Source organism: Lolium perenne, chromosome 4, assembly GCF_019359855.2.
Source record: "Lolium perenne isolate Kyuss_39 chromosome 4, Kyuss_2.0, whole genome shotgun sequence".
Lineage (NCBI taxonomy): Eukaryota > Viridiplantae > Streptophyta > Magnoliopsida > Poales > Poaceae > Lolium > Lolium perenne.
This window is the reverse complement of record NC_067247.2, coordinates 80,459,589-80,531,677: the sequence shown is the minus strand read 5'-3', so window position 1 is coordinate 80,531,677 and position 72,089 is coordinate 80,459,589. Positions and strand designations below refer to the sequence as shown.

Genomic DNA, 72,089 nt, shown 5'->3' with positions numbered 1-72,089 from the left:
GAATGATGAACCAAAATGGACCCAACAATGCACAGAAGTACCACAACAATTCAACTGGAGGATTTGCCCCAAGAAACAACAAGCCACCTGCTCAGACTTACCGTCCAAACTACACCAACAACCATGGAAGCCACCCGAAGCCCGGAGGCCACAACAACAACAACAACAACAACAACAACAACAACAACAACAACAACAACAACAACAACAACAACAACAACAACAACAACAACAACAACAACAACAACAACAACAACAACAACAACAACCACAACAACAACAACAACAACAACAACCACCCCAATGGCAACAACAACCACCCCAATGGCAACAACAACAACCTCAATACTGCCCCACGGACTGGAAGCAATGCTACCCCGATTGCCCCAAAGGACAAGTCAACGGTAACCTGCTATGAATGTGGAAATGTGGGTCACTACTCCAATGAGTGCCCCAAGAAGCTTGCCAAGACTGCCCCCAATACTGCTGCACCTGCCCAGCAACAGCGCCGCTTCGCAGCTAGAAGGAACCCGAACAACCGCAACGGCCGCCTCTACCACATGAATGCAACAGAAGCACAGGAAGCACCTCAGGCCATGCCAAGTATGTTTTCATGTTAATCCAATTGACCAATCTCTCTTAGGAACCTAACTTTTCTTAAAATCTCGGGACGAGATTTGTTTAAGGGGGAAGGGTTTGTAACATCCCAAATTTTAAAACAAAGAGAAAATGAATTTCCCTATTTCCAAAAATGAGAACCAACAAAAACTTTTAGTAAATGAGGTATTATGCATAGTGCTCATGCTTGATCCTTGTGTTATTGCCATGATGATTGCTTGAGTGCTTATCAAATTTGCTAAAACCCTAAACCATGATGGTTGTGATCAAGTAGAACCAAAGAAGAACAAATAAAAAGAAAATAAAATAAAAAGGTGAGGCATATGTGGGCTTATGGCCATTTCACAAATAATGGCCTATGCCCTATCTACTTTACCCAAATGGTGAAACCCTCCATCCAACCAACCATCATCAAATGAACCCAAAACGATGAACTTTTGATCAAAGAGGAATAAAGAAAAAGAAAAGAAAAATGAAATAACACTACATATGGGCCTATGGCCATTTTTGAAAATCTTCAACCTAGGCCATATTAATTTGTGCCAATGGTTTGGAAACTCATCTAAACTAAAAAGAATCCCTATTGCATCAAAGAAACCAAAATCAAATCAAAAGAAAAATCAAAATCAAGTGACATGTGATAATGGTCACATGTGACAATTTTAACATCTTACCCATTTTGAGCCCCTGTATTAAGAAACTTTTAAACCAAAGTCCCCCAATTCTTTGCACCTCATCCAAGACCTCATCAAAGGGAACACTTTTAATGTTGACCACTTTGACTAGTTCCTTTCCTATTGCTTATTATAAGGATGCCAAGTGGCAATGTTGAAACAGATTCTAGATTCCCCCAAATTTTGGAATTTTCACAAAACCTTTCCAAAATTCAAACCAATGCCACCAATAGTTGCTAAACATTATTTAGATCACTCCCATGTAGAATTTTGGCCAATTTCAAACATACATGAGACCTTGGCTTGTGATCAAATTGTTTACATAGAGGTACATCCACTATTCCAACCACTATGTACCACCTCACCCTCTCTCTCTTTGGCTCATCTATAGTGCATTGTACCCCTAACAACTTCCATTGACCTCACCTAGCCTTGCTTACTCACCATGACATAAGACCATGCCAAGGACATGACATATGTCACACACTTTTTGGCTATGATTAAAATGTGCACACTCTACCCCTCCCCAACCCTGCTCACCTTGTCAAACTCACCAGCCTCACCTCACACCAGCATGTCATGCCCTCAGAGACATGGAAAAATGCACAAAAGATCCTAGAACATTCCATGCCGGCCACCATGGTCACCACCATGCCCAAACCTGCTCCTCTCTTCCTCTCCCTCTCTGACCTTGTCAACAAAGTTGACCTCACCCCCTTGACACCACTGGCGCGAGCCCTAGCCAAAGAGAGCACACCAGCACACAGAACGTGACACGCCCAGTGACACCAGAACACGCCAGAGCGCGCACGGCGATGCCACTGGACGCGCCAGTACATGCATGCGCCCCGTCGACCGCGACCACCTCACGCTCTCTCCTCTCACCCACCTGCTCCCCACGACACCAGCAGCCGCCCAGACAACCCCATTGGCTCGCTCGAGCACTGTCGCCGATGCCCTCATCGACGTCCTCCGCCACGGGTACACCAGTACATGACGACCGCCTGCACACCTCCGTCCACCCACGTCCTCGCCATGACGCGCGTTAGCACCGCCTCGACGTCGCCTACAGGACGCAACCACTCCCTTGCCCCTTCGCCTCTCGTAGCGCCATCGCCACCATGACCTGCTCCGCACCTCCACGGCACCCTCGCACCGCTATAAAAGGAGAGCGCCCCGGCCTCCATTCTGCACACTATCTTGCTCCCCTCTCACCTCTAGTCCTCCTCGACCCCTCCCCCTCTTCGATTAACCACCAGCTCACTGGAATTTAGCCGGAGACCGCCGCTCCCGTGGCCAGATCGAGACGGAGATTGCGACCACCTCAGCACCACCTGCGACCACCACCTCCTTCGTCACCCTCGACAATGCCGCCGTGCACCCTCGCCGACGACCGCCGGCCACCGGTGAGCTCGCTGGACCCCAACCCTCGCCGCTGCCAGTAACCCTCTCGCCGGAGATGACGATGGTTGTGAGCCGTCCGATCAATTTCTAATCCAACGCACCGCACGCACGCATACTGCTTCGGGTTTAAAGACCCACTGACAGGTGGGGTCTACTGTCAGTTGGCCTGCGTGCATCGTGGGCGTAGCTGGGCTGGCCCAACTCGTTTTTCCCTCTCCTGGCCCAACTTCGTTTCCCGCGCAGCCCATAAATTCAAACTCAGATTTATAATTCTAAATCAAATTCAATTCTGATACAAACTTCAAAATTAAAAATAGGAAGATCTACTGAGCCAAATTTCATGAACTTTATATCTTTGTAAAGCTTGTGAAAATATCTAACTAACTACACTGGTCTCATACCTAGTTTTGTTATAGAATTAATGTAGCAAAAATAACAAAGCAAAGCCTTTCTCAGATTCAAACATTTATTAAAAATCAACCATAAATGATTTTGAGTTGATTTCAACTCACATAAATCAAATTTCATATTGTCTAATTGATTATGTAAAAATATGACATGGTTGCTTCATATGATCATGAGCTAGATTCAAATAATGGCTATGTAGTCATTTCTAGCTCATTTAAATCATTTCAAATATGGAATTTCAAATCTATGAGATATAGCATCTCATTTAATTCATCTTCCCAAGTAATGTGAAGTAAAGTGATGACCTTAGTTGCATGGTCTCATCATTGCTTACTTGAGGATATTAAATCAAAGTAGGATTTAAATTGCATGAGGTATAGTACCTCATTTAAATCATGTTTCTCAAATGATAAGTGTGAAGTGTTGACCTTGGTCAACATGTGTTCCTAACTTGTTATTTGAGGAGATTAAATATTAACAAGATTCAATGAGAGGAAATTATTTCCCCAAAGAACTAAATAGAAACCCTAATAGAATTTTCAATGAGAGGAAATTATTTTACAAACACTAAAGAAGAAACCCTAGTATGATGTTGAGTGATGTTTGGGATGATGCTAGATCATCTTGTGTGAGCCATTAAGGCTAATTAGTCTACTTAAGTATTGTTTGGTGATTGTACCTTGTATTCGTTTATAGACGCTAGTACCGAGGAGTACCAGGAGGAGGAGGTATTCTACGAGGAAGAAGAAGAACACTTTGACAACTGTACCAATCAAGGCAAGTTAATATTCTTGCAAGTTGCCCTAGTGCAAAACTCTACAAGAGCAAGGCACCATTACCTTCTACTTTATGATTAATGATCCCATCCCAAGTTTTTAACTTACAAGTTTTTGACTTTGGTTTATCCAAGTTTATTTTTGATTCATGATTTACTTGATCTAGATATAGAGTAGTACAAGAGCATCACACTTAGCCTAGAGAGCTACAAGTTAAATAGTACCCCTCATGACTAGTTGCTAGTGCTAGAACTAAAAGTGACTACTCTAGATGGGAACATGTGAAATGAAATGACTTTGAAAAACCTTGGAATGATGAGTCATTCTATTGAAAGATTTTGAAGGTGAATATGACTTGTGAATGACATGGTGAACTTTACCAAAAACTAATGGTTGGGTTCGGATGCGATACCATTCCAATTTTACAAGTACCCCCATAATACCTGATTATGGGTAAGGGCTTAACTGGAAATTTATGTGCTTTAGTATGGGTTCCCTCTAAACAAGCGTCATAGGGGTTATGCCGAGGCTGCCTCCATTGAAATGTGAAATGATGTGAAATGACGTGAAATGAGGTGAATGTTCGGCCCAAGCCCTGTGCAGTTCCCAGGCTGACGGTTTGTCTTCACTGGGAGGCCAAGCTCATGGGGAGAGGTGCCTATACTAGGGTATGTAAGTGAAAGGTTATGGTTGGTAGTCCGCACACGGAGTGTGATAAATCAGGGCCAGTTAACCCTGACGGATTATTGCAAATGTTGTGGCAAAGGTGTGCGACCTCTGCAGAGTGTAAAACTATTCAAATAGTCGTATCCACGGTTATGGACGGTTGGAAAGGCCATACTGTTCCGTCATCAGACCATTTTCAAAGTGTGACATATGACTGGTGACTTGAATTTGAAAGGTGAATTTGACTTGATCGCAACAGAGTTGTGGGAATGACACTAATGTTCCCACTTGAGTAAGTTAGGCAAATAAAGAGTCTTTTATTGCTAAAGTGCTTATGAAATAAAACTGGCTTATGCAAATGAACCTAGAGCTTAGCACCCCCTTACCATAGTTGATAGTACTTACATTAGTATTAGTTTGCGAGTACTTTAAAGTACTCATGGCTTTGTCTCTGGCTATTCAAATGGCCAGACTATGAAGAGGAGAACCAATACCATGAAGATGGACAGCAAGACGTCTACGATAACTAGGACTACTCCTGACGTCAAAAGTTGCCTGTGGAACAGATGGACCGCAACCGCTACTTCGCTTCCGCTATGTGTTTTGTAATTGATCATTAGATCAACTATTGTATTAAGACTGGATCATGTGATCCTTTGTTGTAAGACGATTATGGTATGTAATGAATGGTGTTCTGTGATATCAATCTATTATGTCTCGCAAAAACTATATTTCTGGGATTGCTATGTACAGAATAATAGGCATCTGGACTTAAAAATCCGGGTGTTGACAGTCTGCTCTCTTTCTCTCAGGTTCGGATGCTCTCTCTCCCTCATGTGCAACATATTTTTCTCTGTGCTTGCAGTACTTTTGCACGCGTTCAACTCTGAATTGGTAGAACGGAGTGAGGTGCAACTAATCTGTTGGCTTCTTATTTGTACTGAATGATGCCAACTCTTGGGCTATTTACCGTTGTTGTTCTGCTACGATGATATACGTCATTTTTTTCACTAGAAAGTTGTTGTCTGATTCGTTCTATTTTTTTGCTAGGTTGGAATTTCTTATCACGTTTGCTAGGACTGCTGCTATTTTTGTCTCCATCCAAGGTAGAATCGTGGGGCTGTTGGTGTCTTTAGATTTTATTAGGCCATAGGAGTTTCATCTAACATGTATACACAGATATCGCTGTTGCATTTCTTGTTTCATTAAATTTGTTGGTGTAATTTGATTTTGTAGAAACCCTTCCATTGTTGGTCGGATCTTTGTATATGATATGTGAAATTTGCTAAATCACCCAATTTAGAGAAATATCATGTGTTACTCCAAACATATGAAATATCAAATCCAATCCCATGTCTTCCAATAGTTCCCCTAATAATTGTGGTGGACACCATCTATATCATGAGAGAATATATATGTGTTAAATCTAATACTTCTATGAAATATCAAATCTTCTCCACCATCTTCTAAGAGTTCCCGCAACAACGTGCGGAGCATCATCTAGTATTATAAGCTTGTGGATGCCCATGAAACCCCACTGAACTCATTCAAAAACTCCTGGTTTGAGCACCTCTAAACTCTGTTTTTTAGCAACATAGAATTTTCGCAAAAACTTGAAGCGTTCTTGTTTTATATGAGGTTGTGACTTATCAAATAACTTCTTCATCTTCTCTTTGTACAACTAATGGGAAACAAATAAACTACTCGATTTCAATCTTCACTCCTATGCTCTCCACTTCCTAAATTTCCACGCTCCACCCTCTCGCCCATGGCCTAAGAGGAACATAGTTCAGCGACGGGCAGGTATTGGCATCACACGAACCAATTTAGGGATTACGAAGAAGTGAGCCTAGTTCACTTGGTTAGGGAAGTGGACATACAACCCAACAACCCAGGTTCAAGTTCCCACAGCCTCAGATTTGGGTTCTTATTATTTAAAAAATATCACTGTAAGGGTCTCCCCTACCGTATTCTTTTCAAAAAAAAAATAGGGATTAAGAATTGCCGAATGAGAAGTATATTTAGTGTGCAGATAATAAGAAACAACCATCAGCAACTACATTTTTTTAATAAAGGGAATATATTAATACCAAGAAGATACCTATTACATCTAACTTCTACAATAATAAAATGAGAAGAACAGGGTGAGACATCAAGGATGCATACAATAAAAGTAGAAGAAAAAAGAAAAAGAAAACAATGCACCTATTGAACCGATACATGACTCGCAACATTAGAAACACTGTTGCAAAGCGCTGATTGTCCAGTTCATAGTCGTCAGGCACATAGTTTTGAGATGGACATTGCCACATAAATGGAACTGTATAGGCTCTTCATGCTGCGAAGTATCATCATCTTCTCATCCATTGCTTCACCAAGGGAGTTGCTCACCCACACAATGAACCATGCATAGAAAAAGCGCATTGCCGGGTTGTTGTCAGCGGTCCTCGCTTTCGCCATCACTTAGAAGGATCAAACTCGACATGTACCACTGAAATATTTCTCCGGCTTTCCAAGCGCAACCGCTATAACATACGATACATCTGCTAACACCAAAGTAATCGAGACAATGTTGTCGTATTCGACATGCCGATGGGGCCAAAAAATATTGGGGCTTCGTTTCGCATAGGCCGCAGCCACCAATGGGGAGAGGTGCCACCCATGACCAGTTTACGTCAACCGGGGGCACCGTGGCACTTAGGTAGGCTGGCCCGCTGCTGATCTTGACTGCCTGACTTGTATACATCCAGGGAGCACACACATGTGCATGAGCAGGTGGATGTCGAGCCCCGCATGCCTTGCCAACAACAACTTCCAGCCAATTGCCCTGATGTGTCCGATCCACGGCCATGAGGAGAGGGCTGCTGACTAGAAGCACAACTAGATATGGGGGGGGGGGGGCGACGCAGAATGCTTTCCATGCCAATGACGACTTCAAGGCAGATGCCCTGATGTGGACAATCCAAGGCCATGTCGAGAGGGTTGCTGACTAGAATGTAGAAGCACATCCATATGTAGGGCCGGCGACGCAGGGACATCGGTGGCCAGATTGATACCACTTGAAGCATGGAGGAAGATGACACTGTGCTGAGAAAAAAAAGGAACTAACGGAGGATCCCCGCCGCCGCCATCTGACGATCGGGCGGCCTCCTACAATGGGGCCGGGGTGAATGGGGTGGCACACGAGTGGCTCCTAAGGTGGTGGTGGTGGTGGTGGCGGTGCCTCCGGAGTCGCCTTTGTCAGCCCGGGAGGCTAGGGTTACCGCTTCACCGCCATCATCAACCACATAGACACAACTGAAACCTCTACCCACGTTATCTGTGAGCAATAAGATAGGGAGATCCTTATAGGTAGTGGTTGAGTTAGTTGCCAAACAGATGAGCATAAAAGAACTAGAAATTGAATGGTGAAAATGACCAACACCAACCTCACCATCGAGACTCGCGAACAATCCACACGCCTTCCAAGAAACACACACGAATGATGGTCATAAACGGAAAAAACAGCGTGAGCGAATGTATACTTGAAGTGAGCGAGACATGAAAACGCCGTTATTGGCAACAACACATGTAGAACAGAGAAAGAAAATATCGCATACTATGCAAAGGTAACGAACTAAGAAACACCCACCCACACATGAACCAATTAAAAGATCACAAATTGTCAGGAGAGAAGTATAGCAGCCACACAGACACCCTGAAACCCCAGATCCAGTTCCGATTGGGCAGTGACGGTACTTTGACACCATGCCCTTCCTTAAGACGTCACTTTGGAGACCACATACCTCCTTCTGTTTTGGTGGCGGTGGTGAGATTTTTCCGGGTGTTTTGAGGTGGGATGAGCACCTCAGCTAGGGGGATGCATCGTCGTCCCGGCGGTGCGAGCTCTAGCGTGAACTCCTACCTGCCGAAGATAACCTGCTGAAAAAGGGTTATCTTGTCTTCAAGATAGGGTTAATTCATGTTGAATTTTTAGATGGGGTCATTTTTTGGCGTTTACACCTCGATTTCTCTCGAGGAGCACATCAACCTGTACTCAGTTGTGTTGGGGGATAACACATGCAACCTCCTTACTTTGTAATCTTTTTTTTTTTTGTGAAAGTCCTTACTTTGTAATCATGTTCTTGCAAGACCAGAGAAATGGCTGTAAACGTTGTTGACTGAAATTAGGTGTGTAGCAGACATTTGTCTTCAACACGTTCTTTGTTTTTTCTTCTCAACTTTCGCACGCGGGAATGTGGACACGTAGGCACTGAGAATGCTTGTAGTTAGGAAATTACAGCATGCGTAAGCAAAGCGCGCATACGCAGCTTTCATTCCACAAGCAACCAACTTCGTAAGGCCAACGGAAATCCACGGGAAAACACAAGTGTCAAACTGATGGCCAATTCTCTATCGTTTTTTTTTTTTTTTTTGGAACAAATTCTCTATCGTTTCCCCCCTCATCTTTTTTTGAACCACGATGAAACGAGAAAGAGACGAATCAAGAGCAAAGCCAGCGTTAGATCGTGTCCTGATCCTACGACATGGATATGTCGAGGAGGTGAGACGACGAAAACGAAATCAATATTCGAAACAAAGACGTGAGTCGGGGACACGTCATTAGTTTTACCGCGTAGTCGAATCGAAGAAAAGAAAAGAAAAAAGACGACGAAGACGACAAGTCGCACGACACGCGGACGGAGACCCGGCCACCCTAGCTAGTAGAACCCCTGCACCGGCCACCGGCGCTCGCGGTCCGGCAGCCACGACGACCGCTTCTTAGTCTTCTCCTCCTTCTTGCCCTCCTCGCCGCCGCCCTCCTCCCCCTCCTTCTCGCCGTCGGAGCTCCTGGAGTCGCCGTCCGACGAGCCGCACCCGCCGGGCACGCCGGACTTGTTCCTGGACCGCACGTACTCGATCAGCCTCCACGCCGCCGGCTTCTTCTGCGGCCGCGGCATCGGAGGCGGCGGCGGGGGCGGGGACGCGACCCGGTACTCCGGCAGCAGCGGGTTCTTGGGGTCGGGGTCCTGCGGGAGGCGCGCCGACTGGGACAGCCGCTCGTACTCCGGCAGCGGCACGATCTCCTGCTCCTCCGACGCGGCGTCCCCCTCCACGCCGCCGTTGCCGTTGCCGTTGCCGACGCTGTCCATGAGCAGCAGCTGGTGGTGGCTCTTCGACCTCGGCTTCTGCCACCTGCAGCCGAACCTGCTGCCGCTGCCGTAGTAGCTCCGCTCTTCCTCGTCCTCAGAGTGATCCAGGATGTCCATATTTAACCTCTGCCACACGAGCACGATGCGCTCGTTCTCTCTCTCTCTATCTATCTCGATCTCGCGTCGGGATTATAAACTTTGCGCAGAGCGAGGAGGCCTATGCGCTACGGGAAGCGCGAGTGTCTGCCAACTGCCCGTGGATGAAGGAAGCAGGCAGCAGGTGCCAGGACGATAGGGAATTTTCAATAGGCGGGTAGACAAGTTTGACAAGCGTTGCTCGCTCGAGCCTGGCAATGGCGAATCGGGATGGGAGATGGAATTTTTGTACTAATGGAATTATCGCAATTGACTTCTGGAAGTCGGGTCACGTCGTGGCCTCGTGCTCACCTCGCTCTTGCGCGCCGTGTCGCTCGAGGATGGGGGTCCCCGCCGCAAAGCATGGCCCGTAGACGGATTTTGACGGCTCTCCAAAACCGGATAGACACGGTTGCATTTTCATTCCAACTCGACTGCTACCCAACAGAATCATACAACTATGACTCATTTTTCTCCAATCACACACCAGACCCGAGTCTTGATGTGTCATCTTTTTAAGGTCACTTATTCATGTTCAAACTTGTTTAAGTTTGACAATATTTATAGAAAAATATCAATATCCATATACATAAAAAAAGGTTAGAGATTTTTTTTGTACTTCCTCCATTCGTAAATATATGCCAATTTAGACATGAGCAATATCCCAATCCATAAATATTGACCATAGTTCTCTCCTATTAATATTACAAAAAAAAAAACAATGAAGCAATCGTCTTTCTCCGAGCCGATGTCTTCTAAACCTAGTTCCGCCTCCACCTCATCCTCCTGCATAAGTCAGCTCCCCTCCTTCAGTTGGCCTCGCCGGCATCAGGAAGGGTGGGAACCCTGATATATAAGTTCAGTTTCTAATAAATGTAGTGTTTTTAAGAGATTAAGTTAGGGTTTGGTAGCCATCTTCTTTTTTGTCTCCACGATAATTGAGATGGCATCATCTACAATGAGTAATCTTCAGCCTTTCATTCGACGACAAGATCATCTTCCCAACGATAATGGTGATATTGAGAGATTAAACTTCTATAGTTACGGTCTTTTAGGCCTAGCTTCGCAATATCAGTTTTGGAATTTCTATCAAGGTCATGAAGAGGAGGATGGTCCTCACAATTTTATCCCGGATGATACGTATTTCAGTATTTGACAATGGTGGTTCGTATAATTTTCTTCCAGCAAAGCTAACAAGGCAGTCCGGTTAATGTTGCTTGAAATATTGGTGTTGGTACTCCTCGCGATGTTGCTTGATTACTTCAATGACTGCATGTGTGCATGTAGCCTAAGTATTGCGGCTCAAATTAAATTTTGGGAGAGATTTCATTGATATTTACATGTATTTTGTTTGGTATATGTGGTATGCTGCCCTTACAAAATGCAAGATTATATCATGGAAGAAGAAAGAGTTCGAAGATCTAAAATATTTGCTCGTTTCATTTGGACTCTATTTGTAGTCGCTAGAGATAAATTGTGAGTCTCTACCATGTACTACTCACTGCTATACATGTATCGTGGTATTAATTGTCAAAGAAAACCATGAAAAATCCGATAAAACTATTTTCACGGGACAAATATGACTATGTAATTTTTGCGAAAATGTTCTTGCAGGCAGGATATCTATGTAGTCCCAAAAACCCATTGTCTCTTGATGCCACCTCCGGGAGGACTAATAAGAATATAGTAGTATCGTGATGATACCAATTACACTGAGCCTCTGCACCAAGAAGATGCCTAATTACATCAAGGATGCACACATTCGAAGAAAAAAAAACCATGTCATAGTGATCAAATACATTCAACATCAGAACTCTAACCACCACCAAAGATAACACCAGGGCTGTAGAAAAGATTATCCAAAAGCAATGTCTTCAAGGAGAAAATAACACCTAAGCGTTGTTGTCGCCTGATCAAATATCTTAGATTTTCACCGTGGATAAAGTCTAAATTTTCGAAGCAGCCACTTCACCAAAGTCATTGCCAGATACAACCAATAAAGGTCACACCTTGAGGTTTCGCCAAAAATCTCGACTCGGTACTCAAGTAGCACCAGCAAAAATGCAGTCCTCTTATGCAGCCACCATCTCTTGTAGGCCATTGCTACAACTCTTCAAACACCAGACACACATGAGCATGCATGTCCGGAATGGAGAAGAACATCGCCTCGCTAGCCAACACATGAGCATACATGTCCAAAATGGAGAAGAGCATGGCCTCGCTAGCCATAACCGTATAACTTGTGCAACATAGTTTTCATCCCATCCAATACAACCTGTGAAAGGACATGGATGCCGCCTAGAGGGGGGTGAATAGGCGGTTTAGAACTTTTAATAATATGGCTTAACAAATACGGAATAAAACTAGCGTTTAATTTGTAAGCACAAAATATATATAGCTAGGTTTCACCGATGTGCACCAAAGAATTATGCTAAGCAATTCAAGCTACTATGTGATAGCAAGATATATAACTTCAAGCACGAAGGCTATCACAAAGTAAAGTGCATAAGTAAAGAGATCGGGTATAGGATTAACCGAAGTGACGCGGAGACAACGATGTATCCCAAAGTTCACACTCTTGCGAGTGCTACTCTCCGTTGGAGCGGTGTGGAGGACAAGTCACTCCAAACGCACGAGGGTCACCATATTCTCCTCGAGAATTCCCACCAAAAGGGATGTCCTTGATCCACTATGGAACCTTAGGGTGGTCACCGAACCCGCATAAAGCTTGGGACTATCTCCACAACTTAATTGGAGGCTCTCAATAAATCGCCACAAAGGCCTTGCCCTTGAAGAATCTCCACAACTTAATTGGAGTCCCCAAGAACACCACAAAGACCACTAAGTCGGCTAGGGTCCAAAGACCCAAGAGGAACAAGCTCCGGGAACAAGCTCCCGAAGTGAATTTCTCACGAACTTTCACCTCCACGTATCACCGTGGAGAAGTCAAACCGATGCACCAAATGCAATGGCTAGAACACCACAAAGATATCCAAATCATTCACTCTCAAATTCCAACAAAGCTACTAAAGCTATTGAGGTAATAAGAGAGGAAGAACAAAATAAGAAGAGGAACACAAAATTTCTCTCTAAGATCTAGATCTAGAGATTCCCTCACAAAGAGGGGGATTTGATTGGTGCAAATATAGATCTAGATCCCCTCTCTCTTTTCATCAAATATGAGAAAGAATCATGGAGGGATTGAGGGAGAGGAAGAGCTCTCAATATGCAACAATGGTGGAGAGCAAGAAGTTGAAGAAGAAGCAACCCAAAAAAGAGAGAGAAAATGCTTAAATAGGTGGCCTCAAAAATCTGCCCGTTGGGGGCTTCATGGCCGGTAGTACCACCGGTATGAAGCATGGAGGCGAGCTGTGCGGGCGCGTGAGAGAAAAGCAGCAGCGCGCGGGGGAAATGGGGACCGGTACCTCCGGCCGATCCCGGGCGGTACCTCCAGCCACGGTACTGGTCACGGTACCGGCCGCGCGCCCAACACCCTGGAAATTATACTGTAAGCAAACCAACTTGAGCGGTACCAAGGGTGGTACCTCCAGCCGTGCTCCGGTGGAGGTACCGGCCGTGCCCTTCCTCCTTTTCGTCCTTCTTGTCTATCCAAATGAGACAAACTTAGAACCACAAAATCTAGAGTTTGGAAACTCCGATCGACATGAAACCAATTTTGTTGGAAAGAGGACAACAAGAGCTACCCCACAAAAAGTGAAGATATGAAAACTAGTGGGAGATGATTTTCTATAGTTTTTAGAGTGAACCCTCAAAATCCGGAGAACCGAGAAAAACTCCAAAATCAAAAACGCAACAAATGATATATGCGAAATCCGTTTTCGATGAACTAGAGCTTTCATGAAAATAACCACAAGCTCTAATACACCACATGGATAAGATCCAAATAACAACCAATAGATATGATGCAAGGATGCAAAGGTTTGACCGCACTCCGAACGATACGCTCGAATTACTTACTCGAGAGCCCCTTGATAGTACGGCACTTAGCCTATAAACCGGTCTTCCAAGTAAACCACGCGACCGGTTTTGATAAGCCCTATCAAGAGCAAACCTTAACACTGCACCTTCCACTTTAGCTAGATGATGATGATCTTGACCGCAACAAGATGAAACGCCATTCTTGATAGTGCTTGCTTGATGAAGATGAGGTCTTGCGGATTGCTCCCCCATACTCTACTATGGATGAGCTTCTTCTTCGTTGCAACTTCACATATCCATAGACACATATGAATGGCAAGCTTCAAGCATGTGAGCTCTTCAAGTTGACTCATCTTGAACTTGCACCTCATTTGTTCGTATTGCAACCTTGATGCCAACTTATGGTTCAAGCATTGCCTATGTACAACTCCTACACAAATGACTCAATACAAATATTGGTCCATAGGGATTGTCATTAATTACCAAAACCACACACTACGGGAAAACTGTAGTTGCCGTGCATTGCATCTTTGCCGTGTGTTTCCGCACGGCAAAGAAATATCTTTGCCGTGCGCACGTAGAAAAACGCACGGCAAAGATTTTGGCCACGGCAAACACAAAAACGAGCGCACGGCAAAGATTTGATTCACGGCAACGACGGAAGAGAGCGCACAGCAAAGAAAGTTGCACGGCAAAGGACCAACATAGTGCATGGCAAAGATAGGCTACACGGCAAAGACGCTGGCACACGGCAAAGCACAAAAGGCATCGCCGTGCACGCCTTTGCCTAGTGTTTTTAACAAACGCACGGCAAAGCAAGTCTTTGCCTAGTGTTTTTAACAAACACACGGCAAAGCAAGCCTTTGCCTTGTGTAAGCGCACGGCAAAGATGTAAAAACTGGATTTCTTCCCAGCTCAAAAGGTGTGGCGTGGTATAGTTATCAACAAATGAACGCTTAGCTCAGTGGCAAGGTTGCACGCTTTCTCTACTCTGCGTCCTAGGTTCGAATCCCAGACCGATCAGTTTGGAGCATTTTTTTGGATAAACCATATTTAGCACACCGCAAAGAGGCAACCTTTGTCGTGCGGCGTCGCACGGCAAAGACCTTTGCCGTGCAATATTGGCGAGGCGCACGGCAAAGAAGCCTTTGCCGTCGATTGCTTTACCGTGCGGTCTTTGCCGTGCGCCAACGCACGGCAAAGCCTTTGCCGTGCATATAAGGCCCTTTGCCGTGCAAATAGTTGCACGGCAAAGAAAGTTTTTCCCGTAGTGACACATGGGGGCTCTTATGCACTTTCAACCCGCTGCCATAACTTCGAAACCTCCAATCATAGCCACCATGACTATTTCCAGCTCCGTCAGTACCATGCAAATCTATACTTAGACACTTCCATGATATCGATAAGGAAGCGAAGCTTCGCGCCACGCGTGCATTTGGCCACATTGGCAGAAAATATAGGCTCACACGGCCTAATCATTTCGGATCTACATATTCGGAGGTGCCATGCATCCATTAGTGGAGAGAAAAGACCAAAACTCGCTAGCAGCCAAATCGAGGAGGCTAACATAAAGGAGAGTGACGACTTGGCGCAAGAATAGTAGTGTCAAACCACCATTATTAGGAATTTATGAAGAATGGGAAGAAACTTTTTTCGCACACAACAAATCATCTCTCCATGTATATCTCCATATACAGGCTTTTTCCTACAAGTCATGCCGGTGATGCTTCTTCAATACAAAAAAACAAGAATAGATATATATGACCTGCATTATTGTTGATTAGGTGTACACAAAAGTGGAATACTCCATACATAGCACATTCCAGAGAAGTTCGCATTATATCCCCGCGGTTTCTAAGATGTCATTAAAAAGGTTTAATGGTTATCATTCGCAAAAAAAAAGGTTTAATGGTTATGAAGCTCTAAAATTCTAAAATGTATTAGTAACCAAAAGTTCTAAAATTTTATCTTTACTTATGTCTATATCATATCGAAATCTTTAGTGAAAGAATAACACACTCATGATCTAGTCATTCTAGTTTTAAAGTCACTTCGTTCTGGTGGATCCTATAAGCTGGATATATATACTGTCAATATAACAGACGAGAGACGACTATCCTTGATCCCGAACTGGTTTCACATGGCGGTCACGGTCTCCCGAGACGCCTCGCTTAGCTAAACCTGCTTTTGGACCAGCAGCGCAGTCCTCAATGCTAATTCGTTATTACATTACTGTAGTTAGTACCGTGATTGGGATTTACGCGGCGAGTCGGCGTCGGTACATGGACGGCGTGCGCGCAACAAGTGGGCTCATAGGACTGGCATGTGGGAACATCGATCCACGTTATGGATGTCTCAATTTTTTCTAGATACGGTGTATCTAGAGTGAAATGGTGTTTAGATATATCCGAATCTGGATAAAATTAAGATACTTATTTTTAAACAGAGTATCAACCTCGTTCAAATATAAGATTTTTCAGAAAGCACATATTTTTTTCGATAAAGAGAATATATTAGTATCGAGATATACCAATTACATACAACCTCTGCAACAACCCAATATCCTAATGACAGTACCGATGCACACAATCTAATAAAGAAAAAAAAGAAAAACTAAGAAACTAAATGTCCCGCTACGGTATTCTAGCTCTAGCAGCAACAATATATCCACCACCAAGACAACACCTGAACTCCAAACTCTCCAAAAGCGACGCCTCCAAGAAAAAAACAGTGCATAAGCGTCGTCGTCGTCCGATCAGAAGATCTTAGGTTTTCACCCTAAAGATAGTCTTCACTCTCAAAATAATGCCTTCAACAAGGTCAATGCTAGCAACAACCAATTAAGGGCAGACCTTGAATTTTCACCCTAAAAGGTAAAACTCTGAACTTCACATGTGCTACCGCCCCCACGTGCATATTGTTACTGTAAAACCCAGAACACCAAGCAAGTACCTCAACAACATAAAGACTCGAACCTCCATTGTTAGTCCTCCAATACGGTCTTCATGATATTCTCCGCCTCTGACTTCATCATGGACCATAATGTCATCTGATGGCAACACAGAAAAGAGCTTCGCGCCAAAGCATGGGCGCGCACGACCAAATACCAACGATCCAACAAACACAAGGCATAAGGTGCACTTTTACATTCGCCGGCGGAGCCTTCCGAAACTCAACACTCCGGCCGGATCAAGAAGGACTGGCCTCAGGAAGGTCTCCATCTTCGCACAAGAGGAACCCTAGGACAACCACCTTTATTGAAAACCACACCAGCAGACCCGACGCCACCCATCGGCGGCGGGGGATAGGAACCGACAAAAAGCCGAACAGAGAGCGCCCAGCCGCTAGACACAGAGCAGATCATTAGAAGGCAGAGGCACGACCTGGAGCCTGGGCCCAGCCGCGTCATCGCCATCAGAGCTCCACCTGCAGCTTGAGGAGCCTGAGCGCCACCCTGGGATCCCGATGCCCAGCGCCGCCTTGCCTCGTGGCCAGCCTGAAATAGATCTACATCATCTTGCCCCGCACAGACGTCACCAGCGCCCCTCGTCGCGCCTAGCCACACCACACCACCGCGTTGCCACTGTTGACTCCACCACTTCGCCCCCTCCTCCGCCTCAAGTGCACGCGCAGATGGCGCCGCCCCCTCCCCCCATATATCATTTAATTATCATAATGTACAATTTTCGATACAATTAATATACTCTTTTTACCGGTTTGTAAGCCTATTATATAGGAAAAACTTTAACCCCTTGATCCTTAAAATTGTATGTGAAAGGTAACAATATTTATGGTACAAACTTAGTATCACTAGATCCATCTTGAGATGTAGTTTCATATTATACAGATATTATGTCATATATGTTGCTACTTTTTCAATAAAGTTGGTCAAAGATTACAAAATTTACTTACTATAAAAGCTGAAGCACACTTATCTAAGAACAAATGGGCTAAAGTGAGTATATGCCACAAAAATCATATCATTGGATTTCACTAGTGGAAAATAGGGCTTTCGTGGGAGCCATTTGTCGCGGGCGCGCCTGCACCCGCGACAAATGGGGTGGCCACGTCGCTCCGAAGTCGGCAGAGCCTTTTGTCGCGGGCCGTATTACGACCCGCGACAAAAGGGGTCGACACCCCTTTTGTCGCGGGTCGTAATACGGCCCGCGACAAAAGGGCCATGCCTATATATATAGACACGCAGCCAGCCCCCCCCCCCCACCTCATTTTTTCCTTGGTGGTGAAGGTGGAGGTGTATGCTAGCTCATTTTTTCTACATGTGCACAAGAGGTGTTTGATGGAATGCTTGTGAGAGGGATGCCACTTGATTTTATTTGATAAGATTTCTACTCTTTTTGATCCTAAAAGGTTAGCAACTATTTTCTCGTATATATATGCATAGTACGTACAATACTAATTTTAGCAAGGTGATTACATCTGATACATATATAATTGTACTTATGATGCAGTTGAGTCATCCATGGATGTACGGTAACCGATGTGCTCCCGCTTTCAGAGAGGGCGTGAATTCTTTCCTGCTTGTGGCCGAGGCCAACAAGTCGAAGCAAGGTTTTATGTGCTGTCCATGTCTAAAATGTAAGAACAAGAAGCATTACTCTTGCTCAAGAGACATTAAGAGCCACCTGCTTCGGTTTGGACTCATGTCCAGCTATAATGTTTGGACCAAGCACGGAGAAGAAGGGGTTATGACGAAAGACGGCGATGAAGAAGAAGATAATGATGACCAGTACCGATCTATGTTCTCTGAATGCTTTGATACCGCAATGGACGACAATGAAGAAGAAGGAGGTGAAGAACAGGCATCAGATGATCCTGTTGATGATGATCTTCGTCGGGCCATTTCTGATGCAAGAAGAGACTGTGGCACGGATAAGGAGAGGTTGCAGTTCGACAAGATGTTAGAGGACCACCACAAATTGTTGTACAAAGGTTGTGAAGATGGGCAGAGAAAGCTGGGTAGCATATTGGAATTGCTGAAATGGAAGGCAGAGGCCAGTGTGATTGACTCGGGATTTGAGAAATTGATGATAATATTAAAGAAGCTGTTTCCAAGAAATAATGAATTGCCCTGTCAGTACATATGAAGCAAAGAAGCTTGTCTGCCCTCTAGGATTAGATGTGCAGAAGATACATGCATGCATTAATGACTGTATCCTCTACTGCGGTGAGAAGTACGAGAATTTGAATAAATGTCCGATATGTGGTGCATTGCGGTATAAGATCAGAAAAGATGACCCTGGTGATGTTGAGGGCAAGCCACCCAGGAAGAGGGTTCCTGCGAAGGTGATGTGGTATGCTCCAATAATACCACGGTTGAAACGTTTATTCAGAAACAAAGAGCATGCCAAGTTGTTGCGATGGCACATGGAAGAACGTAAGAAAGACGCGATGTTGAGGCACCCTGCTGATGGTCGGCAGTGGAGGAACATCGGGAGAGAGTTCCCGGATTTTGCAGGTGAGGCAAGGAACTTATACTTTGGTCTAAGTACAGATGGCATGAATCCTTTTGGGGAGCAGAGCTGCGGTCACAGCACCTGGCCCGTGACTTTATGTATCTACAACCTTCCTCCTTGGTTGTGCATGAAGCGGAAGTTCATTATGATGCGAGTGCTTATCCAAGGCCCAAAGCAACCCGGCAACGATATTGATGTGTACCTAAGGCCATTATTTGTTGAACTTTTGGAGTTGTGGGCCAAACCAGGTGTACGTGTGTGGGATGAGCACACCGAGAAAGAATTTGACCTACGAGCGTTGCTATTCATAACCATCAATGATTGGCCTGCTCTTAGTAACATTTCAGGACAGACGAACAAAGGATACAACGCATGCACACACTGTTTAGATGAGACTGAAGGTAAATATTTGGGAAAAAGCAAAAAAGTTGTGTACCCGTACAATCGCCGTTTCCTTCTGCGCAAGCATCCCTTAAGGAAAAAAGGCAAGCATTTCGATGGCGAGGCAGACAACCGTCCGAAGCCTGTCCCCCGTAGTGGTGTTGATATATTTGACATGGTCAAGGATTTAAATGTTATCTTTGGAAAGGGTCCAGGTAGTCGACTTGTTTCGAAAGACGTTGACGGACACGCGCCCATGTGGAAGAAGAAATCTATTTTTTGGGAGCTAGAATATTGGAAAGTCCTGGAAGTTCGCTCTGCAATCGACGTGATGCACCTGACCAAGAATCTTTGTGTGAATATTCCAGGTTTCCTGGGCGTGTATGGGAAGACAAAAGATACACCAGAAGCACGGGAGGACCAGAAACAACATAAAGGACGAAACGGCAATCATCCAGGGAAGTTTGAAGGGCCTGCCAGCTACGCTCTTACCAAACAAGAGAAGGAGATCTTTTTTGAAGCCCTATTCAGTATCAAGGTTCCGTCTGGTTTCTCGTCGAATATAAAGGGAATAGTAAATATGAAGGAGAAAAAAATTCCAGAACCTAAAGTCCCATGACTGCCACGTGCTTATGACACAATTGCTTCCGGTTGCATTGAGGGGACTTCTACCAGAAAATGTTCGACTAGCCATTGTGAAGATATGTGCATTCCTCAACGCAATTTCTCAGAAGGTAATGGATCCAGAAACTTTGTCAGGATTACAGGAAGATGTGGTCGAATGTCTTGTCAGCTTCGAGTTGTTGTTCCCACCATCCTTCTTCAATATTATGACGCACCTCCTCGTTCACCTAGTTGAAGAGATTAGAATTCTCGGTCCTCTATTTCTACACAATATGTTCCCCTTCGAGAGGTTCATGGGAGTTTTAAAGAAATATGTTCATAACCGAGCTAGGCCGGAAGGAAGTATCTCAAAGGGCTACGGAACTGAGGAGGTCATTGAGTTTTGTGTTGACTTTATTCCTGACCTTAAGTCGATTGGTGTTCCTGAATCTCGGTATGAGGGGAGGCTGACTGGACAAGGCACACTAGGAAGGAAAGCAACGGTGTGCAGGGACAAGATTTCTTTCAATCAAGCACACTACACAGTTCTATACAATTCCAGCTTGGTGGCTCCGTACATCGAGAAACATAAGAATGTTTTACGAGAAATAAACCCGGGCAAGCCCCATTCATGGATTACACGTGAACACATGAATACCTTCGGCAGTTGGTTGCAAAGACATCTCATCTTTTCCATCGAAGCGGACACCACTGTTGTAGAGAAGCTGTACTTGTTGGCCAGGTTACCATCTTCAAACATATGTACATTCCAAGGGTACGAGATAAATGGGAATACATTTTACACGATCGACCAAGATAAAAAGAGCACCAACCAAAACAGTGGTGTCCGCTTCGATGCAAAAGACGAGAATGGGCAAACCACCACATATTATGGATACATAGAGGAGATATGGGAACTTGACTATGGACCCACTTTTAAGGTCCCTTTGTTTCGGTGCAAATGGGTGAAGCTCAGCGGTGTACATATAGACGATAAGTACGGTATGACAACAGTGGATCCCAACAATCTTGCGTACCTGGACGAGCCATTTGTCCTAGCCAACGAGGTGGCTCAAGTTTTCTACGTGAAGGACATGTCTATCAAATCGAGAAAAAGAAATCAACAAAAGAATACATCAACGGAGGAGCCAAAGCGCCACATAGTTCTTTCTGGGAAAAGAAACATAGTGGGATCGGATGATAAGACAGACATGTCAGAAGATTATAATAAGTTTAAAGAAATTCCGCCCTTCACAGTGAAAATTGACCCAAGCATCTTGCTAAATGCTGAAGATTCTCCATGGCTACGGCGTAGAAGATCACAAAAGTAGATGGCGATGTAAGAATGTATTCCCAACACTGTTAGAGGAGACGGAGTCTTTCACGGGCTTGCAGGGAAATTTTTCCGCGGAGCAGCTTCCGAAGATGCCGTAGGGCGTGTGCACCAACGACATCTTCGAGAAGCTGCGCCACGGGAGATTTCCCAACCCTTTCCTTCATCCATGTGAATGAAACTGTGCTTGGCTAGTTGATCTGCTTGGCAAGGTGTATTGATGCTCCTTTTATAGGCACGGCACCGCTTCTACTTTTTCTTGTTCCTTCGACAGGGCGTCGTGCGCTACATGCTTTATCTCATCGAGCAGTATGTCCACCCACGCGTCCTTATCCTACCGACAGCTTTAGTCCCGGTTGCAGCCACCAACCGTGACAAAAGATTACGGACACATCTTTATCCTGCCGACAGCTTTAGTTCCGGTTGCACCCACCAGCCGTGACAAAAGGTTACCCGCACATCAGCTCCCCAGATAAGGCCCTTCTAGATAAGTCTCCCCAAGTCTTTTGTCCCGGTTGGAGCCTCTACCCGGGATGAAAGTTTCGCGCGCCACTTCGTTCCCGCCTATTTTCTTCCCGCATTCCCGCCATTTTTCCACTATATATATGTAGGCTTGGACTCATATCTGCAAACCTCATCACTCTCTCACATGGCTTCCATCGTATGTCTAACACCCCGGGAGGCGGAGGCGCTTTGCGCCTCAAACTACCCCTGCCCGCCCGGCTACCGCGTCCCGACCGGCTGGTTGCTGAGCGTCGGAGGCGTACCGGTCCCTCCTATCCCTCTAGGTGTGCCACGCGAGATGGCCATCACGAACCACTACTATTTTGAGCTCACGCCTGAGCAGCGGAGGAATCCCCAGTGGCATCCCGACTACAGCCCGACTTGGGACAGCTTCTTCATCAATCGGCATGAGAGGGCGGTTGACAGGTACGAGGAGGACGGCCCGCCTCCTTCGAACTTCAACGAGGCCGGCCGTCGGATGTGGTGGCGCGGCCGGACTCTCCAGAGCGTCATGGCCTATCGTGGCCCCCGCCTGCGCTACCCTCAATCCCAGCCCACGCGTGCTCACCCGCCGAGGTTCGACAACCGCGACCCCGATGCTAGCGACGATGACGTCGGCGACTATGATGACTACAGTGGCGACTATTATAGGGCTAGGCAGGACTATGATTGAATGGCTCCAACATTCGAATCTGGCCATGTATCTTAATGTTCAGTTGAGCTCTGTACTTTAATTTCAGTTCAATCGTAATAAATTTCGTGTCAACCACTTTATTGAACAAAAACAACCGTCAACGACTTTATAAACTAAATTTAAACTAACAGAACCGACAACGACTTTATTGAAATTACAATAAAATAGATAAATTACTATTCTACTCTCTACTCGTCGTCGGAGGTTGTCTCCGTCCAAATGTCATCCCACCAAGGGTCGTTTTCAGTCCAAGTTGTATTCGGGTTCTCGAGCTCGAAGGTGGCGACGGCCCGACGGTGGCGCCTGTTGGACCTGCGTTGTGCCCTAAGGATAGCGAAGAACGCGTCGATGTTGTCGACGTCGTTGGGGAACTACGCCCTCCACTGGCGCATCAACTGCTCGTCGTGCTCGGCGATGGCGATCATGCGTTGCACCTGGCGGTGCCGGCGACGGTCCTCGTCGTCGACGAGGCACGACGGTGGCGCGAGGAACTCTGCCTCCTCTAGCGATTCAACATCCGGGAAGTTCATGTCGCGCCGTGGCCGCCGAAAACGCCACGCCGCTGCGTCATAAGCGCGCGCCGCCAGCTCCGGCGTGTTGTACGTGCCGAGGGTGAGGCGGAAGCCACCGACGCGTATCTCGGCGTAGAACCTACCGCTCGGACGCACTCGAATGCCACGGAAATCGGACGCCCCTCGATGACGTGGAGGCATCCCGGAGATGAATGAGCGGAGGAGGCGGTGGCGACGTGTGGTTGCGCCCGCACTCGTCGCTATATATAGCGCACGCGGGGCATGGCACGTGTAAGCCACGGCTACACACGTTGCACGTCGGCGTCGGCGGGTGAGGCACGTGGAAGCGGTGGCCACACGTCGCACGACGACGTCGACGGGATGCAACACATGGCATGGGGACGCGACACGTGTGGCACGGCGGCGGTGCACATGGGTGAAACATACCCGACTATCAATGTTTCATATGATGCGAGATGCAAATAGGTATATGGATGTCATATTCATGTTCATTAGCTTTTTCTAATCAATATTCATATATAAAACATTTGTATTTGAGTTACCATTCAAAAATTATTGAAATAATAGTTTTATTAATTTAAAATAGAAAAAAAGAAAAGGTGTGAAGAGGGAGTGATGATCTGATCCGTGGCACAGTCCATCCAACGGCTCTAGGCCGTTGGATTCAAACGGCCAGAGCCGTTGGATGGGCTGTGCCACGGATCAGCCCAAAGCCCTTTTGTCGCGGGTGGTGGCTCGACCCGCGACAAAGACCCCTTTTGTCGCGGGTGGTGGCACGACCCGCGACAAAGGGGTCTTTTGTCGCGGGTCGAGCCACCACCCGCGACAAAAGGGGGGTAGGTATAAATAGTTGGCGTCGCGGGCGGAGCCGCCACCCGCGACGACGAAGGAGGCCAAACCCTAGCTAGACCACGCCGTCGGGCTGCCCAAATTCGCCGCGCCGCCGCCGTTCGCCAGCATTCCCTCGTCCTCCGACGCGTCGCCTCGTCGCCCCCATCCTCCGCCGACGCCCTCTCCTCCTCTGCCGCGCGCCGCCTCGACCTCCTCTGCCGCGCCGCCGCGCTCCTCCTCTGCCGCGCGCCGCCTCGACCTCTGCGGCGCCGCAACGCCGCCTCGACCTCCTCCTTCGCCGCGCCGCCGCGCGCGTCGACCTCCTCTGCTGCGCCGCGTCGCTCCTCGTCGACCTCCTCCTCTGCCGCGCCTCTGCCCCGCGCCGCGTCGACCTCCTCAGGTAACGGCGCCATACACCATGCCGTGCCACGCCGCCGCCGCCGCGCCATTGGCCTGCAGTAACGGCGCCGCCGGCGCGTTTCGGCCATTTTTTTAATTTTTTTAGTTTTTAGTTAATTAGTTTTATGTAATTTTAGTTAATTTTAGTAGTTAATTAGTAGTTAGTTTGTAGTTAGTTAGTTAGTTAGTCTAGTTTTAGTTTTAGGTTTAATTAGTTAGTATAGTTTTAGTTAGTTACTATATATAGTTTTAGTTTTAGATTTAGTTATTATAGTTTTAGGTTTAGTTAGTATAGTTTTAATTAGTTTTAGGTTTAGTTAGTATGTATTAAGTTAATTAGTATATGTATTTAGTTAGTTAGTTTAGTTAATTCGTATATTTATGTATTTTGTTAGTTAGTATATGTATGGATTTAGTTTGTAATTTAGTATATGTATGTACTTAGTTAGTATATGTATTTTGTATACTTAGTTTATAATTAGTATATGGATTTAGTTTGTGCTTTAGTATATGTATTTGGTATATGGACGACTCCTCCACCGACACCCTCTCTCTCGCAAACTAGCGTCGCCGACACCCTCTCTCTCGCAAACACGCGTCCACCGACACCCTCTCTCTCGCAAACACGTGTCGCCGACACCCTCTCTCTCTCTCTCTCTCGCAAACACGCGTCGTCGACACCCTCTCTCTCTCTCTCGCAAACACGTGTCGCAGACACCCTCTCTCTCTCTCGCAAACACGCGCCGCTGACACCCTCTCCCTCTCGCAAACACGCGTCGCCGACACCCTCTCCCTCTCGCAAACACGCGTCGCCGACACCCTCTCCCTCTAGCAAACACGCGTCGCCGACACCCTCTCCCTCTCGCAAACATGCGTCGCCATTAGGGTTAGGGTTTGGTTAGGGTTAGACCATGTACTTATCGATTTAATTTTTTTGCAGAAAAAATGGATCCATTCGAAATCCGTCGAGGCTTGGAACAGGAAGACTTGTTCGAGGACATAATCCGCGAAGGTCCTGAAGCCGACGGCTCCGGAGCTGGAGAAGACCGCGGCTCCGGTGATGGAGAAGACCGCGGCTCCGGTCATGACGAGGTATACGATCAGTTGAGGCATTAATGGAATTCTATATGTACATATGTATATAAATTAACTGATTTTTATTCTCTTAGGCCTCCGAAGATAAGTTGGAGAAACGAGGCCCGTCAAAGAAATTGGGCAAAAAAGACCACTTCAACATTGAAGCTATATCACCGAAAGGCCAACCGGTGGCACCCGTCAGTGTCAGAGTGACATTTAAGAATCAGTGCGGAGTTCTGGTTAGAGATCATCTCCCAATCACTATTAGAGAATGGAACAAGACCAAGAATGTGTCCGAAGATCAGGTTGCCGATAGGTACAAGAACACACTTTTTGATGACCTCATGTCACATTTCAGTTTGCCAAATTTGGGATCGGACTCTGAGAATGCCAAGTAGAGGGCGCTAGTGAAGAAATGGGCTCTTAAGAAGATGGGGGAACTTTTCCGAGCGTATAAGAACCGGTTATGGAAAGATTATAAGGCCTCGAAGAAGCCTCCAGTACTCAAAAACTACCTAGCGAAGCAGGAGCATAACTGGGAAGAATTTGTGAGGTACAAAGAATCAGAGGAGGTTGTGAACCTGTCAACGAAAAACAAGAAGAATGCAAGCGAAAAGAAATATCACCATCATACGGGCCGAGGGGGCTACGAAGTAGCCATGCCTAAGTGGGATGCACAAGAGGCTGAGATGAAGCTGAATGGGATCACTCCAGAACCACAGCGAGAAGGATGGGACACTAGGGCTCGAAATTGATTCCTTGGGCATGGCTGTGAGTATGACATGAAGACAGGGAACCTTGTTGAAAGTGACAGCAAGGTTAGGGTACCCAGGCAAAAATGGATTGAAGTGACGGCTGATATTAAAGCGGGAAAACTGAAGTTTGCTCCCGATAGAGAGAAAGACTTGCTGACGCTTGTCCTCGGTAATCCTGAAAAGGGAGGACGAACAAGAGGCTACGGCCCTAGTGTTCCGTGGGCGCTTGGGTTTCCGAATGACGCGAAGACTTATAGAAGCCGAGCGAGAGCAAAACAACACAAGCTGGAGGTGCAGAATGATCGGATGGCTGAGTTCCAACGGCAACTAGACCAGCAGAAGCGGGAGATTCGGCAGCAGCAGCGGGAGATTAATGAACTTAAAGGACATCGCCAGCCAGATAATACCGCCGGCATATCTCAGCGACGAGACAGCAGCGTGGCCGACTCGGAGGCCCCGCCTACACGGATGATGATAGATGCCGGTCCTGGCGACCCCTTGGATGGAATCAAGGAGCAAACACCTTGTGATCTCCATGAGGTGTTCAGGAAGGTGTCTGTTAAGGTGGCGGTCGGCTATGTCTTACCGGCATTTGGACCTGAAGGTGAGCCGGCAACATGGCATGGCAATCCGATTCCAGCTGGCTATGCTCGTGTCGGGGTGGATTCAGTTGTACCGTCGTGGGAGACATTGGAGCTCGAAATCCCTGGAGGTGATGGGGGCTTACACTCAGAGAGGTGCTGGGAGAAATCATTCTCTGGGAAAAGAAGAACATCAGGCTGCCAGGCTGGGTAGCCCCTAGTACCAGTCGTCCCAGCAGGTCACCATCACCTCCTCCAGGTGATCGCAGGCCACCATCACCTCCTCCTACTGATCACATGTCGCCACCATCACCCCATGGGTACGACGTCGACCACGACATCTGTAGTCCATCTCCATCTCCAGCGCCGCCGCCTCCGCCCACTAAGACTCGGAATGCACCCAGCCGGAAGCGTTTCAAGAGTCCTGTCCGCAAGATGTCGCCCCTCCCAAAAGTACCAAAGGTTCCTCCCCCCGTCCTTACGATCGTACTGAGGAGGAAAATGATGCCATTGTTACGAAATACAATTATGATTTTTTTCATAAGCCAAAACCTCCAGCGCCAGAGCCATACACAGAGAAGCAAAAAGAATATGCTGCTAGTTTTCTGAACACACCATCGCAGTATGACTTACACGAGAAGAAGGATGACTATACACGCACTCTTGCGAAGGTAATTGACAAGAAGAAGGATGAAAAGGCTAAGGAGAAGGATATTGCTGGCACGAGCAAATCATCAACAAGAAGTGCAGCCGAGAAAAAGTCAAGTTCAACAAGTGCACCCCTCAAGGCCAAGCAAATGACAAAAGGCAAAAAGAGAAAGGAAGTTCCCCTCCTCGGAGATCAGCCCAAACAATCGATCCCAACACTCAAAGTGTTTAATGTTCCCAAGGTGTACCAGGAACATGGTGGTTTCGATATGGAAGAAGCTGCAAGCCTAGCGGCTGCCTGTAAAGTTTCCGTGGAGGAATTGCTGCTTGCAGCAGATGCTGCACTACCCATTGCTGATATAGCTCCTAAATTTGTCTACGGGGCCGACTTGGTCAGCAAAGAGCAGCTGCATAAACTGCCAACACATATGCGGAATTTGCATCAGTGGTACGTTGATGCATGCAAGGAGAACATAAGGTACATCGTGGCGAGTATACCATTTGAATATTACTACCGAAAGGAGGAGATCCATATTGAGATGAATGAACTCTGGCAGTTATTCAATTTAGATGCCCTCGACAAATCTCTCATGAGTTGCTATTGCTTGTAAGTTGTTAACTACATATAAGTTCATTTTCATTCAGTTCAAGTTCGTTTTCATTGCATATACTCATTATATCTTATGTGTTCTCTTATGTAGACTGAAGATCAGTGAATGCAAAAGTAATAATATTATCAATGTTGGGTTTATTGACCCAGATAAAATACATGTTGAAACGGTAAAGCATAAACGCCAAGAAACGGGGGGAAACCTACTAAGGTTTTTGGGGGAGAAATATTTCTGTGATTCAATATTGTTTCCTTACAACTACTGTAGGGATTCGTTGCATAGAAAACAAAAATTTTCCTACCACGAGAACGCAATCCAAGCCAAGATGCAATCTAGAAGACGGGAGCAATGTGGGGATGATCAAGACTAACCCTTGAAGATTTCCAAAGCCTATAAGAGTAGGCTCTTATTGCTGCGGTACACGATCACTTGCCGCTTGCAAAAGCGCGTAGAAGATCTTGATCACGGTGCCACGATCGGGCAGCACCTCCGTACTCGGTCACACGTTCGGTGTTGATGATGACGTCCTTCTCCCCGTTCCAGCGGGCAGCGGAAGTAGTAGATCCTCCTCGGAATCCCGACAGCACGACGGCGTGGTGGCGGTGTTGATGGAGATCTCCGGCGGAGCTTCGCTAAGCATATGCGGGAGAGGTGGTGGAGGAGGGGTGCTAGGGTTTGGGAAGAGGGGCGCCGGCTAGGGCACCCTTGAGGGGTGCGGCCATGGTGGTGGCTTGAGTGGCCGGCCAGCCCCTCTCTCCCCCTCTTTATATAGGTGGAAGCCCCAAGGTTTAGGTCAAAGTGTCCGAATAAGACCCCAACAAAAACCTTCCAAGTGTCCAAACCTAGGGGGAGTGGGACTCCCCCCTTTCCTTGGTGGGGTGGCCGGCCACCATGGTGGGGAGTCCACTTGGGACTCCTCCTCCCTTAGGCTGGCCGGCCAAGGTGGGTGGGACTCCACCTTCCATCCTTATTTCTTTCGGACTTTTCTAGAACCTTCTAGAACCTTCCGTAGAACCTTCCGGATCATTTTAAATCTTATAAAATGACTTCCTATATATGAATCTTATTCTCCGGACCATTCCGGAACTCCTCGTGATGTCCTGGATCCCATCCGAGACTCCGAACAAAACTTCGAACTCCATTCCATATTCCATATCTACTTAAACGACATCAAACCTTAAGTGTGTCACCCTACGGTTCGTGAACTATGTAGACATGGTTGAGACTTCTCTCCGACCAATAACCAATAGCGGGATCTGGAGATCCATAATGGCTCCCACATATTCAACGATGACTTAGTGATCGAATGAACCATTCACATACGATACCGATTCCCTTTGTCACGCGATATTTTACTTGTCCGAAGTTTGATCATCAGTATCTCTATACCTCGTTCAACCTCGTCTCATGACAAGTACTCTTTACTCGTACCATGGTATGTGGTCTCTTATGAACCTATTCATATGCTTGCAAGCTATTAGACGACATTCCACCGAGAGGGCCCAGAGTATATCTATCCATCATCGGGATGGACAAATCCCACTGTTGATCCATATGCCTCAACTCATACTTTCCGGATACTTAATCCCACCTTTATAACCACCCATTTACGCAGTGGCGTTTGATGTAATCAAAGTACCTTTCCGGTATAAATGATTTATATGATCTCATGGTCATAAGGACTAGGTAACTATGTATCGAAAGCTTATAGCAAATAACTTAATGACGTGATCTTATGCTATGCTTAATTGGGTGTGTCCATTATATCATTCACATAATGACACAACCTTGTTATTAATAACATCCAATGTTCATGATCATGAAACGATGATCATCTATTAATCAACAAGCTAGTTATACAAGAGGCTTACTAGGGACTCCTTGTTGTTCACATATCACACATGTATCAATGTTTCGGTTAATACAATTATAGCATGGTATGTAAACATTATCATAAACTCAAAGATATTATAATAACCATTTTATTATTGCCTCTTGGGCATATCTCCAACAGTCTCCCACTTGCACTAGAGTCAATAATCTAGTTTACATTTGTAAAGATATAACACCTTGGCCTTCCAGTGCTTTATCATGTTTTGCTCACGGGAGAGGTTTTAGTCAACGGATCTGACATGCTCAGAACCGTATGTATTTTGTAATTCATTTGCGTCTCAACGCATCACTCATTTCCAAATGAGTCGGCATCAAATATGTTTGGTCTTCTGGTGGAACCTTAATTCCGCGGTCTGAAATATGTCACTAATATTGTCACACACAATATAGCTTCAAAGTTCTGACTCTGTCGGAACTACACCAAGCTCTCAAAGAACCTCTTGACTTAACATCCTTTGCCATTGTCAAAACAATGACATACTCTGCCTTCTTTCGTAGAATCCGTCACAATATTTAGAAATCTTCTAAATCTAGCATAGACAACTTCTAGCTCATTGTGCTACCTTTTAAACAACACTTAGTCTAATTTGAGATTTGAAATTTTATTTTCATATGTGACAAAACTAATATCGGTGCAACATCTTACAGCGATTTGTTTTGTCATTTCTCCATACAAAACTATATATATATCCTTGGTTCTTCTCAAGTACTCAAGAATATTCTTACTGTTTTTCAATGATCATCACATGAATCATTCTGGTACATGCTCATAACATTTTTAAGAGCACATGACATCTGATTGTGTACATATTATTTGTGATCTATAATCACTCATGTGTTTTTACTCATTGAGTGTCAGATACACTCAAGTCTTGTTAAAACTTCACATGACAAGAACATTTTCTTAATATTTCTATATTGAACTATTTCAATATCCATTCTATGTACTTTGACTTAAACTTATTTTGTGTTTCAATCTATCTTCATAGATCTTGACACTAGATATGTTTCAGTCCATATCCTTTCATTGAAGTTAATTTCTCAATGAAACCTTTTAATCAAGTATATAATTACATCATTTATAACCAACTATATGTCATCTACATAAAGTATTATAAATATGTCTCAGCGCTCCCACTTAATTTCTTGCAAATGCAAGCCTCTTCATCGTTTCTGATGAAATCAAAAACTCTTTGACTATTTCATCTGGTGAAGATTCCAACTCCGTGATACTCACTTCATCCAATTAAAGTTTGTATACCTATCTAGTATTCCACGGACTAGCAAAACAATTGGTTGTATCTTGTATACACCTTTAATACACACTTCTGTTAAGTAGTGTATTTTGCCATCCTACTAGCATATTTCATAAAAGAAATATATAGTGATTACTAGAATAATCCACATAGACTATAAGCATTGCTACGGAAGATCTAATCTTATCGTAGTCAACTCTTTGAATTTTGTCGTAAACAACTTTTCGACAAGTTGAGCTTTTTCAAGGATATTTCATCCAAGTCCATAGATCCATTTACTTTCAAGAAAGTATTCATCTATCTTGGATTTCATGGCGTACTGCCATTTTAATGGAGTCAGGGCCCATCATAACTTCTTTGTTTGTAGTTGGTTTATCATTGTTCAAAAACAATCTTTTGTCCACAAATCATTTATTTGATCACAAAGTAAACCATACCTACAAGGTTTAATATGTACTTCGATGTCCATGGCTAAAACACTTTGTAGTCATGGGAGCCATGATCGTCGTGGCCGCTTCCGGAACCAATTCCGATGCTGCGCTACTCTGATCATTATGCTCAGGTTCATAAACCTTATCAAGTTCTATTGTCCTCCCACTCAAATACTTCGCTAGAAACAATTTCTTGGAAATAAGAAACATTAACAAACACTTTTGTCTTTGTCTACATAGTGGGAAGAATTCCCAATCAATTCTCTGGAATAACCAACAAAGACATTCATTCGATTTTGGTTGTAAACTTATTTACTTATGCTATGCATACCAAAATTTTAAGAAAAGACATTAGGATTCATATCCATGCCATAACTCGTATGGTGTCATTTCAACGGATCATGATGATGCTCTATTAAGTGTAAAAGCGGTAGTCACTAAAGCATAATCCACAAAAAATATAATGGCATCAATATTTTATCTCATCATTGATCCAACAAGATTTGGATACGTCTTTTGGATACTTCATCATCACTATGATAATCCAAAAAAACGTGAGTTGTAGAACAACTTCATAACTCTCTTAGATGTTCGCTAAAACTCGTAATTCAAATATTTCCACCATGATCCAATCATAGATATTTGACTTTTCTATTACGATGATTTCCACTTCATGCTAAAATTTATTTGAATCTATTCAAATGTTTCAAACTTCTTCCTCATCGAATATATCCATATATATATATTCAATTCATTGTTTGAAGTTTTCATGAAGTAGAAGAATCTCCCGCACACAACTATGTCCAGTGAACCACATACATCATCATGTATGTTTTCACTAAGTTAGTTGCCCGTTCAACTCTTGGCCTATAAACGGTATTTTAGTCATTCTCTTTAGAAAAGATTTGCAAGCGCCAAAATGATTCAAAAATCAAAATGACTCCAAAAATTCATTTGCATGGAGTTCCTTCATGCGTTCCTTTCTAACATGACCTAAATGGCGGTTCCACAAATAAGTGGAATTTAAATCATTTGCCTTATGGCATTTTAGCGTCAGTGTTATGTATGTGTGTTTCACCATTAAGATTTATTTATAACTTATCCATCGTACATGGAGTAATGTCATAATTTGAACAACTCATTGTTTTCATTTGACCAGAGCAAAATAACAATTATTAAGTTCTATAAATTCTAAGGGCTAGATAGAATGCCAACGACGAACATAATAACACTTTATTTTTGTTCCAGACGTGCATTCCTATCATATTCCTTGTCAGTCACTTAGGCCACTGTATTCTTGTATTGCGTTGTTTTGTATGACACTTCATACCAACCAATATAGTACTAATACCCAAGAATTTCATAGTGTGACTTAACTAGGAATACAACCATAACATGTATATCATTTATATACACCTGAGCTAGACCTTCTAGTCTTTTCTTTTTGCCAAGATTTTTTTTGCAGTTTCTCTTTTAGCTTTCCTCATTATTCAGAAAAACACTTTAACATTATTAACTTCTAGGTTTGTTGGTCAAATACCAATAACCTTGAGGTTCTTACTTTAAGTTGATCATCATATGACAAGTGTTTCAGATTTCACTATTAGTAACTTTGTAATATGATGAACAATTTCACTCATAATTTTATCCATCATATCATGACGACTTTCCGAGACCATGTCTGTACATGCTAGGCTCGTAAAGTTTTAACCTTGGTATTCGCATGTGCAAATCTGGCTTGCACCCGTTGTAAGCACACGTAGAATCTATCACACCCGATCATCACGTGATGCTTCGAAACGACGAGTCTTAGCAACGGTGCATACTAAGGATGATAACTTCATGGATATGCGAATATTATTAGTGCCCCAATAGTTGGAGGATTGTGACGCCTGGCGTCTTCAACCTTCATACATTTCTATAAAACTTATGAGTTCATGTAATCTCACCAAATTATATTCTATCATCTTGCAATAAGGTCTAAGATATCACATATATCTCATACCTTGATTATTTCTGAAAACTAAATTTTCAGCTCCTTACTTTTCAAACAGATTTGAACTTCAAGTTTCACGGAGACAAGATAACTTTAGGTACTAATTGAAACCATAGCTATTTGAATCAACAATGTGAGGTTTACTAAAAGTTTGCAATAGGACTTAATCAATTCTTGATTCATTAACAATACGGTACCAATCCGTAAAGTTTCTTGTCAGATTTTAACAGTATTTCTATCTCAATAACAAGACTAGCGCATGGTAGAAAAACGGATGCCAATACTACAAAATTAATTCAAAATACTACTCAGACTATGTTTATGATAATTAGTTCATGTTTTAATCTAATTACTAATGAACTCCCACTTAATACAACATCCCTCATAGTTGTTAAGTGGTACACGATCCACATCCACTACACCAAAAACGATCATCACGTGAGATGATGTAGCTTCAATGGTGAACATCAACATGTTGATCATATCATCCATATGACTCGTGTTCAACCTTTAGGTTTCCGTTGTCCCGAGGCCATGTCTGTACATGCTAGCCTCGTCAAGCAAACCCAAGTATTCCGCGTGTGCAACATGGCTTACACCCGTTGTATGTGAATCGTTGAATCTATCACATCCGATCATCACGAGATGCTTCGAAACGACGAACTGTACAACGGTGCATACGAGGGGAGAACACTTTATTATCTTGATATTAATGTGAGGGATCATCTTATAATGATACCGTCGCGATCTAAGCAAAATAAGATGCATAAAGGATTAACATCACATGCAGTTCATATGTAATATGATATGGCCCTTTTGTCTTTGCGCCTTTGATCTTCATCTCCAAAGCACGGACATGATCTCCATCATCTTCGGGCATGATCTCCATCATCGTCAGCGTAGCGTCAAGGTTCATGGCGCCGTCTTCATGGTTGTTCACCTCATGTAGCAACTATTACAACTACTTTGAAATACTACTCAACATGAAATATAAAGACAACCATAAGGCTCCTGCCGGTTGCCACAATACAATAATGATCATCTCATACATATTCATCATCACATTATGGCCATATCACATCACCAAACCCTGCAAAAACAAGTTAGACATCTCTAATTTGGTTTGCATATTTTACGTGGTTTAGGGTTTTCGAGCGAGATCTAATCTACCTACGAACATTAACCACAACGGTGATACTAATGTTGTCAATAGAAGAGTAGATTGAATCTTCACTATAGTAGGAGAGACAGATACCCGCAAAGCCTCTTATGCAATACAAGTTGCATGTCGAACGAGGAACAAGTCTCATGAACGCGGTCATGTAAAGTTAGTCCGGGCCGCTTCATCCCACTATGCCACAAAGATGCAAAGTACTCAAACTAAAGATAACAAGAGCATCAAAGCCCACAAAACCATTGTGTTCTACTCGTGCAACCATCTATGCATAGACACGGCTCTGATACCACTGTAGGGATTCGTTGCATAGAAAACAAAAAATTTCCTACCGCGAGAACGCAATCCAAGCCAAGATGCAATCTAGAAGACGGGAGCAACGAGGGGATGATCAAGACTAACCCTTGAAGATTTCCAAAGCCTATAAGAGTAGGCTCTTATTGCTGCGGTAGACGATCACTTGCCGCTTGCAAAAGCGCGTAGAAGATCTTGATCACGGTGCCACGATCGGGCAGCGTGACCGTACTCGGTCACACGTTCGGTGTTGATGATGACGTCCTTCTCCCCGTTCCAGCGGGCAGCGGAAGTAGTAGATCCTCCTCGGAATCCCGGCAGCACGACGGCGTGGTGGCGGTGTTGATGGAGATCTCCGGCGGAGCTTCGCTAAGCATATGCGGGAGAGGTGGTGGAGGAGGGGTGCTAGGGTTTGGGAAGAGGGGCGCCGGCTAGGGCACCCTTGAGGGGTGCGGCCATGGTGGTGGCTTGAGTGGCCGGCCAGCCCCTCTCTCCCCCTCTTTATATAGGTGGAAGCCCCAAGGTTTAGGTCGAAGTGTCTGAATAAGACCCCAACAAAAACCTTCCAAGTGTCCAAACCTAGGGGGAGTGGGACTCCCCCCTTTCCTTGGTGGGGTGGCCGGCCACCATGGTGGGGAGTCCACTTGGGACTCCTCCTCCCTTAGGCTGGCCGGCCAAGGTGGGTGGGACTCCACCTTCCATCCTTATTTCTTCCGGACTTTTCTAGAACCTTCTAGAACCTTCCGTAGAACCTTCCGGATCATTTTAAATCTTATAAAATGACTTCCTATATATGAATCTTATTCTCCGGACCATTCCGGAACTCCTCGTGATGTCCTGGATCCCATCCGAGACTCCGAACAAAACTTCGAACTCCATTCCATATTCCATATCTACTTAAACTACATCAAACCTTAAGTGTGTCACCCTACGGTTCGTGAACTATGTAGACATGGTTGAGACTTCTCTCCGACCAATAACCAATAGCGGGATCTGGAGATCCATAATGGCTCCCACATATTCAACGATGACTTAGTGATCGAATGAACCATTCACATACGATACCGATTCTCTTTGTCACGCGATATTTTACTTGTCCGAGGTTTGATCATCAGTATCTCTATACCTCGTTCAACCTCGTCTCATGACAAGTACTCTTTACTCGTACCGTGGTATGTGGTCTCTTATGAACCTATTCATTTGCTTGCAAGCTATTAGACGACATTCCACCGAGAGGGCCCAGAGTATATCTATCCGTCATCGGGATGGACAAATCCCACTGTTGATCCATATGCCTCAACTCATACTTTCCGGATACTTAATCCCACCTTTATAACCACCCATTTACGCAGTGGCGTTTGATGTAATCAAAGTACCTTTCCGGTATAAATGATTTATATGATCTCATGGTCATAAGGACTAGGTAACTATGTATCGAAAGCTTATAGCAAATAACTTAATGACGTGATCTTATGCTATGCTTAATTGGGTGTGTCCATTATATCATTCACATAATGACACAACCTTGTTATTAATAACATCCAATGTTCATGATCATGAAACGATGATCATCTATTAATCAACAAGCTAGTTATACAAGAGGCTTACTAGGGACTCCTTGTTGTTCACATATCACACATGTATCAATGTTTCGGTTAATACAATTATAGCATGGTATGTAAACATTATCATAAACTCAAAAATATTATAATAACCATTTTATTATTGCCTCTTGGGCATATCTCCAACAACTACGAGTGAGAGTCTTAATGATCTTTTGTGCACATTCAATTTTTCTTACTCGATGTTAAGTGTAATTCCTGACGTATATACATAACATGTGCAGCTTCCACTGGATTCTACTAGACATTCAACCTGATAAGGGAATAGTTTAAGTAAGAGATCCACTGAGTAGAGGCGTGGACGGGTTCCACGACTTGCAAAAGTTGCTCCAAGTGTAATTTCCTTCGTCGCCGCGCTTTATCTTTCGTGAGATATCAATTAATTATCCACTCATTCAATCATTCTTTTGCCTGGCAGGGCTTGGAGAGCTTTGAAGACTCATCATAAGGAGATTACCTGGGCAGAGAAGCTAACACTTACTCCTGTACCGTGCCCCCAGCAGCCACAAGGGACGAATCTATGTGTATACTACGTTTGCGAGTCCATTCGCATGTTAACCACTGAGAAGCAGAACAAAAATAAATTTGACGTAAGCAATAACATTCACAACTTCATTTATTATTATCAATATTTCGTTATCAAGATTGATATAGTCATACTCATCTCATTTTCGTATATAGGTCGACTACATGCGGGACATACTCCAACCAAAGGAACACCTACTAGGAATCACCGAGGAACTGGCGGGACTTTTGGTTAGAGAAGTATTAAACAACAAAGGCTTGTTTAGTCCAAGTAGATGCTCTACCTCCAAATAGACGGTCGTTAGTACCGCTTGTCTCCATGTGTGTATATATATATATATATATATATATATATATATATATATATATATATATATATATATATATATATATCGACGCGGATTTTCTACCAAGGGTGGTAGCTGTGCATTGGGTAGCAACCGTTGGATAGCAAGAGTTTTGATTCTGTTGACGTTGTGGTAAAATACCCAGGAGCATTTTCATGTAACGGCCGTTCGTGTCTACCGCACCGTGACTAGTTTGACGTTTTTAACCTCTTTTCACACTTTGTCTCGGTAACGGATAGAGCTGTGTGGTGTTGCTAGGTGTTACTAGTAGCTACCGTAGTCACGTTGTTGTTTTGCTTCTAAAAACACACATTGCAACGGCTACGGTTGTCAGTCATTTCCAGTGAATTGTCATCCGTGTGCGGTTCAAATTGATTCAGGATAGCCGTAGCCTTGGTAAAAACTATTAGATTGGATTGTGGTTCAATGCGCAAGCTATTTAGAGCACGATTGTTATCTTCGTAGAGTAGTACTAAATTCTGAAATCACACTTCTATCCGGGCTCGGTGGTGGTGCCCTTCGTTTGCGAGTTGTATCGAGTTTTAATGCATAAAATCTGGACATGCAGTTTTTTTATTGTCAGCGCGCGGCTCCATGCGGTTGAGAAATTGACAGCTTGTGCTAGTACGCTCCATGTACAATACCAGTCACGTAGCTAAAGCGCACTCATATAAAACACTCATGAGAAAGCCAGGGCCATATACTTTTCAATCGAGAAAAAAGTGTGATTGTATTCGGATCTTAGGCTGGTAAATCAAACTTGTGAGAGGCCATGTCTGTTTGTGTTTTTCAAGAGCTAACACATAAATAATCTTGTGGTCTACGACAAATTGTCGGCAACGTTCTACTGGTCCTTAATTACAACCATAAATTTGTTTATTTCAACAATACACCAGTATACATCAACAAATTGAAACGCATGGAAATCTCTACACAGTGTGTGCCCTTAATCATCTCTACCAACTGCTTCACCTTCTGAATCTGGTGCCTTTCCCCATTACTTCTCGCATGCAACATCATCAGAATGATCTTAGATGATACCTACTGTCCGCTATCTCAGGCTCGTTATTGTCTGAATCTGGATTTGTAGTCACCTGCTCTGGGTGCCATTCTTACACTTGTAGCAGAACCTGTAAAACAAACGGACACAACTGTATGCAACAAATGAACACATAAAACCTGATCTTGGCAAAGTTTTGAGCAAACTAACATTCACTTCTGGTAGTATTTATGCATCTTGCTCAAGTCTTTGTGTTCACGAACATATATGATAAGTAACAGCGCACTCAGCTATTAGACTTAAGGTACAGGGATTAACCATCAATACCAAAGAAAGAATCCTTGTTTTCTATAACAGTGAACATAACTTTATTTTATCTTTACATCAAACAGATTGCCACAAACAAAAAGCAATTATTTTTGGTAAAGGAAGACTGAATCATAAGTACTCTTTAAAGGATTAGCGGTAAAGTAGCCAGGATTGAGATATTAAAAGGCAAAACAAGCTCCACTTTTAATTGCTTCATGCCTTTAGTCAAAGAATGGACAGCATCAAGTATCATGGAGATACACAGAAATATGTGATGGATACCATTTTATATAATTTAGAATAAAGAAGTCCAAAGTACTAGCGGCACTGAAAAATTGTACATAGCCATAATCCCAAATTTCATCGATGAATAACTACAGTCTACAAACACAATTGTAAGTTTTTTGAGTATGACTGTACGAGCAATCAATTACCTGAGGTGAGTGTTGTTCATACTGTTTCCGCCAGAAGGGCATCAAGACCATGAGCAATCAGGGGTTAATTTTGCTTGTCTCTAGCGTCTTCTTCAACCCAAAAAATGAAATCAACTCTAGCAGCCGCATGTGTCTCTCCTGTTATCTGATTCCCAATCCAGCTCCGTCTCTCCGCTCTGTTTTTCTCTCAAACAAAGGAAAGCAACAATTTGACCAGACGACCTGCTCTATATCTCACGAAATTAGTCTTCAATAGCAGCACATACGGGAGGACAATTTGACCAGAACAAATCCACCAAGAACCTAGCTCCTGCAGTGCCGACTGAACATGTGTCCCTTTGAGCACTCTAGAGCATAAAGCGAAACTGGGGAGGGAAAATAGCACTCGCGATCCTCATGGACTCAAGCTGATAAGTTCAATACACTAGAAAATGCACATCTAACTGTAACTCATCACCACTTGCTTTCTATTTTATCAATCTGAAACATCAAATCCATGTAGAGTACACAGCAAATCCCAGAATTTAACAGATTCAGGTCAGAAAGAAAATACAAAGTGCAGATCAGAAAAACAAAGGAAAGGGGATGTATCAGTATCAAGGCAAGGGCAGCAGGAAATAAGCCACAGGAGGACAGGTCCAGAGCAACAAGCCAGGCGCAAGAAAACTTCCACGTCCTAGTACAGAGGCTACACAAATCGAAATCACAAAGCAGAGGTTACCCTGGGCTGACATTGATGGAAAAACAGAGCTCCAACCCCTCCTCCTTACCACAGGAGCGAGGCTCCTCTGCTGGCTGCTTCCGATGCACACATCACGGACGGCGTCTTCACCTTCATCCGACCGCGCCGGTGAGAATGTTTCCAAGATAAACACTAATTTTTTGTAAAAATAGAAAAGGATGAGAAGTTCGTTCACAGTGATCCATGCATCCAGCGCTTCGACTACAAGAATTATCGAGCTAGAGAGAAGAAGTTCCAAGAAAAGGAGAGAGGAATGAAGATCCAGCAAACATGTGGATCCATCACTAAAAAATCAAATCAAGTTTTTTCCAAAAATAATAGCAACATCAAACAAATATGTTGACGCTGAAATTCCAACATCAGACACCAACATCAGTTTTACTGTAGGCAGGGCGACACCCTCCATCTCAGCTCCATCCAACCACCTCCCACCCCAGCTGCTCACCCGCTGGAGCACTCGGCCGCCGCGGTGGGAGGCCCGGGGCGGCGCCGGAATCCATGGTAGCCAGGGGAGCGGGGGAGATGCAACAACAAGAGTTACCAAAATAACGAACATTGGATCCACAACAAGAATAAACGAAAGAGCTAGAGGAATTATCAATTTCAGAGAGAACATGAGCTAGTTTTGGTGAGAAAATGACGCGAAGAGAGATCAAGAAAAAGGTAGTAAGAAACAGCTTGATCTAGAACCTGCACACGACTGATTCCTCTACCGACCTTGTAGAAAAAACAACCGCGTCGGATCCACTAACCAAGCTCCGTCACCGCGTAGATCTGGCAGTGGCCACCACCATGGCCACAGATTAAAAATCGACATGGACCTGATTCCCTCATACCGTGAAGAATCCAGATCAGGAAGGAAAAAAGTGAAACAAAATAGATTAATGAAAAAAATGGCAGGACTGATTCTCTGAAACGTGAACTAATCCAGATCGAAAAGAAGAAAAAAAAAGTAAAGCAAAACTGATTGAAAAAAGAACGACGGGAAGACCTCCACCGGCGTCCCGTATTTCCTGGTTCCGTCCCAGATTCGCCCGACGGAGACAGCGCCTCCCGCCCCAACTGTCTGCTCGCACCGCCAGCTCCCCTGGCTCCTTTCCGACGCCGACTGGGCCGTGAGATGCAGGCCGGTGGCATGGAAAAATGAGGCGCAGCTGCCGGTGATTAAAATGAGGCGCAACCACCGACAGGGCGAACGAGGTGCGGCCATTGACAGGGCAACATACCAGGAAAAAGATCTGAGAAAAAGGGCAAAGTGAAGACCAAGAAAACAAGTACTAGAAAAATAGGACACGGTGGGGGTCGCCGGTGGTGGAATTCGCGATAGAGGCGGCGTGGTGGTTTCCCCGGCAAGGAAGCCGCAAGGAGTCAGGGTGGAGGGAGCTGCTGATCCCGGGAACCCTTCACAAGCATGCGCCCGCCCGTCTCCTCCCATCTCTCCGGTACGCATGCCACCTTGATTTCTCCCCACACGGTGGCCAGCCGTCGGGGGGAAGGATGTGAGCAGAGGTTGGAGAGGGGAAAAGGGGATGGGTGGGGGATGTGGGGTTGGGGAAGCAATGAAGAATGGCTATGGCATGTGGGGAAGGCGAGGTTGTGGACATGCTATTCTCGGTGCGACGACGTTAGCTAGTTCCGTTAATAATTTGTGCTCCCTGGATGCAGTTTCATGCTCTCTACAGAAGATCTAATGGTTGGATGTATACCACCCATTCTGGCGTAATTAATTATTTTCCATATATATATATATATATATATATATATATATATATATATATATATATATATATATATATATATATAAGGGAAGAATATGTAAGGGGAATCGACTTTTGCTTCCAATATTTGTTTGATCGATCTATATATACATATAGTGAATGAACGTGTACAACTTCTAGTAGCGTACAAATATATGCAACTTTTATTTTCGAATGAAAAAATTAAATAAAAGGGGGTCGGTGGCGGGGGGGGAAGTCTTGCACCCTCAAACCCAAAAGACGCAGCGTTGTGCGCGTGCCACGTAGAGGGCCTTTTGTCGCGGGTGGTAATACCGCCCGCGACAAAAGGGTATGTCCCCTGCGCGCCCCGCGCCTGCCACGTGGTGGACTGTATGTCGCGGGTGGTAAGCGACCCGTGACAAAAGGTCGACCTTTTATCGCGCCCCTTTTGTCGCGGATGGCCACCCGCGATAAAAGGCTCTTACAACCCGGAACAAAAGCCCTGTTTTCCACTAGTGTTTCGATGGTATAATTTTTCTAACATATATCTTATATTTTATTTTATAGAGCAAATTAATGGTAACAATTTTTCTCGAAGCACATAGTGGACTTATAAATCGGTATGGATGAAGTACTGCATTTTCAAGTGCATTCCCCGTATAGGACATGGCGTTTTGGCTCCTATATACATATGCTCCCATTATTGAAAAATAAAAATGCATTTTCATCATATTTTAATATGTTAAAAAATCCAAAACAAAATGTTGTGGGCATATCTCCACATTTTATGTTCTCACAAGGTTATTTCAGCAAAAGCTGACTTTTTATGCAACTTGTGTAAAAAGACAAAATTCTTCGCTAAAGTAAATCTTTTTTTGAAACATGTTTTCGTCTTTTTCCACATGGCACATAAAATATCGGTTTTCAACGAAACACGTATAATGTGGAGATATACAAGTACTTATTATTTTTCAGGATTTTCTAACAATAATAAATTTTGATTTTTTTTCAATAAAAGGAGCATATACGCAACCAAGATCAGAAGTGCGCCATTGTCACTCTCCATCCCATTTTGCAGGAACTGGAACTAAAATGTACAGAGAAAATAAGTAATAGGATTAGTGTGGCGTATTTAGCTCTCGCTTATTATCGATCTATAGCTTCCATGTCCAGGCACGTTCTACGCATCATGCTTCGGGCGGCACTAACCGGCCATCACTTGCCAGTCCGTGCAACATTGTCACTCGTGACCGTGTAACGCCCTGAGCTCACCCACGAGCCGTGCCCAGTCACTGCACGACGACCCACCTTCAGCCATGGCAGCACGCGCCGCGACGCCGAGCTCCCGCACCCTCGCCCTCCTAGCCGCCGCCTCATCATCCTCACTGTCACCGACAAGCTTTCCCACGGCGGTCGCCACCGCGTCGGCCGGCACCACTGCCTCCACGTCCTCCTTACTGGCCACCTCCCTTACCCGGACGCCGACGCGGAGCACGTCCACGAGGAACGCCTCGTTGAGGAACTGCTCGGCGCGCAGCGGCCATGTCGCTAGCGGCACGCCGGCGCAGACGGCGTCCAGCACCGAGTTCCAGCCGCAGTGGCTCACGAAGCCGCCCACCGCGCGGTGCGCCAGGATCTCCGCCTGCGGCGCCCACCGCCCGGCCACCACCATGCCATGCCCGGACGCGCGCTCCTCCATGCCGATACCCTCCGTCGGCGTCGGGATCACCCAGAGGAACGGCACGCCGGACGCGCGCAGGCCGGCGCCCAGCTCCTTCAGCTGGTCCGCGCTCAGACCGCACGTGCTGCCGAAGCAAGCATACACTACGGACCCGGCCGCCTGGCCGTCCAGCCACCGCAGGATGGGGTCTCGTTGTGCGCCGCCGGCAGCGGCTTCGCTGCGCGGGGTGCCGGGGCGTCTGGGACCGACGAGGAACACCTTCTTGGAAGAGCCATCGACGGTTCGGTAGTATTCGGCGAAGTCGGCCTCGAGCGCCGCGAAGCTGTTGAAGGCGACGGCGTAGCTCTTGGCCTCGGCCGCGCGGAACAGGGGGAGGTGCGCCAGAGCCTCCTCGTTGACGTGGACCCCGTGGAGCTTCGCGGGGCTAGGGAAGCCGCCGGGGACGACGGCGGGGTCCGACAAGGCCTCGGGGCCGTGGAGGTGTACCGCGATCATGGACGCCGCCGCGAAGGCCCCGATGGTGTGGAACGTCACGTGCGGGACGCCGCACCGGCGGGCGACGCGGGGCGCCCAGTGGAGCACGGAGTCCGAGACGACGGCCACGGGCCTGTATGAGTTGTTGAGGATGGTCTCCGCGAGAGCCGGAGCCAGCGCGTCCTCAGCGGCGGCGAAGAACGCCGCCGCGGATGCTTCGTCCGGGAGGAGGGAGAAGTCCGCGTGTCCGCCCGGGAAGCGGAGCGGCACCATGCGGACCAGAACGGAGGGCGGCGCGAGGGCCGCGAAGTGGGGCGTGGTGATGATGACCGCGCTGGTGGTGCCATTGCCGCCGCATGTGGCCGCGGCGGCGGCGGCGGCCGCCAGCGGGGCGAAGTGGCTGCGCGCGAGGAACGGCACGAAGACGAGGTGCAGGGGCGCCGCCGCGTCTGGGCGCGAGCGAGGCGCGGTAGCGGTTTTGGCCCTCATCGCGTTTGCTTGGTCGCGTCAGCTTTGGGCTGGTTTGGATTTGGGAAACGGCGGCTCTGTTGGGCTTCTTGTTTGGGTGGGCAAGGCCGACGGGAGATGCGTGTAGGATTCGGCCCAGGAACTCGTGCTCACGACATCCGCGTGCATGGGTTTCTTCCAGGAATTCTTGGTCACACGTTTGTGCGTGATTCGCATTCGACTGAACATGTATATGAGATTTACTCTTTTTTTCCCCTACAAATTATGAGATTTAGATCTAATCATCTTGAAGTCGTTTCCTTTTTGTAGATGTAGTGAACATGCGAGATCTTGAGTTCAAATGCCAGCGTCCGTTCTCTTTGTACGCACCTAACGATTCTTCTATTGAACTACTTGGAGGACCGTTTCAACTCAAGCTAATAACAGTGTCAAACCCCGCACCTCATGACATTAGCTTAGTTTATTTAGATGTCTGCTAATATTGTTGATGAGGACATCCCTACCTCACTACTACCTCCGTCATTGCAAGCTGAAGATGAACCTGCTGTGAAGCTCAAGTCCAATGAAGTTCGGATTGGACCAATTACAAGGGCTCGTGCGAAGCTACTTAAACAACATGTGAACTTGTTTCTAAACGGTACTTTGATTGATGAGAGCTTTATACTGCCTAAGTCCTATTACTTATGTATCATCAGGTATCAAGAGGAGACGAGCATCGCACGAGGAGAGGAGCAGCTGGACATGAAGACGGACGTCAAGATGGCCGTGAAGATGGACATGGAGCTGGACATGAAGATATCTCATGAACGCGCGAGGGAGGAGCGGGAGGCATGCACGAGAGGAGAAGACGACGTCCAGGCCGGTCCAGAACCCGGTCAGACCGGCCCCCAGACCGGACCGCCCGGTCCACCTCGTTCGGCCGACGGTCGGCAACCGGCCGCCAACCGGATGAGTTTTCTCGTCTGGGACAAAAACCGGAAAGTTGCGAAGTTTCCGGTTTCCGCCCGCTGACCGGACCACGAGGCCGGCCCGCCCGGTCCACAGCCCGGTCGACCGGATTCCAGACCGGATTCGTCCGAGTCTGTCTCGACCAGATCTATTCTGGGTCGGTTTTCTTTGTATCTTTTCGACCAGAACTTGTCCCGGACGCCTATATAAGTGCCCAGGACGCCCCCCTAGCTGCTTTAGACCACGTTTAAGATAAACCCTAGTTCTTAGTTGTTTGCTCTGCAAAACTATTGAATTCCCTACACCATATTGCTTGATATTGTGTAGATCCCGATAAAGTCTTGTGTGATCTGCTGTTCCATTGGGAATTAGACGATTGCAACTTACCGCTTCGTGGTTGGCGGCTACGTGCGCAAGTGTGTGGAGTTGTGAATATCTTGCAGGGTTGAGAGCTGTTGCATTGGCGACAGGGACCAATCGAGAGATCTCGTTGCGTCATACAAGTTATCATCCACTACATCGTCGTGTACCTCCGCTGCTATCATCCCGTGATCATCATCACCACCGTTGCTTACTGAGAAGATCGGGCCACCCCTTATCATCTTGGTATCAGATTTCCAGTTTTCCTCGGTAAGCCATCCACAATCCACCCCATAGTTGAGTTGTGAGTGTTTTCCTATCCAGAAAAAGCCAAAAAAATAAAATTAGGGTTAGGGTTTGCCATAGCCTTAGATTGCACTAATTTCAAGTTTTAGTTGCTTTTCGTAGTTGTTTTTGCGTATCTTTGTCTATCATCTAGTTGTTAGGGTTTGAGTCTCTACTTTCATCTAGTTTTAGTTTTTGTTACTCCGAGTCCACATAGCGTACAGTGTGCTTTTCCCAACCATAGCCACAGCCTATCGATCTACGTGACTAGGAACTTCCCCATAAGAGACTAGTTTTACCGTTCGTCAGGCTGCTCATTAGGGTTTGGTGCTTTGCATATTCTGTTGGCCGTGTTATCAAGGAGTTGAGTCAAAAAAAAAAGAGAAAATTGAAAAGAAGCAAAAAGAGCTACATAGCTGCATGTGTTACAACAAGAAAAATCCAAAAAGAAGTGAAGTGCTAGTTGAATCAAGTGAAGGCCTAAGTTTACTTTTCTGCACCTGTAGTTGAGCAATCTTGTGCCTGTCTCGTTGAGCTTTGCTAGCGTCTCTCGTGTGCATTGCAACCTTTTCCCACATATAGTTGCATTGCCCCATTATATCGCCTTGTGTGAGTATCATTGGTTATCTACGGTCAGCGCTAGAGCTTGTTATTGGTGCAAATAGGTAGCCTACCTACAGCCCCACATATATCCTGCTTTACCGTGTGATTTGTTCTTATACCCTTGATATTCGCTTCGCTACATCCGTGCACTAGTTGTTACTACAAGTGGTAAGCAACACTAATTTACTTTGGAACGGTAAGATCTCCTTTTCTTATCAGTTTTTGAGTGAGTTGTGAGGGTACTACCATATATTCTTGATTTAAGTGCACTAACCTACTAACCATGTCTGCTAGTGATGAGAAAATTGTTAACCAGGAGAACAAGAACTCCGCGGATTTGATGACATGGAGGGAGTATGAGGCTCTTCGTAATGAGATGCGACGTGAATTCCGCGCTCAGGATGATGAGCTTAAAGGGACGGTCCAAGAGATCTCCCAAAAGCTGGATGCTACTAATGAGACCGTCACGGCAATGCAAGATCAAATGACGGATATTCAACGCACTCTTCGGACTTTGACAATGTCAGTTGAGAATCTTAATCAACATCGACAACAACATGAAGATGCTGATGAAGCCCCTGGTCGTGGCGATCGTGCTCACGGTTGGGCTCCACTTGGCCGCAATGGTCGTGGACAAGATGAGGAAGATGGATTGGGTAAGCCCAAATTTTCTATTCCCAAGTTTGAAGGAGGTGCTGATGTTGAAGAATACCTCACATGGGAGATCAAGATTGAAAAGTTGTGGAATCTACATCCGCACTACACTGAAGATAGAAAGATCAAGCTTGCTTCTTCTGAATTTGATGGCTATGCATTGCGTTGGTGGGATGCTTTTGTTCGTAATCGTGAAGAGGATGGTGAACAACCTATACGCACATGGCTTGCTATGAAGGAGGCGATGACTTCTCGCTTTGTGCCTACAAATTACTTGCGGAATATATATGATAAGCTGACTCTATTGAGACAAGGTGTGAAGACTGTCGATGAATACTACATGGAGATGGAGATGCTAATGCAGCGTGGCCGTGTCCGTGAGTCTCTTGAGATGACAATGCAGCGTTTTCTGAATGGTTTGAAGTATGATATCAAAGGCATTGTTCGTCACTACAGTTACACCAATATGAATCAATTGTTACATCATGCAAGAGAAGCTGAATCACAGTTGGCTGACGAAGCAAAGATCAAAGGAAGAGCTACAGGAGCTGGGTGTTACACACCCCGCGTGGCCCCATCTACGGCGCCGGCGCCTTCGACGCGCTCCGCCCCTTACTCTACTCAGCCTAGTAAGCCGGTCTCCAATGTGTCTAACACAAAGAAGTCCGAATCTGCTGCAAGTACGAGTGGCTCTAATGTGTCTACTGCGCGTAACCATGATATGGTTTGTCACACATGTGGTGGCAAAGGTCACTTCAAGAGAGATTGTCCTAACCGTAAAGTCATGATTATCAATGAGGACAATGAGTATGAGACTGGAGATGATGTTGATCCTAATGCTCCAGAAGATGATGACTATGACACTGATGGTGAAGATGCATATCCGTCTGATGCTCGCACCATTGTTGTGTCGCAGCGTGCTCTTAATGTGTTGCCTAGTGCATCTACTCAGCGCTGCAATTTGTTCCAAACAAAAGCTTTAGTTGGTCCTGACAAGGCTTGCAAGGTCATTGTTGATGGCGGGAGTTGCCGCAATTTAGCAAGCAAGGAGTTGTGTACCAAGCTGAAGTTGAAGTATCTACCGCACCCGCATCCATACTATATTCAGTGGTTGAGCGACAATGGTGAAATGAAGGTAAACCACATGGTGCGTGTTGAATTTGCTATTGGACCGTATAAGGATTGCATTGATTTTGATGTGGTTCCTATGACGGTGTGTCACCTACTATTGGGTCGGCCTTGGCTCTATGACCGTTCTGTGCAACACAATGGTCGTGCCAATACATATCACTTGGAGTTCAAGGGCAAGAAAATCAACTTACAGCCTATGACACCACAGCAAATTGTCAATGAGTCTCGTCAGAAAGTTGAAGTGAACTTGGAAGATGTCCCTTTAGATAGGCGAGAGAATTGTAATGTTGTGAGTGATATAACGAAAAGTGAGAGAGTGAATTCCTTAGTCTCATTAGCCACCAAAGAAGACATGAGAGAATTTAGTGAGGATCCTACAGCCATGCCTCTGGTGCTCTTATACAGGGGTACGGTTTTGGTTGCTAACGACATGACCCCTCTTCCTCTTGGTGTTTCTAATGTTTTGCAGGAATTTGGCGACGTGTTTCCGGATGAGGTACCCGCAGGACTTCCACCATTGCGAGGTATTGAGCATCAAATTGACTTGATTCCCGGAGCTTCGCTACCCAATCGGGCACCATATAGAACGAACCCCGAAGAAACGAAGGAGATACAGAAGCAAGTACAAGCGCTACTCGACAAAGGTTATATCCGCATAAGCCTTAGTCCTTGTGCTGTTCCTGTTATTCTAGTTCCTAAGAAAGATGGTACATGGCGTATGTGCGTAGATTGTAGAGCTATAAACAATATCACTATTCGATATCGTCACCCTATTCCCTGTTTAGAGGATATGTTAGATGAATTGAGTGGTGCTGCTGTGTTCTCTAAAATTGATTTGCGTAGTGGTTATCATCAAATTAGGATGAAAGAAGGGGATGAGTGGAAAACAGCCTTTAAAACAAAATTTGGTTTATATGAGTGGTTAGTAATGCCTTTTGGTCTAACTAATGCACCTAGCACTTTCATGAGACTGATGAACCATGTTTTGCGTGAATTTATTGGCAAGTTTGTGGTTGTGTACTTTGATGACATATTAATCTACAGCCGCAATGAATCTGATCATACTATACATATTCGACATGTTTTGCAAGTGTTGCGTGATAATAAACTCTATGGTAATCTTGAGAAGTGCACGTTTTGCAAAGATAAGGTCATATTTATGGGTTATATTGTCTCTAAACATGGAGTAGAAGTAGATGTGTCTAAAATTGAAGCTATTCAAAATTGGCCTACTCCCATGAATGTGAGTCAAGTAAGAAGTTTTCATGGTCTAGCTGGGTTTTATAGAAGATTTGTGCCCAACTTTAGTACTATTGCTGCAGCTTTGAATGACTTGACTAAAAAGGGTGTTATATTTGAGTGGGGCGTAGCCCAAGATCATGCTTTTGATGAACTTAAGAGATTGTTAACTTCTGCACCGTTGCTTGCACTTCCTGATTTCAATAAGCAATTTGAGATTGAATGTGATGCTAGTGGTATTGGAATTGGTGGTGTGTTGATGCAAGAGGGTCGTCCAATTGCATATTTTTCTGAGAAACTGTCTGGTGCTAAGTTGAACTATCCTATCTATGATAAAGAATTGTATGCTTTAATTAGAGTTCTTGAGGTTTGGCAACATTACTTGTGGCCAAAAGAATTTATCATACATTCTGATCATGAAGCTTTGAAATACCTGAAAGCTCAGTCTACTTTGCATAAGTGTCTTGCTAAGTGGGTTGAGTTCATTGAGTCTTTTCCATACATTATTAAGCATAAGAAGGGAAAAGATAATATTGTTGCTGATGCTCTATCTAGGAAGAATATGCTATTAACTCAACTTGATGTTAAAATTCCTGGATTAGAAGTGCTATGTGATTTATATGCTACTGATCATGATTTTGCTGAACCATATCGCTTATGTGCTCTTGGTAAAGCATGGGACAAATATCACATACACGATGGGTTATTGTTTAGAGCTAACAAACTATGTGTTCCAGAATCGTCTGTGCGTTTGCTCTTATTGCAGGAATCTCATGCTGGAGGTTTGATGGGTCACTTTGGGCGTGAGAAGACGCTACTCATGCTAGCTGACCACTTTTATTGGCCAAAGATGAGGCGGGACGTGGACAGGTATGTGAAGAGGTGCATTACTTGCAACAAGTCCAAGTCCAAGCTGAAGCCTCACGGTTTGTATACTCCTTTACTGGCACCTACTACACCTTGGGAAGATATTAGTATGGATTTTGTGTTGGGTTTGCCGCGTACTAAAAGAGGCCATGATTCTATATTTGTGGTAGTGGACAGATTTTCTAAAATGTCACACTTTATTGCCTGCCACAAAAGCGACGATGCGTCGCATATTGCTAACCTGTTTTTCAGGGAAATTGTTCGACTACATGGAGTCCCGAAGACTATTGTTTCTGATCGTGACGTGAAGTTTATGAGCTACTTCTGGAAGACACTGTGGGGAAAGCTAGGGACAAAGCTACTGTTCAGTACTACTTGTCATCCCCAAACTGATGGTCAAACTGAGGTGGTGAATAGAACATTGTCACAACTATTGAGATCCATGATCAAGAAGAACCTGAAGGAGTGGGAAGATTGTTTGCCGCATGTGGAGTTTGCTTATAACAGGGCGGTACATTCTACCACGGAGCTGTGTCCTTTTGAGGTGGTGTATGGTTTCAAACCCATTACTCCACTTAACTTGTTGCCTTTGCCCATACATGAGAGAGTTAATATGGAGGCAACCAAGAGGGCAGATTTTGTGCGAAAGATCCATGTGAAGACTAAAGAGTTGATAGAGAAGAAAGGCAAGAGCAATGCTGCAAGGATGAACAAGAAGCGTAAGGAGATGTTGTTCAAGCCTGGTGATATGGTCTGGGTACATTTTCGCAAGGATAGGTTCCCGAAGCTACGGAAGTCTAAGTTGAAGCCTCGTGGTGCTGGTCCTTACAAAGTGCTTGCCAAGATCAATGATAATGCATACTCGATAGATCTTCCAGTTGATGAGTTTGGTGTCAGTAATTCTTTCAATGTGGCTGATTTGACACCATATGTGAAAGTGCATGGAGCCCCCATGTGTGGTTTTGGTAATTAATGACAATCCCTATGGACTAATGTTTGCATTGAGTTATATTTGTAGGAGTTGTCCATAGGCAATTCTTGAACCATATGTTGGCTTCAAGGTTGCAATAAGAAGAAATTGATGAAGGATATCAAGTGTCAAGTATGTCTTGAAGATGAAGATGAAGTGAGCCCTCAAGCTACTTCAAGACATCAACATGATGAAGAATGAAGAAATGAAGTGCAAGTTCAAGATGAGCCATCTCGAAGAGATCCTTTGCTTGAGTCTTGCCATCCATATGGTGATCATGGATATGTGAAGATGCGCCGAAGAAGAAGCTCTCCCATGGTGGATTATGGGGGAGCAATCCACAAGACTTCGTCAAGCAAGCACAAGCAAGAAAGGCGTTCCATCTTGTTGAGGTCAAGATCGTCGTCATCGAGCTCAAGTGGAATGCGCAAGTATAAGGTTTGCTCTTGATAGGGTTTGTTTCTCACCGGTCTCATAGTGTAGTTGGAGACCGGTTTATAGTTTAGTTGCCGTACTATCAAGAGGGCTCTCGAGTGAGTAACTCGATCGTATCGTTCGGAGAGAGCTCAAACCTTTGCATCCTTGCATCATCTTTCTTGGTTGTTATTTGGACCTTATCCATGTGATGTTTTAGAGCTTGTGCTTATTCTCATGACAAGCTCTAGTTCATCGAAAACGGATTTCGCATAGATCACTTGTTGCGTTTTCGAGTTTGGTTCATCATCTTTCTTGGTTGTTATTTGGACCTTATCCATGTGATGTTTTAGAGCTTGTGCTTATTCTCATGACAAGCTCTAGTTCATCGAAACGGATTTCACATAGATCACTTGTTGCGTTTTCGAGTTTGGTTCATCATCTTTCTTGGTTTTATTTGGATCTTATCCATGTGATGTTTTAGAGCTTGTGCTTATTCTCATGACAAGCTCTAGTTCATTGAGAATGGTTTTTCCATGGGCAACTTGTTGCATTTTCAAGATTGGAGGTTTTACCGGTATGTCTTTTTGAGATAGGTCAAACCTTTCTTCATTTGTTTCTATCCTCCTTTGCTGGACTATGATGTTTCTATGCATATTGTTGTAGAGCTCGTTGTTGTGATTTCAACGAGCCCAAGATCATCGAAATCGGAGTCCGGATGCAAAAGTTATGCCCGTTTTAGTTTTGGTGTTTCTGCAGTTTTCTTAGGCCGGATATTTTGGAAATATCCGGGCCGGATTATCCGGGCCGGATATTTCGGAAATATCCGGCCCCCCCGAAATCGTCTAAGGACCGGAAGAAAAGCAGCTCTGGATAGGGGCCGGATTTTTGGCCGGATTTTGTCCAGGTTTTGTCCCGGAGGCCGGATTATCCGGCCCCGGATAATCCGGCCCCAACTTGGGCCGGAATATCCGGCCCTGTTTTTGCCCAAACGGCTCGATTTTCTTGGGGGGTATAAATACCCCCCTTCTTCCTCCTTGGGCTTGTGCTTCTCTCACTCTCTCTCTCCTCCATTGTTGAACTAGAGAAGCTTGCTCTATCTCTCAATCCCTCCATGATTCTTGCCCCCATTTGAGGGAAAAGAGAGAGGAGATCTAGATCTACATTTCTACCAATCAAATCCATCTCTTTGTGAGTGGAACTCTCTAGATCTTGATCTTGGTGTTCTTTGTGAATTCCTTTGTTCTTCCTCTCTTATTCCCCCAATAGCTTTTGTAGCTTTGTTGGAATTTGAGAGAGAAGGACTTGAGCATCTTTGTGGTGTTCTTGCCATTGCATTTGGTGCATCGGTTTGAGTTCTCCACGGTGATTCGTGGAGGTGAAAGCAAGGAAGTTGTTACTCTTGGGTTCTTGGAACCCTAGACGGATTCTAGGCCTTTGTGGCGATTTGTTGGGAGCCTCCAATTAAGTTGTGGATGTGTGCCCCAATCTTTGTGTAAGGCCCGGTTTCCGCCTCGAAGGAAATCCCTTAGTGGAACCGTGACCTAGGCCTTTGTGGCGAGGGTCACCGGAGATTTAGGTGAGGCGCCTTCGTGGCGTTCGGTGTGTGGTGTGAGTACCGCATCTTGGGGTGAGGCCTTTGTGGCGTTGGTGTGCATCGAGCAACCACACCTCAAGGTGAGCCTCTTGTGGCGTTCGGGAGCACTAAGCAACCGCACCTCTCCACCGGAGATTAGCACTCGCAAGAGTGTGAACTCCGGGATAAATCATCGTCTCCCGCGTGCCTCGGTTATCTCTATACCCGAGCTCTTTACTTATGCACCTTACCTTGTGATAGCCATCGTGCTTGAAGTTATATATATCTTGCTATCACATACTTGCTTGTATTGCTTAGCATAAGTTGTTGGTGCACATAGGTGAACTCTTGCTTAGAATAAGTTGTTGGTGCACATAGGCGAACCATAGTATATATGCTTTGGGCTTGACAAAGTAAACGCTAGTTTTATTCCGCATTTGTTAAGCCCATCTCGTAAAAGTTTTAAATCGCCTATTCACCCCCTCTAGGCGACATCCGTGTCCTTTCAATTGGTATCGAGCAAGGTCTCTCATTCTTAGGCTTCACCGCCTTGAGAGTAAAGATGTCGGTTAGGGGATTAGATCACAATAACTTGTTTATATTTGATGGCACAAATTATGATCTATGGAAAATTTATGTGCTTAATATTTTGCGGGGTATTTCCCCGAACATGGAGCGATTTCTTGACATGGGTTTTTCTTCTCCTAAGGATCCCCAAAATTTATCTTATGAGGAGAAGAAAAACTCTTGTCTCGATGCTCTTGCTTCTCATGTGTTTTCCATTGTTGTGAGCAATGTAGTTACTTCTTCAATCATGCCTTTTGGGAGCGCTCATGAATTATGGACAAAGCTTCGAGATAAATATGATGTGTCCAATATCATTGAGGATGATTGTATTGCTTCCACTTCCGGCCGTGATGAGTTCTCATCTTCATCCACTTCACCAAAGTGTTTCAAGACACAAGGTAATGATATGGTGAGTGGTGATGGAAATTGCAATGTTGGTATTGAGCTTACTATTGATGATCCTTCATCTATATCTCATTGCAATGGTTCATCTTTGGACTTAAACACATCTAGCACTAGAAATGATTTACATGCTTGTGTTGATAGTCCTTGCATATCATGTGTAAGTTGCTTGAAAAAATCTAATGATGATATGCTTGCATTGTCTTGTGGCCATGATAAAAATGATTCTATTTCCTCTAGTTGTTGTGTGTCTAACAATGTAGAGGAAACCAAAAGATTCTATTGGTCAAGACAAGATCTTGAAAGGAGCCTCAAGTAACTCCTCATCTTTATTTCACGGTCCTCATATATGCCTTATGGCCAAGGGTTCCACGGTACCTCCTACCATGGAACCTAATATGTCTCGTGGTGATAAGAATGAGGATGAATATGAAGAAGAGGATTGGGTTGTCTCTCTACGCGATAAAGGTGAGAGTGTATTCAAGGTTCTTTACAAAGATAAAATTGCTAGCTCTCACTTCTTTGAAATCTTGACTACCGCTATTGAGAGCCAAAAACTTATTTGGATGCATGAGAACACCATTGATAAAAAGGGTGCTCTTGAACGAGAGTATGCCGATGATGTAGCATCTTTAAAGAATGATCTTGAAGAAGAACAAGAGACCGTAGCCTCTCTTGAGGAGCAACTTCAAACCCTTGAGGTGTCTCAAAATGAAATATTTGCTAAACTCACTAAAGAAAGAGACCATGCTAAAGCTAAATTAAAATTGCTTAAAAATGAAAAGTTCAAAGTTGGTGTTGGCCATGATAAACTTGTTAAGGATCTAGATGATCTAGACAAGGCCCACAAGGCCTTGGAGAGCGAACACTCTATCCTCACCAAGTCATATGAGCAACTACAAGCTTCATATTTAAAAGAGCATGCTATGTTACCTTCTCTTCTTAATATGTCTTGTGATGATGCTTGTGCTACTAACTCTACTTCTTGTGAAGCATCTATCTTGAAGGAGAATGTTGAGCTAAGGGCTCAACTTGAATTGCTAACTAGCAATTATGGGAAATTGGAAGAAAATCATGGAAAGCTTGCTAGCTCCCATGAGGATCTTCTAGCCTCTCATGATAGGCTAAAGTTAGCTCATGAGGCTATCATATCTAAGGCAACACCTTGTGAGCCTCATGTGGGTACTAGCACTACTACTCAAAATGTTATATTGCCATGTGCTAGTCCTAGTAATTCATCCACTCATAATATTGCTAAATCTTGTGATGAATTATCTTCCTTGCCTTCTTGCTCTAACAATGAAGGTTCTACTTCCTCTAGTACTTGTGTTGTTACTAACCATGTAGAGGAAATCAAAGAGCTCAAGGCTCAAGTCACTTCTTTGAAGAATGACTTGGTAAAGAGTCATGAAGGGAAATGCAAACTTGACACGATGTTAAGTGTGCAACAATCCCCCAATGACAAGAGTGGACTTGGATTCAAATCCAACAACAAGAACAAGTCCAACAACAACAACAACAACAAGAAGAAGGGCCAAGTACAAGTCAAAGACCCGGCCAAGATTGTTTGCTTCAAGTGCAAAATTGAAGGGCACCATGTTAGATCTTGCCCTTTGAAGAAGAAGCAAAAAGGGAAGCGGCCTCAAGCTCAAACTCATATTCAACCTCAAGTTGAAGAAATGCCACTTCCCAAGAAGAATCAAGCTAATGCTCCCATTGTGGAGAAATCTAGTGAGAAGAAGGAGAAGAAAAGAACTTGCTACATATGCCGTGAGAAGGGTCACATCTCCTCCTTTTGCACTATTGGTACCTCATCCAACTCTATCACCATTGATGATGTTTATTCTCTTCGTAAGGATGAGGGTGGCAATGTGTTTGCCAAATTTGTTGGTGCTCAAAGTGGTGTCAAGAAAAGAACCATTTGGGTTGCCAGGCCTATTGTGACTAACCTCTTAGGACCCAACTTAGTTGGGGACCAACAATCCAAAACTTGATCAATAGGTGCTTGTTGGAGGGCATTGGAGACTTGGCTACATCATGAAGAGTTAAGGGATCTTCATCATTTATACTATCTCAAGCCAAGTCTTTTGGTTATCTTACTTCTATCATACACCCAATGTTCCTCCTTGCGGTAACATGTGCTCAACTCATTTATATTGAAAGTTACTCGCCCCTTTGCATGTGTTAGTTTTGTTCCTAACATGTGTTTGTATATGTTGTGCATCCTACGTGTTTTTCTTGAGAAATCAAGGCTATGTATGTTAGGTTGCACACCATGTATTTGTGCTTGTGTTGGAGCCTCTTTGCATCTTGTTGTATCTTATATGGCTCTTATGAGAGATTATTGGACTATAACATTTTGGGGGAGTGATATGCCTTTAGGAATTTCACAATCCTAACAATGTGTGTACATGAGGAATATCACTTAGAATTGATATTGCAAGATTATCTAGTCTCTATGTGGTATGTCATCTTCATGAGAAATTCAAATTCTAATGTTCATTAATATCTCTAGTTGGATCTTATTTGCCTCTTGTGAAAATAAATTCCTTATCACATTATGGGGGAGTAATAAGCTTTGTGCATATTACAAGCCTAGGAAATGTGAACATTTGAGGTTGTGTCACATAGAATTGATATTGTAGATTATCTCTCCTATGTGGCATGTTTGCTCAAACAAGCTCCAATTTGCTTAAATGGCTTCATTGCTAATATCTTTGTGGATCTTATTTGTGTAAGTTTTTCTTGGCATGGTTTTTCACAACGTGTCCCTCAATACATTTTTGGAAAACCATGTGCTTCAAGTCATACTATTAATTGCTTTGCATGTTGGTATGAATACTATTAATTGCTTTGCATGTTGGTATGAATACTATTAATTGCTTTGCATGTTGGTATGAATACTATTAATTGCCTTGCATGTTGGTATGACTAAATGAAGCTATCAAGAAACTTTCTTTGCATGATGGTTAACTCTTATCTTTTACCATATGCTTTGTTCGTTGTAAATATGATCTTATGTATACTTACAAACTACCACCGGGAAATATTTCCTAATACCTCTTGTCCTAGGACAATTGGTAATCAATTATGAGGTAGATATTTATTGATCATATCTACATTGGCTCTTGTGTTTAAATTGCCTTATTTATTGCCATGAATTTGTTGTGCTTTGACTCCCATGTGTCTTCCTTGCATCTTATGGATCTTGTGTTTAAATTGCCTTATTTATTGCCATGAATTTGTTGTGCTTTGACTCCCATGTGTTCTTTTTTCTATTCAAACTTTCTTAGCTTTTTTTGTAGATATAGGTAGTGTGATGATCCTAGTTGTGTGCATTTTGTATCCATATTCTAAATCCTAGATAATGCACTAATCTTGGGGGAGCTCTCCTATATTTGTTATATAAACTTCTCTTGATCTTTATCAAAAATTTGGTTTTGGGAGTCATAAATTTTCTTTTTGGTACTGTGTGCCATCATAAAAAGTGTCGAGGGTTTGGTTTATTTGTTGGAACCTTGCTCTCTTGGGATTTGGTTATCTCATTCCTTTGTGCTTAGGTTTAATTAGCTTCTTATAATGAGATAAGTCTTTGGAGTCAATCTTGTGTTGATTTGATTCTTTGATATAATTTGGACAACCATTGTCTCTTGGTTTATTTGGTGTTTTGTCCAAATTGTATCTTCCTTTGGTTCTTGAAAGTATTGTGCATGCATATTTAATATATGTATATCTTATGGCATGTGTCACTTTCTTTGATCCAATATATAGGGTAAACTCCATCAAATCCTAATTTGGCTAAGATGTGCATGAAATTCAATTTCATATCTATATGCACATAGAATTGTGGAGTTTGTCCTATATGTTGTAGTGTGTCTAACTACTTCGGACCCAATTAGTTTGGGGACCATTTTGTACTTACCTTTGTGTTAGGTACAATGGATATGCATTGAATGCTTGTCTCACTCTTGGAAAGAAGTGGTGACTCAATGGTAACGTGAGGCAAGCTAGGATGATCAACGAACACATATCTACTACATCCACACCAATGCTATCTTGGTAACAAGTATCTTCTCATGCATACTTTTCTTGTATCCAACCTTATGGTTGCATCTTGGCATGAATCTCTTGATTTGCAAATGTTGTGCTTCTTGCAAAAGTCTTAATGAAACCTCTTTATTGTGAATGTGAGTAATTTGAGATGAGTGCATGTGTTGGGAAGTATTTTAAATCATGCTCATGATTCATCCATCCCAACTATGCCTATCTAGCAATTTTGTTGCATATCAATTCCTCAAGGCTCTCACATGTGCAATATAGATGAAAGTGCAAATTTAGTTACTTCTTTTGGTATCCCCGTTTGTGATACTTGTTGCCTTTCTCAAATGCATCCCAACTATCTTCTATCCCTTGTTGATATTTGTGATGTATTTTAGTTGTTTGTGGTTGAAGTTCATGAATGTACAATAAGATAATATTGAGCCTTTGGCCATGCTATTAAGCAAAAATCTTATTGGTATATTGCATGACTTCGTCTTGGATATCATGCTATTTTTCTTGTGTATCTATTTGGTGTGTGCATGTTTCTTTGTGGATAAATATCTTTGTGATATTGTCCACTTAGAGAAACTTATACACATAAGAGATGATACATCTCCATTTGATATCTTTTTTATTTGTTGCATGTTGATTGGTCATGCTAAGAAATATAATTCATTGAAGACTATGATGATGCTTTTTGCTCATCCATATAATAGTCTTATAATATGCTTTATCATGCCTTTCACATATCTTCTTGGTTGAGCCTTTTATTATGGTGCCTCTTACTTTTTGCTCAACTATTTGTTTGTTGCAAGTGTTAAGCTTATTTCTCTATCTATGATCTATTCCAAATGTTTGTGTTTTAAATGGTAATGAGGGAGTGAGGATTCCATGTTATGCATATTGTATTCAAATACAACATTTTAATTTATGCATGTACCTTGGGGAGCTTCCTCATTTGATTTAGAGCACTATCTTGTGGTGATCATTAGAGTTTGATTCACTTGGTATCTTTTGTTTTTGAATGATATTATGGGAGTGATGATTCCATGTTTGTGCACTTTATACTCCAATGCAAATTGTCTAGTTTTGTGCACAAACCTTGGGGAGCTTCCTCATATTATTTAGAGCAATCTTCTTGATCTTATCATAATATCTATCTTTCTTTTGGTATCCTCTTTGTGACTCATTTGGTTGCTTGCTTCATTTGTTGAAGCTTCTTGACTTTGTTATCTTTTTGCAATCTTTGATCCTATCTATAGTGTGATTCCTTCCGAATATTCGCCATTGGATATGTGCATTTGATTCCACTCAAATTATGAGAAATGCACACGCTATGGAGGAACTCTCACTATATTAGCCTTTTAAATTTTTCACCCATTTCGGCAATTGGTGCCAATGGGGGAGAAGTTTGGAGGGTTTAAGGGAATTTGGTTATGTCTTTGCTTTGTGCTTAAGCATGTGCCTTTATTGCATTGCATCTTGTTGCTTTGCATAGTTGAATATTTAGAGGAAACTCCACTAGGCTTTGAATGCCAATATATGCAATGAAAGTCAAGATCATTCACACATGCATATATTATGGGGGAGTTTGCTCTATATATTCAACTTATTTGTTACTTAAATTCCTTATATAAACCCTCTCAAAGAGATTGTCATCAATTACCAAAATGGGGGAGATTGAAAGTGCATGGAGCCCCCATGTGTGGTTTTGGTAATTAATGACAATCCCTATGGACTAATGTTTGCATTGAGTTATATTTGTAGGAGTTGTCCATAGGCAATTCTTGAACCATATGTTGGCTTCAAGGTTGCAATAAGAAGAAATTGATGAAGGATATCAAGTGTCAAGTATGTCTTGAAGATGAAGATGAAGTGAGCCCTCAAGCTACTTCAAGACATCAACATGATGAAGAATGAAGAAATGAAGTGCAAGTTCAAGATGAGCCATCTCGAAGAGATCCTTTGCTTGAGTCTTGCCATCCATATGGTGATCATGGATATGTGAAGATGCGCCGAAGAAGAAGCTCTCCCATGGTGGATTATGGGGGAGCAATCCACAAGACTTCGTCAAGCAAGCACAAGCAAGAAAGGCGTTCCATCTTGTTGAGGTCAAGATCGTCGTCATCGAGCTCAAGTGGAATGCGCAAGTATAAGGTTTGCTCTTGATAGGGTTTGTTTCTCACCGGTCTCATAGTGTAGTTGGAGACCGGTTTATAGTTTAGTTGCCGTACTATCAAGAGGGCTCTCGAGTGAGTAACTCGATCGTATCGTTCGGAGAGAGCTCAAACCTTTGCATCCTTGCATCATCTTTCTTGGTTGTTATTTGGACCTTATCCATGTGATGTTTTAGAGCTTGTGCTTATTCTCATGACAAGCTCTAGTTCATCGAACACGGATTTCGCATAGATCACTTGTTGCGTTTTCGAGTTTGGTTCATCATCTTTCTTGGTTGTTATTTGGACCTTATCCATGTGATGTTTTAGAGCTTGTGCTTATTCTCATGACAAGCTCTAGTTCATCGAAAACGGATTTCGCATAGATCACTTGTTGCGTTTTCGAGTTTGGTTCATCATCTTTCTTGGTTTTATTTGGATCTTATCCATGTGATGTTTTAGAGCTTGTGCTTATTCTCATGACAAGCTCTAGTTCATTGAGAATGGTTTTTCCATGGGCAACTTGTTGCATTTTCAAGATTGGAGGTTTTACCGGTATGTCTTTTTGAGATAGGTCAAACCTTTCTTCATTTGTTTCTATCCTCCTTTGCTGGACTATGATGTTTCTATGCATATTGTTGTAGAGCTCGTTGTTGTGATTTCAACGAGCCCAAGATCATCGAAATCGGAGTCCGGATGCAAAAGTTATGCCCGTTTTAGTTTTGGTGTTTCTGCAGTTTTCTTAGGCCGGATATTTTGGAAATATCCGGGCCGGATTATCCGGGCCGGATATTTCGGAAATATCCGGCCCCCCCCGAAATCGTCTAAGGACCGGAAGAAAAGCAGCTCTGGATAGGGGCCGGATTTTTGGCCGGATTTTGTCCAGGTTTTGTCCCTGAGGCCGGATTATCCGGCCCCCGGATAATCCGGCCCCAACTTGGGCCGGAATATCCGGCCCTGTTTTTGCCCAAACGGCTCGATTTTCTTGGGGGGTATAAATACCCCCCTTCTTCCTCCTTGGGCTTGTGCTTCTCTCACTCTCTCTCTCCTCCATTGTTGAACTAGAGAAGCTTGCTCTATCTCTCAATCCCTCCATGATTCTTGCCCCCATTTGAGGGAAAAGAGAGAGGAGATCTAGATCTACATTTCTACCAATCAAATCCATCTCTTTGTGAGTGGAACTCTCTAGATCTTGATCTTGGTGTTCTTTGTGAATTCCTTTGTTCTTCCTCTCTTATTCCCCCAATAGCTTTTGTAGCTTTGTTGGAATTTGAGAGAGAAGGACTTGAGCATCTTTGTGGTGTTCTTGCCATTGCATTTGGTGCATCGGTTTGAGTTCTCCACGGTGATTCGTGGAGGTGAAAGCAAGGAAGTTGTTACTCTTGGGTTCTTGGAACCCTAGACGGATTCTAGGCCTTTGTGGCGATTTGTTGGGAGCCTCCAATTAAGTTGTGGATGTGTGCCCCAATCTTTGTGTAAGGCCCGGTTTCCGCCTCGAAGGAAATCCCTTAGTGGAACCGTGACCTAGGCCTTTGTGGCGAGGGTCACCGGAGATTTAGGTGAGGCGCCTTCGTGGCGTTCGGTGTGTGGTGTGAGTACCGCATCTTGGGGTGAGGCCTTTGTGGCGTTGGTGTGCATCGAGCAACCACACCTCAAGGTGAGCCTCTTGTGGCGTTCGGGAGCACTAAGCAACCGCACCTCTCCACCGGAGATTAGCACTCGCAAGAGTGTGAACTCCGGGATAAATCATCGTCTCCCGCGTGCCTCGGTTATCTCTATACCCGAGCTCTTTACTTATGCACCTTACCTTGTGATAGCCATCGTGCTTGAAGTTATATATATCTTGCTATCACATACTTGCTTGTATTGCTTAGCATAAGTTGTTGGTGCACATAGGTGAACTCTTGCTTAGAATAAGTTGTTGGTGCACATAGGCGAACCATAGTATATATGCTTTGGGCTTGACAAAGTAAACGCTAGTTTTATTCCGCATTTGTTAAGCCCATCTCGTAAAAGTTTTAAATCGCCTATTCACCCCCCCCCCTCTAGGCGACATCCGTGTCCTTTCAATATGACAGAGAAGACCTTGGAGCGTCGGGGTCGACGCCTTTTGAAGGGGGGGGGGGAGATGATGAGGACATCCCTACCTCACTACTACCTCCGTCATTGCAAGCTGAAGATGAACCTGCTGTGAAGCTCAAGTCCAATGAAGTTCGGATTGGACCAATTACAAGGGCTCGTGCAAAGCTACTTAAACAACAGGTGAACTTGTTTCTAAACGGTACTTTGATTGATGAGAACTTTATACTGCCTAAGTCCTATTACTTATGTATCATCAGGTATCAAGAGGAGACGAGCATCGCACGAGGAGAGGAGCAGCTGGACATGAAGACGGACGTCAAGATGGCCGTGAAGATGGACATGGAGCTGGACATGAAGATATCTCATGAACGTGCGAGGGAGAAGCGGGAGGCATGCGCGAGAGGAGAAGACGACGTCCAGGCCGGTCCAGAACCCGGTCAGACCGGCCCCCAGACCGGACCGCCCGGTCCCTGGCCCGGTCGACCGGTCGGCAACCGGCCGCCAACCGGATGAGTTTTCTCGTACCGGACAAAAACCGGAAAGTTGCGAAGTTTCCGGTTTCCGCCCGGTTGACCGGACCACAGGCCGGCCCGCCCGGTCCACAGCCCGGTCGACCGGATTCCAGACCGGATTCGTCCGAGTCTGTCTCGACCAGATCTATTCTGGGTCGGTTTTCTTTGTATCTTTTCGACCAGAACTTGTCCCGGACGCCTATATAAGTGCCCAGGACGCCCCCCTAGCTGCTTTAGACCACGTTTAAGATAAACCCTAGTTCTTAGTTGTTTGCTCTGCAAAACTATTGAATTCCCTACACCATATTGCTTGATATTGTGTAGATCCTGATAAAGTCTTGTGTGATCTGCTGTTCCATTGGGAATTATACGATTGCAACTTACCGCTTCGTGGTTGGCGGCTACGTGCGCAAGTGTGTGGAGTTGCGAATATCTTGCAGGGTTGAGAGCTGTTGCATTGGCGACAGGGACCAATCGAGAGATCTCATTGCGTCATACAAGTTATCATCCACTACATCGTCGTGTTCCTCCGCTGCTATCATCCCGTGATCATCATCACCACCGTTGCTTACTGAGAAGATCGGGCCACCCCTTATCAATTGTTGTGCTATTTGTTCAGCGTTCTTTGTATCAATAGATTGATGAAATTTTCGCAAAAAAGGGAAGAAAATGAAGAGCACCATAGTTGTGCACTTGTGCTCCTCAAATAAAGGCAAAATAAAATAACTGAGTATAAGAACGGGCAAACATCATCAGGGAACTCAGTAATTTTTGCTGCATATAATATTCCTCCTTGTGACTTTTGGTTGCATTTTAATGGAACCTGGGGGTTTCACCCCTTTTTATCTAAAAAAATAATATTCCTCCTCCATCTAATATCATAAATTTGTTTGAAAATTGGCTCAGTGGAACAGACAAAACAGATAAAGCTAGGATTCGCATTGGTGTTTCTTTATGTTGGTCGTTATCTAATTGCAGGAATGATATTGTTTTTAACAAAAAAGGACTCTACTAATTTTTTGCAGGTTATTCACACTATGATATGTTGGATCCAGCTTTGGCATTTCTTGCTTCCGGCGGAACAGCGGGAGTGCATGGTTTCTGAATGCAACCGCTTCAAATGGTTGCCAAGGATTTTTTTCAACCAGGCTACTTGGCGGCGTACTAAGAGATTGAAAGATGCTTAGATTGCTTAGCATGTTTTTTATTTTTAGATGGTTGATATTTGTATCGACTTTCGGTGATTCATGAATTGTAACTCTTGCTATTTATTTGTTTAATATAAAAGGTTGTGTGTATCAACTGATGCAGAGACCGGGGCCAACCCCATTTCAAAAAAAAGAACGCAGGCAAACATTTGATGACAAATGTTAACTTTTGTCACTCTTCTATTGGCAATCCGTGTCAGTTTTCTCTACCTAAAAACTTCCAGAGATACCCACAGTTCAACAAACAAGAAAACGAAGCGGGTTTTTCCCCTAGCACGCTAGGGTTTTATCCTCCTGGCGGCGATCCCGCCGGCGAGTTCCAATCCGACTCCGATTGATCGTCTCCGCCTGAATCTGTACCCCTCTCGGACACTCCTACGCTCGGGCTGACTAAGGGGGAGACTCGCTCTCCTACCCGGCCTTGGTGTGGGGGCTCTGGGTTGGGGTTTTAGGGTTCGGACGGATCAGGCGGCTCCTCCGTAGATCGGACGGCTTCAGTGATGGATGCAAGATCGGCGACAAGTGGAGGTAGTTCCAGGATGAAGGGCAAGGATCCGGTGAGTATTGATGTGATGCTGGAACAACTAGACTTGCAAGATGATGAGTTCAACGATTTGATTGTGGACGAAGATGATCAGGAAATCAAGGAGAGTGTTCAATGGATGGCAGTTGAAAAAGTGCAAACTGACAAGTCGTTTAGTCACGCGGCGTTCTTTGGAGAGATGAGAGCAACATGGAATACATCACAACCTCTGAAATTCAGATCGATTGGCGAAAATCTATTTACGATACAGGCCTCGTGTCTGGGAGATTGGGAGCGAATTGTGGAGTATGGTCCTTGGCTATTCCGCAATTGGGCAGTGTTTATTGAACCATATGATGGCTTCTCAAGAGCTGAAGATATAGAGCTAGCTTTCATGGCAATTTGGATTCAAATCCAGGCACTACCAGAGGGGTTCTGCAAGCTGAAAATTATTACCCAATTAGTGGAGCGTGCTGGCCTGAAAGTCATTGCGGTTAAAACTGATGGAATAAGAGGAAATTATGTTAGAGTAAGGGTGAAATATGATGTACGAAACCCCCTAACCCGGGTGGTATCGCTCATTAGAGATAATAAGAGGCAGTTGTTTGTGGTCCGCTATGAAAAACTGGCCTTCTTTTGCCAAGCATGTGGACGTCTTGGACATGGGTATAAGGAGTGTGGTAGGGGAGTATATGAAGAGAAAGATCTGAAGTATAAGGAGTGGTTATATGCTGATAACCTGCCTCGTACCAATAATGGCAGTGCTTTCAATAGGAATCGTGGTGGAGGAAGGATGGGACGTGGTGGCCTCGGCAGGGGTGGAAGGGGAAACCCCCGGGAGGATGAGGAGGAGGATTCTGATGAGCTTAAGGATACTGGTACAAGCCCAATAAAAACTAGAGATATTATTATGAGGGACCAGAGCTTAAACGGTCGGAAGAGACTGAATTTCGACAAAGATAATGAAGCTGCGGTGATTAATGGTCAACTAGTGGTGGCTAACCCAACATATGTTGTCATGCCAGAAGAGACCGATGAGAACAACTCCTCGTCGGTTGACAGTAAAGGCAACAAGAGAGCTAAAAAGGACAGAGCTGAAAACAACAATAAATCGGGAAATTTGGCGGGCTCCCTCGAGGGGTGCCGCCAGTCCCAATGAGAATCCTATCTTTGAACTGTCGAGGTTTGGGGAGTGATGCGGCAGTTCGGGCGCTCCGAGAAATCCAGGAGCGAAATAACCCCCAGGTGATGTTTCTTTCGGAGACTCATCTGAATAAGGAGGGAGCAGAACGTTTACGAGTACAAACTTACATGGGTGAACTCATAGTTGCGGAGAGTGACGGCCGAAGTGGGGGCCTGGTTATGCTTTGGAAGAATGATGTGAAGTTACAGGAAATTAATATCCATACTAATTATATAGATGTCCTAGTAGATGGTGATGACGATGAGGCTAGCTGGAGGCTAACAGGCATTTATGGTGAGCCGTCTTGGGAGAACAAGTACAAAACCTGGGAGCGACTGAGGGAGCTTCCTGGGCTGATAGAGATGAGATGGTTAGTGATTGGAGATTGGAACGAGATCCTATATAGCCATGAGAAGGAGGGCGGCAACCCGAGACCCATGCAATATATGCAAGCCTTTCGGAACGCCCTCTCTGATTGTGGTTTAGAGGATCTTGGGTATATAGGCGATACCTTCACGTGGAGAAGGAAAAGAAGTAGGCGTGCATCTGGTATGAGAGAGAGACTCGATCGCGCATGCAGTAATGAAACATGGGCTCAGCTCTTTCCCTATGCATGTTTGTCCAATCAGGAGGGGTTAAGATCGGATCACCGACCGATTTTGCTAGATACTGAGTATTACAAAGCGACTGTGATGTCTAGGAAAGTGAGAAGGAAAAGATTTGAGGGTAAATGCCTGAAGGAAGAGGGCGTTGGCGAGGTAGTACAGGCAGCGTGGGATGCAAGCTTAAATGAGAATGGTGGTGATGTAGCCAGAGCAGTTGCTTCAGTTCAGAAAGCTTTACACGCCTGGGATGGTGCTGTTTTGAAAAAACCGAGAGCCAGGTTAAGGGTCTTGGCGAGAAAACTTGAAGACGTGATCAAAGGGGATTTGACGGAAGAAAACTCAAAAAGGCAAGAGGAACTTACGGAGGAAATAGAAAGGATCCTTGAGCAAGAGGAGATCTACAAGATGCAACGTAGTAGAGTTAACTGGCTGACTCATGGCGATCGAAATTCGGCCTTTTTTCACAACTATGCAAAAGCTAGAAAGAAAAAGAACCTAATTGTGAAGTTAAAAGACGAGAATGGTGGATGGAGAGAAGGGGATGCAATGATCAAACCGATCATACATGACTATTTCTCACAGTTATTTTCTTCGGAGGTTGGAGCTACTGACCCGAACTTGATTGAAAGGGTAAAGCCTCAAGTAACTACTGAGATGAATGAAAGACTAGTTGCTCCTTTCTCGGAGGAAGAAGTGAAGAAGGCTCTTTTTGCAATAGGCGACTTCAAAGCACCAGGGACGGATGGAATGCATGCAATTTTTTTTCAAAAAATTCTGGCCCTATATAGGCGGTGCTATTACTAATGAGGTTTTGGTTTCCTTGCAAACAGGTGTAATTCCTGTAGGGTGGAATGAGACGGCAATAATTCTTATTCCGAAAGTGGAGAGCCCGGAGATGATTACACAGTTCAGACCAATTAGTCTTTGTAATGTGCTATATAAGATAATCTCGAAGGTGCTCGCTAATAGGCTGAAGATTATCCTACCTGAAATTATCAGTATAAGTCAGAGTGCTTTTGTACCGGGCCGTTTGATTACTGACAACGTCCTGGTAGCTTACGAATGTGTGCATGCTCTGAAGGGAAGAAGAGAAGGGAAGCATGGTTATTGTGCGGTGAAGTTAGATATGCATAAAGCATATGATAGAGTTGAGTGGGGTTTTCTAAGAGATATGATGAACAGATTGGGTTTTGTGGAGCAATGGACAAATCTGGTTATGTCTTGCGTTACCACTGTCCAATATTGTGTTTGGTTTAATTCGGACGAGACGGAGGTCTTTATTCCGACAAGGGGGCTGCGGCAGGGAGACCCACTCTCGCCGTACCTGTTTCTGCTTTGTGCTGAGGGTCTCTCAAGCTTGCTAACACATGAAGAAGAGAGCGGTGGCATTCAAGGAGTCAGAGTGTGTCGCGGGGCACCATCGGTATCTCACCTCTTATTTGCCGATGATTCACTGATTCTAATAAAGGCGGATGCGCCTAATGCTGCAGCTGTTCGGAGGGTGTTGGACTTGTATTGTGCCAGTTCTGGACAATTGGTGAGTGACTCAAAGTCAAGTATTTACTTCAGCCCTAATACAGGAGAAGAAAACAAGTTGGCTGTATGCACAGCCCTTCATATTGAGGCGGAGGCTTTAACAGAAAAATACCTTGGTCTTCCATCACATGTAGGAGTTGATCGTTCGGATTGCTTCCAACACTTGGTGGATCGGGTTTGCAAAATTATCAGTGGATGGAATATGAAAAACCTCTCGATGGGAGGGAAAGAGATATTACTGAAGGCAGTGGCTCAAGCAATTCCATCATATGCTATGTCTGTTTTTAAACTGCCAAAAGGAATTTGCAAGGCCATTGCGGCTGCTATTGCTCGATACTGGTGGGGTGAAAAGGATGGGAAGAAGGCGATGCACTGGTATTCATGGTGGAAAATGTGTACGCCAAAGAAACAAGGAGGTATGGGATTTCGTGACCTACATTGTTTTAATTTGGCTATGTTGGCCAAACAGATCTGGAGACTAGTAGAAGCCCCTGATTCATTATGTGCTCAAATTCTGCGAGCAAAATACTATCCTTCAGATGATCTACTGCATGCCGAGTTAAAAAAAGGTGCATCTTTCACCTGGCAGAGTTTGATGGCGGGCATGAATACATTCAAGAGGGGTTATATATGGAGAGTTGGCACTGGATCGGATATTAATATATGGCAAGATCCATGGCTGCCAAACAGCCCTAATGGAAGAGTGCTTTCTAGGCGAAACAATGTTATCATTGACAGGGTGGAAGATCTGATAGATCCAGGTACGGGATCCTGGGATGAGCAACTGCTGCATGACATCTTCTACCCAATAGATGTAAGGAGAATTCAAGCTATTCCCCTGTCACCACTGGCGGAGGAGGATTCTATAGCCTGGCTTGGTACAAAGAATGGAATGTTCTCGGTAAAATCAGCATATCATATGGAATGGCAACACCAATACGGAAGTAGAGCGAGGAGAAGAGATGAAGTTGGAAATTCTGAGATAAATCCAGTCTGGGATATTTGCTGGAAGCTAACAGTACCGACCAAGGTGAAAATATTTACCTGGAGAGCTCTACATGGGATCATACCGTGTATGTGCGTTTTAGCAAATAGACATCTTGGTGGATCTGGACAATGCCCTGTATGCGAATGGGGAGCGGAAGACAATGCCCAAGCAGAATGGCGCTCTCTATAAAGGCAATGGTGGCAAACTGTAACCGAGCAAGAGTAAATATAAATGGGACGATCAAAAAAGGCTGGACTAAACCCCCGGGAGGTAAAGTTAAATTAAATACTGACGCCGCAGTTGATCTGGCGATGAGGAGGGCCTCCACGGGGTGCATCATCAGAGATTCGCAAGGGCAGTTCCTAGCAGCCCGCAGAGTAGAAATTGATGGGGTCATCGATGTTACTAGTGCAGAGGCTCAAGCGGTTAGGGATGGGCTACGATTGGCTGAACGCATTGGCTGTAACAATTTGATTGTTGAGACAGATTGCCTAGAAGTGGTCAATGCTTATAAGTTCCCTTTGGAGAATAGGATTATTGGCGTGGCCTACTTGGATAAGTGCAGGACTATAATGGTTGGCTTCAATGAAGTTTCTATATCTCACTGTTCAAGGGAAGAAAACAAAGCGGCTCATCAAATAGCTAGATCGGTAGAGGACCCAAATTGTAATTTTTGGCTTGAGAGCCCGCCTTTTTTCTTATATCCACAGCTGGTGGATGATGTAACCATACTTTGATTGGGGACAGCAAGTTCTTGACGCACTCTTTTCCTTCCAGGGTACCGAAGGGGACTGGAAGGTTTTTAACGAGGCGGCTTGCTTGTCTAATATAGAATGTGCAAAAAAATAAAAACTTCCAGAGACACATATACGAGAAGTGCAGCCTCCAAGTGTTGTTGATGCTAGATTAGAGATAAGGTAACTCATATTTAAACTGGCCCATGGCCAATAGTTTTTCTGGGCTCCTCTTTTTCTTCTTAAGAGTCTTTTCTGGACATGTCTGGTTATTGCCGGCACATTGTCACGTAGCCTGTAAATATTAAGGGATTTCCTCCTTCTTTAATGCATAAGGCAGAGCTCCTGCCGTTCTTGTCAAAATGAAAAAAAAAGAGAGAAGTGCAGCCTCAGCTAACGGATGAGAAAAATCCACGTTGCTAGCTGCTGTTACAGTACGGTTGGACCATGTCACCCTGACGACGCAAGATCTGACCAGCGCAGCATTCACCTAAATGTTCTGTACATCTTAAGTAGATTCAGCTGCGTTGCAGGTTGCAACTGGTTGATTTATTTTTTTTGAAAGGGGGCAAAAGCTTTGCCCCATTCATTGAATAAGAAAGAGTTATGGTTCGTTACAAGCCAAGTAAAAAACTCGGAAAACAAAAGATCACTCTCGCGGCATGATAGAACCTAAGCGTGTAGCACCCGCCGCGCACCAAAGAGCCATCTCTCCGTTAATTTTAGCTACAACAACCATCGGCACGGTGGAAACCTTACGGGAAACTGTCGCATTGCGCTCATTCCAAATTTCCCAAGAGGTGAGCATGATGAGTGACGCTAAGGATTTTTGTCTCGTGCCATTGACGAAGATGAAGCTTAGCCACCAATCTTCGACCATCTAGGACAATTAGAGGTGTCGACCGAGATGATCCCAAGCCAAGAAAGTAAAGAGTTCCAAATCCTTAGGGAGTAGCGGCATTTGAAGAGGAGGTGCGTTGCGGACTCGGGTTCCCTCATGCATAATTGGCAAACCCCGTAATTTGGCCATCCACGCTTTTGGAGCCGGTCGGCCGTCCAAACACGATCTTGCAACACGAGCCATTCAAAAAGCTTGCACTTAGGAAGGGCCCAATTGTTCCACACCGATTGGGGCATAGGGGAAAAGGTCATTGCCCTCAAATTGGGCCTTGTATGCCGACGCGGCCGTGTAGACTCCCGAGTTACTGAACTTCCATTTGATGTCATCCGGAGTGCCCTCGGATAGGCGAACCTCATGAACCCTTGACCATAGATCCACAAACTCGGAGATGTTATTTGTCGAGATGCCCCCGGCGGTGTCGATCCTATCAATCCAAAAATCAAGGTGTAGCCCTTTATTGACGGTGAAGTTCTTGCGTTTAGAGATGGGGAAAATGGATGGTGCAATGTCCTTAGGCTTCACACCATAAAGCCAAGGGGCATGCCAAAAACTCGCAATGCGCCCATCTACGATGGTTATGGTGGTAGCCGTATAGAAGAAATCCATATCCGCGTCATCACAAGGGTGATCCGCACCAATCAACGCCTTAGAGGGATCTTTCCAAACAAGCCACGGCCACCTAAGCCTCAAAGCTCTCGCACATTTATCCAAGTCGATGATGCCGAGACCACCTCTCTCGTTCAGCCTACAAACAATTTTCCAATTAACTTTGCATTGCCCCCCCGATACTTTGTCCGTCCCCACCCAAAAGAAGGACCTTTGAAGCTTGTTGATAGTTTGCAAGACACCCGGTGGCACCACAAGCGACGTGATGTGGAAGATGGCTTGCGAAGTGAGCACTGATTTAACCAAAGTGCCTCGACCGACGGCGGCGATAGTTTTGCCTTCCCAAGGGACGAGCTTGGAAGCAACATTGTCCACAAGGGGCTGCACATCGACGCCCTTGAGGCCTCTAGTCGAGAGAGGCAAGCCGAGGTATTTGATTGGGAAGTTGGTGCGTCTAA

The 72,089-nt window shown here is 44.5% G+C and overlaps 2 protein-coding genes and 1 long non-coding RNA gene across 3 annotated transcripts; all 3 read right to left on the bottom strand.

Moving 5' to 3' along the window:
* Positions 1 to 9,076: 9,076 nt before the first annotated feature.
* LOC127293100 (uncharacterized) lies at positions 9,077 to 10,124 on the bottom strand. Its single transcript, XM_051322654.2, has one exon. The coding sequence runs from the start codon at positions 9,793 to 9,795 to the stop codon at positions 9,247 to 9,249; it is 549 nt and encodes a 182-aa protein (XP_051178614.1). The 5' UTR covers positions 9,796 to 10,124; the 3' UTR covers positions 9,077 to 9,246.
* A 28,291-nt stretch (positions 10,125 to 38,415) lies between these two features.
* On the bottom strand, positions 38,416 to 41,822 carry LOC127293099 (uncharacterized). Its single transcript, XR_007845606.1, has 2 exons — positions 39,458 to 41,822; positions 38,416 to 38,844 (listed from the first exon to the last, which is right to left on the bottom strand). It is a non-coding gene; the product is annotated as an uncharacterized lncRNA (long non-coding RNA).
* Positions 41,823 to 42,974: 1,152 nt separating this feature from the next.
* Positions 42,975 to 44,669, bottom strand: LOC127348464 (UDP-glucose flavonoid 3-O-glucosyltransferase 7-like). The gene has a single exon (XM_051374487.2). The coding sequence runs from the start codon at positions 44,559 to 44,561 to the stop codon at positions 43,158 to 43,160; it is 1,404 nt and encodes a 467-aa protein (XP_051230447.1). The 5' UTR covers positions 44,562 to 44,669; the 3' UTR covers positions 42,975 to 43,157.
* Positions 44,670 to 72,089: the final 27,420 nt, after the last annotated feature.

What these genes read in the sequence shown, in the direction of transcription:
- LOC127293100 (XM_051322654.2), bottom strand. Translation starts at nt 9,795, where the DNA reads ATGGACATCCTGGATCACTCTGAGGACGAGGAAGAGCGGAGCTACTAC.
- LOC127348464 (XM_051374487.2), bottom strand. Translation starts at nt 44,561, where the DNA reads ATGAGGGCCAAAACCGCTACCGCGCCTCGCTCGCGCCCAGACGCGGCG.